Raw genomic sequence first — 71,359 nt, 5'->3', positions numbered from 1 at the left:
TAGGACAGAGTTGCTACGTCGCGTCGGGTAAACAATTTCACTGTCACACGGTAGGTGGACACACCGACACAGGATAATAAGTGAGGCTGCCGCTCATTACTTGAATTCTGTAGGCGGCGAGATGAAATCCAAATTGGCGTGACCACTCAGGCCATGTCTCCTGAGATGGGTCAAACGGCCTAAAAGGCGGTGCAACTGTGAGTTGTGGCTGCGGTAGCAGTGGAGCGGCGGCTGCCGCATCGGTTTGCTGTGCACGTTGACCCTGGACGAGCTGTCCAAGGGCATCCAATAACGCCTGAGTCTGCTGATTCTGCAAGCGATAAAATTCGGACAGTACATCTGGCGAAGCCATGACACAAGTAAATCAATCAAAGAGAAAGAAGGCGGTTTGTAACGTCGGCGCCATAAATTAGAGCAATACGAACGCGAAATCCTCTTTTAATCCTCGTCGTCATCTGTAGTGTTGACAGATTGCCAACACTACGCACATTATTTAAGGGAGGCGGCCATTAAGCAAGCAGGCGGACTTCATGGTCTGAAACAGGATACTGCATAAATGCTATAAAGAAAAGTACGTAGCTGCTGGAATACTTAACTTTAATCCACCATTTGTATACAGCGTTCTTGATGAGACATTTCAACCAATAACTATCAAACTATCAATTGCTATGTAAGGCTAATGGCGCCTAGCTAGGTCGTAGCCATGGACTTAGCTGAAGGCTATTCTAACTATCTGCTCGGCTAATGAGCGATGCTTCGTCCGTGTAGTCGCTAGCAAAGTCGTCCGTACAACTGGGCGAGTGCTAGTCCGTATCTCTAGACCTGCCTTGTGGTGGCGCTCGGTCTGCGATCACACAGTGGCGACACGCGGGTCCGACATGTACTAATGGACCGCGGCCGATTTAAAGCTACCACCTAGCAAGTGTGGTGTCTGGCGGTGACACCACAGTTTGTGTACCAAGTTTGGTTGAAACCGGACCTGTGGATTAGGAGCAGATGTGGAACAGACATACATACACACGTAAATTCATTTTTATAATACGTTTTTCGAATTTGATGAAATTAAGCTCTACAGGCCCATATCTACTTTCGGGTTACCTGTGGGAACGTCATGAAAAGTTGTATAGTAGTTTTCGAGATGAGCGTGTTCAAACAGACGAACAGGAAAATACGATGGGTTTAAGTAACATTTAAATCACGATATCTATTTTATCCGTGATCCGATGTTGGTGAAATGAAGACTATACGTTGCCCCAAGTGGAAAACCCATGAACTTTCTTCTGCTGGTTTTGGAGGTTTGCGTGTTCAGACAAACAGAGAGACCCGGCTATTTTAAAGTTTTCTTAATAGTATGTGGATAGTTACCTGGTTTTGTCTCGCACGGTAAAAACAAATAATTTTGGTAAGCGGTTTTACTGTGTTAAAGTACATAGTCTGTAGTAACCCCAGAATATTTGTTATTTCTTAAAATAAAGTTGGTAATAAACATAAACATTCTGAAAACATGACAAATACAATTTGAATATTGCCGTAATCAGAAGTCCAGAAGGTAACTTTGTAAAGTTTTTTTATTTTAGACTAAGGCTCCAAGATAATCAGTTAATGGGGAAACTATGTTTAGGGGAGTTGGTAAAGCAAATCCATTTCTTATTTACTTCGGTAAGAGGTCAAAATACTTCATTAAAATACTGTTTCGGACGTTTAGGAAATGTACAAGTTTACTACATAGAGAAAAATGAAAAAGCGTAAGGGGTACTCCCACGTACTATAATTCTCTTACGCTACTTATTTTCTAAATTGGAATTTTGTTTCATAAATATCAAATTTTGAAAAGAAAACGGCGAAGGTGGTATGTAACATTCCTCTTATTTTGTACAACATTTTATTTGCAATTTTAACATCATGTTGGGATGCTGCAGTTAACAGGAATAATTCGCTTGTTTGAACGGAGAGTGCTACAGCGGCGAGTAAGATGTGGTTCCACGCTCCGGACTCAGCGAGGCCGGCCGTGGCATACGACCGTGTTGTATAGGGATTGGCCTCAGATATGGAACTGAGCGAGAAACGCATACTTCAATATAAATGTAGATGCTAGCCAAGCATGCAGGTTGCGCCGTTGTATTTTGCCACGACCAGCACTTGTGCGATGTCCTTAGTACATTGCAAATTCAGTGGTTGTCAGAACATGGTTCGATATAGTTGTGAGTAGATTAAGTCAGAGGGAAGAGAATTCGAAGGTAGGTAAATTGTTGGTTCTCGTATGATTGGTGCTTCCGTAACCAAGGTAAGCGAAGTGTTTGGTGTTTGATTTAAACCACATAAAGGGAAATCGGAAGTACCTCATGCCCTATGTTACAACGCGGACGAAAGCGTGTATTGAGTGATTAGGACGGACGCCACCGAAGAGCATTGAGACGAAAACTAAGAGGATCACAGCTGCAAAAGTCACTGAATGTCACACTCGCGAACCCCGTCAGCATAAAAAAATGGAATCTCCACAAGCAGGTAATTGCACGGCGAGCTGGAAATCCGTATTCACTCATCAATGATGCAAACGCCCATAGCAGGAAGTCATAAAACTTGGACTGTGGGGTAAGAGAAGAGTGTCATTCCATCGGATGAGTCTCGTTTCACAGTGTTCCCAACTTCTAGCGGAGTTTATGTCCAAAGAGTGAAAAAGTTCCTGGGTGCGGCTGTGTTTTGGGAAGCCACATCCTATGGGCCCGATTGCTGTTCTGCAGGGTTGCATTTCTGACAAAGATTGTGTAACCATTTTGGCTGATCGGTTCCATTCCTTGTTAAAATGTTGTTCTCTAACGCAGACGTGCGTTCCAAGACGACCGGGCCCCTTATTACACAGCTCTTCCAGGACTGATTTTGAGAGCATCAGGGTGAATTGTTGCATCTCCCCTGGCCACCACCCACACCACATCTCAGGATTACTGAGCCTTGATGGTCTACTTTGGAGAGTGGAGGAAAGGGTCCGCGATCGCTATCCATCTCCGTCATCGTTACGTGATCTTACCACTGGTTTGCAGGAGTAATGGTATGAGATACCCTTCAAAATCAAACACGTCTTGTATTTATCCATTTCAAGGTGACTGGAAGCAGTTTTGAATGCCAACAGTTTGCCTACGCCGTATTAGTCATCATAATGTGATACATTTGTGGCGTCTCTCTACTTTCGTCAATTCCTTGCACGTCAGTCAAGTGTGGAACTATTAGTAAAGTATTGGAGTTGATCTTACTAGGTGATTCTGAACTATGGATACCACCAACATTTAGGCGTTAAACTAAGACATTTTATTTATCAAAAATATCAAAAATTAATTGTCAGAGACTTAGTGAAGATTTCCCACTACAGTGCTACTTATGCGCTAAATCATTTGTTTAAGGAAACAATTAAAACTTATTACTCTGTTAACAGTGTACGAATAGCTCCGAAGTTATACGAAGTGAATTAAAGTTATATGTGTCCCACCAGTCTCTTCAGTCGGCGTCTGGATACAATCCAGATCTGTTCACTGTGTCGCCACTACTCTCAGTTTTCCCTCTTTTTTGATGTTATATGTATCTGACTGTGTAATTGTAAATTATTTTGCCGTGTCTGTTAATGAATGCATCGGAGTGGCATCCTGGAAATTATTTAAAGTAGATTATCTACTCCAATTTCCATTAACAATCTCATAGACAGGCTGTTCGCATTTCCGAACGAATCCATCGTTCTGCGAGAACTTCATAAAGGGTATATGTCAGTAAGAGGAAGATACAGAACAACTAGGGAGGAGGTCCAAGCAGCGATTCACTAAGTTGATCCAGGAAAATATTAAATTAGTTTCTGCAGCTTCGATTGGGAAGGGGCGACTAGCTAAACTGTACACTGGACAGACAAAAGTCATGGGATACTTCCTAATATCGCGTCGGACCTCTTTCTGCCAAGCATGGTGCAGCAGGTCGAAGTAGCATAGACTCAAAAATTCGCTGGGAGTCTCCTGCAGAAATATTGGGCCACACTGCCTCTATGTCCGTCCACAATTGCGAAAGTGTTGCCAGTACTGGGTGTTGCCCACGAACTGACATCTCGATTATGCCACATAAATGGTCGTTGGGATTTATGGCGGGCGATCTGAGTGGACAAATCATTCTCTCGAATGGTTCTGAATATTCTTCAAACCGATCATGAACAATTGTAACCCTGTGACCCAGTTGTTTGGGAACATGAGCTTCATAAATGCAGATGGTCTCCAAGTTGCCGAACGTAGCCACTTCTAGTCAATCATCGGTTCAGCTGGACCATTCCGTGTAAATACTGCCCACACAAGTATGGAGCACTGCTACCTTGCACAGTGCCTTGTTAACAACTTGGACCCATGGCTTCGTGGATTCTGAGTCACATCCGAGCCCAACCAACAGCTCTTCCCAACTGAAAGCGGGAATCATCTGACCACGCCACGGTTTTCCAGTTGTCTAGGGTCCAACCGATATGGCCACGAGCCCAGGAGACGTACTTCAGGCAATATCCTTCTGTTAGCAAAGGCACTCACGTTGGTCGTCTGCTGCCATAGCCGGTTAACGCCAAATTCCGCCGCACTGTCGCACGTTCCACGTTGATTTCTGTGGGTGTGTCACGCAGTGTTGCTGTTAGCACCGATAACTCCACGCAAACGTCGCTGCTCTCGGAACTTAAGTGAAGGCAGTTGGTCACTGCGTTGGCCGTAGTGGTCACACTGCCCATCTCGGAATATTCAATTCCTTAACGATTTCCGAAACGAAATGTCCCATGCGACTAGCTCGAACTAGCATTCCGAGTGCAAAGCCTGGTAATTCTCATGCTCCTATAATCACTTTGGAAATATTTACTCATAAATCACCTGAGTACAAATGACAGCTCCGTCAACGCACGGTGCTTTTATTCCTTCTGAATGCGATACTACCGGCTTATGTATGTATGCATCTCGCTATCCCATGACTTTTGTCATCCTAGTGTATATGACCTGCACCGCTTTCTGCGGACTCCTGACTAGTTTGAGAAATATCTATCGAGATTAAGGACCACGGAGGATCTTGTAAACAGTTCTTTCGTGCATTTTAGTGCTACAGAACATGTATTCGTTAGTCTTCATTAGTGAAAAAAATACATTTAGTAACTGTTGAAAGGCAGGTTGACATTGAAACGTTTCAATTTGTTGTCTGCTCAAAGCACTCAGCTGTGTGACGCCACCTCTTTGAAACTATGTACGCCAGAAACTTCCTGGCAGATTGAATGTGTGCGCCGGAATGATACTCTGGCCCGGAAACTTGCTTTACGCAACAAGGGGCCTGGATCGAGTAACGATTAGGCGTGCATAATTTCCGAGGAGGAGGCGTGACGCAATTTTATGTGCGAGGAAGTTTGACGTCAGTGCAAACTCCGCTATACAGAGAGAGAGAGAGAGGGAGAGAGAGAGACAGAGAGAGCTTTCTGTCTCCCAACTTCTGCCATCTGTTAAACTTCTGTGAGTGACAACTGAGGCTGTGATTTCGCAAACATGTCCTGTAGAGCCATCCTTAGTAAAGCACTATGATGTTCAAAGAAACACTCGTATTGATAACTTTTTTCCCTTACAGTTGAAAACACTTTTTTCCCAATTAGAAATTTACTTAGAGGATACTGGCTGACATCTGATCTCACATAGGAATCCGTGGTATTAAGTTATCGTTGATGATCTGTAACCAGCATCGCAACCTTCTGCACAACACTGAACTAACGACATAATTACCACAACCTACGGACATGCGTTTGTTCTGCTACTCATCAAGGTCACTTATCTGTTAAACTCTGCATTTCTGAACATTCGATGCTCTAAATCAAAAGAATATAAGGACAATAGGACCACAAGTCATCAGATGCACTAGATTTATAAATGATATATATAACGTAAAAATTACCTTGAAATAACATATGTTACAAGATACATAACTTACAGAATCATATGCCCCAATACACAAGTACATAAAATGTGCTATGTAATATGGACAACCATCAGCTATATAATGGAATGGCGACGAGGGAAAATTTGTGCCTGACGGGGACTAGGATCTGGATTTCCCGTTTATCGCGAGTGGTGGCTTAACATTAGTCTCTCTACTAACAGCCAGAGCAAAATTTCCATGCGTCATCAACCATGTGTCTATAACCTGTACTCGTACATCTATTATGTACATTCCTGTTCAGGGGAGCATTGTGAGATTGTCTGCAATTTGTATCTGCACAGCGAGTGGACTAATGTGTGCAAACTTAGCTTACCACTTAGCGTGCAAATGGACAAAACATCTGAACTGTCTTCTCAAGCCCGTGGTGTTAAACAGACATTCTACATAAATATGAACCTGGCCCTGTAAATCAGCTAATATCATGTGCGGATCATAACAAAAATCATTATAAATGCTGCTGTCACTTAACTAGAATGCATGAATTAATAAAAGTGAAAGTTTGGGCTATATTCTAGAAAGACAAAACAGCTATCCCCTTTTTTATTCTACATATAAATTATCAGCTGTGCGTTCAGGGGTCAAGTGATACACAACAATCATGTTCCATTACTTTTAACACGCTGTAACAAAATATTTAAGTCTTGGACATACTGAACTGACGATTATTAAAATGCTTATCTCTACATATGAAAAATTTTTTATCACAGGAAAGAATGATTAAAATTTTCATTAGCTCATTTACATCTATGATACCATAACTGGTCAATTCACTGAGTTGGTGGAGAATAAATTTACTTTTTGAACCAATGAAAAAACTCTCATCTACTCAGTGTGAGGGTAGGTTACTATTCCAGCTTTTTAATATTCAGTGATCAAAGCGTACGCAAGTTGGAGTGAGTAAAATCTCGATCAACATTTACTGTGGCCTAATGCATGATGGTACTTTACCAAGTGGCATCTGCAACAGTGTTGTCTGCGTGCTGGATCTGAAACGCTAATTCCCTACACTGGCCTTGACTAAGTTCACTCAGTCTCATCTTTCCTGCATTCTGTAGAACATTAATTTTTCTCTAGTCAAAATAATGGCTATTGCACACTCGCTAAGGGTTGGAGAGATGTGCACAATTTATTTGACTGCTAAAATTCCCACAGGAATATTTAACTATCACTTTGCTGTCTGTCACCATCATACGTGAAGTGTATCGTCCACACTTGGCAGAAAGCAAAGCTCTCAATGCGCTTATTATGTTCCACACCACTGAGCGGTGCACGGCGAGGTGAGAGATATATCAAGAAATTTTAGTTCTCAAAATACTTTTATATAATGGGGATCTCCCCACCTTGTCGCGTCTGTGTCACCCAGTATGGCTTCAGCCAATCGCCATCTCTCTAGATGCAAATTTTATTTTTCTTGCCGGGTCGCAGCCTAGCCCTGTTAAAGCCATCCAGTCACTTACCGTTGGTCCCAGTCATATTTAAGTTAAAAGGAATAATGTATTGCTCTGGCATTATCCCTTTCTGTGCTGAAGCTCGCCGTTCTCTTCTTAACTGGGGTTTTGCGATGAAAGTAACCACCTGCTTGGTTCGTCTCCAAAATGCGTTTTACTTTAATTTATTTATTCATCCCCCTGTCCATACAAGTTATCCATAGAAGTTACTAGTAATTTTGTAAGCAAATTCGTAATTTGTCATACTAGTGTACATGTGGAGTTCCAACAAAGTTATTTAAAATACTCTAATATGTGTGAATTCCTAAAGGACCAAACTGCTGAGGTCATCGGTCCCCAGACTTATTCATGCCGCTGTCCATACTGGTAGATATTGTTTTGTTGGTTTTCAGTACATGAGATTACTGTAATTGCCTTTTGTTGATATAATACAATTATTTTTTCTGAGGATCTCATACTGTATCGTACTGTCATTATGAATCAAGCTGATGAAAGGTCTGTAAAATTCACATGCCTTACAACATTTTACCTGAAAGTAACTTGAGCGGGGCGGCCAATAAACAAGATGTTATAGTGCCTGTGTTACTGGGAATTGCGATGCAGTGTTGCTTCAGACTTGCATGCTTGTCCGAAGAATAGTTCATTGTATTTCCGAATAACACAAGCACCACACTATCGCAACATACAAGCTACCAGTAATTTTGTACGCAAATTTGTAATTTGTCATACTAGTGTAATTCTGGAGTTCCAACAAAGTTATTTAAAATGCTCTAACATGTGTGAATTCCTAAGGGACCAAACTGCTGAAGTCATCAGTCCCTAGGATTCCACACTACTTAAACTAACTTATGCTAAGAACAACACACACACACACACACACATGCCTGAGGGAGGACTCAAAACTCGAGCGGGAGCGGCTGCACAATCCGTGAACGGGGCCTTAAACCGTGCGGCCACTCCGCACGGCAAGTTATTAAAACACAGTGGTCTGGAACAGAATACTCACTTGACAAATGAAATAAGTAGACGTGCTGCATCATTTTCAGTACAATCACACTACAGTATCCCAGTATCAAAAGTCACGGTTACATTTTCCAAATATTTTTCACGTGCTATTCCAATGCACTGTGCTTCAATGACCTAATGAAATTCCAGAAAATGTTCAGATGTGTGTGAAATCTTATGGGACTTAACTGCTAAGGTCATCAGTCCCTAAGCTTACACACTACTTAACCTAAATTATCCTAATAACAAACACACACACCCATGTCCGAGGGGGGACTCGAACCTCCGCCGGCACCAGCTGCACAGTCAATGACTGCAGCGCCTTAGACCGCTCGGCTTAATGAAATTCCACTTACGCACTTCGGCGACGAGTAAAAGAAGTGTGTATGACAACACAGTAACTTCCACTTAGGGAAATATGAGTCTGTAAGTACAGCATATGTTAACAAATATTGTTTCGAGCAACTTGTTAGCTTCTTGCCTAATAATACCTCATTTATGAATTCTGTGAACCTGTTGGTCGTAACTGTTTATTACAGAGTTTTGTTTATTCAGCAAATTGTGTCTCTGTGGTCTTTAGATCCGTTAAGATTCAAACAAAGATATTACAAAAAGTGGTTCAAATGGCTCTGAGCACTATGGGACTTAACATCTGAGGACATCAGTCCCCTAGAACTACTGAAACCTAACTAACCTAAGGTTAACACACACATCCATGCCCGAGGCAGGATTCGAAACTGCGACCGTAGCGGTAGCGCGGTTCCAAACTGAAGCGCCTAGAACCGCTCGGCCACATAGGCCAGCCAAAGATATTACACAAACGCAGCGTTTTACAGCTAAGTCACCTTGATTGATCGTGGAACAGAAACATGCCCGTGTTTTAAATTTATTTAATTTGGTTTTAACTGTTTTGTGCTGGGTTGCTGTAAGAGAGACACGAATTGTGAAACGTGGCTGCAGTTTTCTTTCCGGCTCGGCGTGCAGCACTGCGCTGGGGCTGGAGACGCGTCCTTGGCACGGGGCCGGTTTTCCGCTTCCGGGGCAACCTGCGCCCCGCTTATCCTGCGCCGGTTCAAAAGAACTGCCGACGCAGCGCGCTCACATCCGCAGGTCGATACAATACCCGCACGCTCCGCCGCTACGCCGGCGTTATTCGATTTCCCAAATCGCTACCGATCACACGCTTCGCTGTCCCCCATCCCTCTCCCTCTCACTCCTTTCTCTCTCTCTCTCTCTCTCTCTCTGTTTCTTCACCGAGTATGTTGTGTGTGTGTGTGTGTGTGTGTGTGTGCGTGTGTGCACCACTGGTTCCGGCGTGTTACCGAAGTTTCATTTTCCGGTCTGTGACATTGGCAACAAAAGCCGAATTAACGCGTGCCCCTCCGTGCTGGGAAGAAGTGAATCAAATTGTTTTATCGCTGGGTGGGCGAGCTGGCCGGCGGAATGGTACTTCCTGTCAGGAAAGCGGACGTCACACTCACTCGCTGCTCCTACCGTGCTGACATCTTCCGCTCAATCGTATGGCCGAGTCATCTGGTCCTCACAAACGCGGCAAATTATTGATTTCTCTAACGGAGACCAGAGATTTAATTACAGATCCCAGACGCTTCTCAACTAGCCACAATTTCCTTCAGAACGGCCCTGCAGAATGGAAAGAAATGAACAGCCTGGCTCCTACGAAAGCAAATATCTATCATAATAACAAGCATACACAATCCTTTTTATTATTTTCTACAATAAGAAGAGAAAAATCCACATTAATATCTGAAAACTGTTTTTCAATTCTGTTTGTAAGTAATGTAAAATAAAAATAAAATGTAGGCAACTGATACCTGCAAGTAATACGCCGTATGTTCCCAACAATGTGTTCGCAGTATAAGTTACCATGTTAAGTTTAATAACGAACATCATCGCGGAAACACGGAATAATGAAGTGGAGTGTCACTTTTCCTACTCTTTGCGTTGGACTGAATTTTACAAGGTTTCCGTTTGCGACTGACATTATTCACTATATATTCAAGTAATTTGTAATTAACGGGTTGAACCTTTCACTCTGCAGTGGAATACGCGCAGCTTCGAAACTTCCTGGTGTCAAATGTATCTTTTTGAGTGCTAATTGTGGCCGATAGACAAGGAAAATGGAAGGTGTTACGTAGACGGCGACATCAATACCGCCCGTATTGCTGCAGTAAGTAAGGAAATTTGACCTTCGGTACAACGATATAACCAACATAAAGCACAATATATTAAAGAGTTTCCTACCTTCTTGTCACAGTGAGATAAGCTGCTGGACGCAGCATAAAACCAAATCACGAATATTTACACATTTTCATGCCCCACAGCAAGTTGATCCTAAAAAGGTTCGAAAACTAGTCATAGAAATAAAGAAATGTTTCGTAAGTGACTGATGGTTGTTACTTGTAGTATGTACAATCCGTATAAGAGTTCTATTGATACACCTGTGAAATGATAACCTGATCAGCTGCAAAGGAAATAAAACATACAGTGTATACACAATAATGACTGAGAGAACGTGAAAACAAGTAGATTCGGCTCGAATGTGCTGAAAATACTCCTAAGTTACGTGACAGTACAAACTTAGCCCACATTGGAAGGAAATAAGAAAATCGCCAGGATGAATTCAATGAACACTTAATGTAGATGTCTTTACATAAAATGCGAAACATCTGAGGAATACTACATACCCTAACAAAGAAAAAACGATCACCACGAAGTAATTACACTAATTGGACGGAGACGGAAATCCGTAGATGTGAAGTTCAAAAAATGTTCAAATGTGTGTGTAATCTTATGGGACTTAACTGCTAAAGTCATCAATCCCTAAGCTTACACACTACTTAACCTAAATTATCCTAAGGACAAACACACACACCCATGCGCTAGGGAGGACTCGAACCTCCGCCGGGACCAGCCGCACAGTCCGTGAGTGCAGCGCCTCAGACCGCTCGGCTAATCCCGCGCGGCAGATGTAAAGTACATGTGCGTACAAGTAATTGAGTACAATTTCAGAAATATTGGATGGTTTAGTCAAGAGAAAGGGCTTCGCTATTTGAGTAAGTCCACAGCGCGTTGGTCCACCTCTGACCCTTAAGCAAACTGTTATTCGGCTTGGAATTGATCGTCAGAGTTGTTGGTTGTCCTATTGGTCCGTGAGATCGTCAAAATCCCGAGACGGTGGAGCACTGTGGGCAGGGCCCTGCAACCAGCTCGGGATTTTGACGATCTAACATGCCAGCTGTACAGAATTTGGTACGATATCCCTCAGGAAAACATAAAATAACTCTGTCAATCAGTTACAAGCCGAATAACTGCTTGCATAAGGATCAGAGGTGAACTAACACGTTATACACTTCCTCAATTTGTGAAGCTCTTTCTCTTGAATACATCGTCGAATTTTTAAGAAATTATGATGATTTGTTGGTATATCACATCTAAACACTTCAGTTACCTCTGATAATTCCTTCATAGATGGTGTACCATACACTATAACGAATGTCAGCATCATCATGCGGATGCTCGCCGGTGTTCACCCATTGGAACTTTCAGTTAAAGCTAAGTGTTGCGTTTGGAACCGTAAGTGCTATGAATGACGATTTTAGCACAGCACTTTGTAGTACAATTCCTCTCTCGTCTTGAAATCAAAACTCCGGTTGCTGAGTTTTTTTGTATGGATGCATGAATTACTGAAAGATTTGTTCGTGCCTATACTGAACGAATATGGTATAATGAGCACCGATTGACCCAGGGATGGGTTTGTGCGTGTGGCTGCAGTCAGATCCCGTAGCCAACGTGCGATATATCGCCGTAGCGTAGCTAGAAGAAAGGGGTGTTCAATAGAAAAGTCTGTGTCCTTAATCAACGTCCATCCAGCAGTAATTTGCATCCCCGCCAGTGGCAAGGACCCTCTAAGTGACAACACTGAAATGCATCACCCTTACATTCGGCATTCCTGATAATGAAGACGGATTTCTTATAAATAAAATACAGGACATCTCAAAACAGAACCTGCAGCGATTTTCTAAAGGCCAGCCCGGTGACAGAGGCACGCCCACTGGGATTAGCTCGGTGGGCACGGCCAGAAAAGTAGGCTTATATAATAAATGGCACGCCTGTAACACTGCAGGAAGTAGCTTCTAGAATAGTTAGATTAGAGTAGAGATTAGTTCTTAGCCATTGAACAACTAGCTCATCACTAGAAAGTGCTGCTAAATATGACTGAATTGTATTGTAGGTGTTAAGACCCACTAATGTATAAGGTGGTGGGTTATTATGTATGATATTATTGGATTGAATAAAGAATTTAAAAAAAATACAGAAGCGTCGGCAAAACATATTACTTTTATGCAAAGCACGTTTCCATAACCTCTGACAACCCGTTGTATCGTATTTGATACAGCGGTTCAAGGTATATTTGTTCGGAAAGTACTCTGTATTAAAGTCGACCGTATCTTTGTGTGTCGTTCTCAAAAAGCTGCCGTTTGTCACGCGCAGCCTTTAGTAACTGATTTCTGAGTAGTCGAACAAGCCTTCGGAAGATTGATCTTGTTGATCTAGCTTTATTTCCTCAGAGCTGGAACCTTAAAAGTTTCCTGGAGCTACAAGAGGCGTTGAATAAGTAATGTAACACATTTTCTTCTCGGCCAGTTGTTAGAAAAATTTCTGTTATGTTGTGGGACATTGTGCAATATTTCCGCTTCAGCCCCTATAGGTGTGGATAGTTGGCGGTGCTACACGTAGACTTCAACATGGCGTCTGCAACGGAGGTGCGTCCCAAGCAGAGAGCTGTCATTGAGTTTCATTTGGGGGAAAACTAGACCATCACAGGTATTAAGAGGCTCTTGCAGAATGTCTAGGAGACCTGCCAGGACACAAAACCACGGTGAGCCGTTAGGTGAGGGGTCTGCCAACATCGCAACAAGGCCGCACAAAACTGTCCGTTATCCCGCAAGCCGGTCAAACGACACAGCTGTGATCTACATCTACATCTACAGCTACGTGATTACTCTGTTATTCACAATAAAGGGCCTGGCAGAGTGTTCAATGAACCACCTTCAAGCTGTCTTTCTGTCGTTCCACTCTAGAACGGTGCGCGGGAAAAACCGAGCACTGAAATTTTTCTGTGCGAGCCCTGATTTCTCTTACATTATCGTGATCATCATTTTTGCCTGTTTATGTGGGTGCCGAGAGAATGTTTTTGCAATCGGAGGAGAAAACTAGTGATTGAAATTTCATGAGAAAATTCCGTCGCAACGAAAAACGCCATGTTTTAATGATTGCCATTCCAATTCACGTATCACGTCTGTGGCACTATCTCCCCTATTTCACGATAATGCAAAACGAGCTGCCCTTCTTTGAACTTTTTCGATGTCATCCGTCAGTCCCACCTGATGCGGATCCCACACCGCACAGCAATACTCCAGAACAGGGTGGACAAGTGTGTTGTAAGTAGTCTCTTTAGTAGACCTGTTGCATCTTTTAAGCGTTCTGCCAATGAATCGCAGTCTTTGGTTTGCTCTAACCGCAACACTATTTATGTGATCGTTCTAATTTAGGTTATTTTTAATTGTAACCACTAAGTATTTAGTTGAATTTACAGCCTTCAGGTTTGCATGACTTATCGCGTACTCGAAATTTAGCGTATTTCCTTTAGTTCTCATGTGAATAACTTCACACTTTTGTTTTTCCAGGGTCAATTGGCACTTTTCGCACCGTAGAGATATCGTACCTAAATCATTTTGCAATCCAGTTCAGCCCTCTGATGACTTAACAAGACGGTAAATAACAGCATCATCTGCAAACAATCTAGGAGGTCTACTCAGATAGTTTCCTATGTCGCTAATGTAGATCAGGAACAATAGATGGTCTATAACACTTCCTTGAGGAACGCTGGATATTACTTCTGTTTTTCTCGATGACTTTCCGCCTATTACTACGAACTGTGGCCTTTCTGAATCCAGTTGCACGACTGAGGCAGGCAGTTTGGTTAGTAGACGCTTCTGAGGAACGGTGTCGAAAGCCTTCCGGAAATCTAAAAATATGAAATCAATTTGACATCCCCTGTCGACATCGTTCATTACTTCATGAGTATAAAGAGCTAGTTGTGTTTCACAAGAACGATATTTTCTAAGCCCATGCTGACTACGTGTCAATAAATCGATTTCTTCGTGGTACTTCATAATATTGGAATACAGTATATGTTTCAAAACCCTACTGCCAATCGACGTTAGTGACATGGGCCTCTAGGTCAGCGGATTACTCCTACTTCCCTTTTTGGGTATTGGTATGACTTGAGCAATTTTCCAGTCTTTAACCACGGATCTTTCTGTGAGCGAGTGGTTGTATATAACTGCTAAACATGGACCTATTGTATCAGCATACTCTGAAAGGAACCTGACTGTTATACAATCTGGATCAGACGCCTTGCCTTTATTAAGTGATTTAAGCTGCTGCGCTACACCGAGGATATCTACTTCCATGTTTTTGATCTTGGCAGTTGTTCTTGACTGGAATTCTGGAATATTTACTTCGTCTTCTTTGGTGAAGGAGTTTAGGAAAATCGTGTTTAATAATTCTGCTTTGTGGCACTGTTATCAGTGACTTCACCGCTGTTATCGCGCAGTGAAGGTATTGACTGCATCTTCCAACTGGTGTGCATTATGTGTGAGCAGAATCTCTTTTGGTTTTCTGCTAGATTCTGAGACAGAGTTTCGTTGTGGAAATTATTATAAGCTTCTCGCACTGAAGTACGCGCTATCTTCAGAACTTCTGCAAAACTTGTGAGTAGGCTGTTTATGTGTTTGTATGTTGGCAGTGCTATGTAGTGCTCTCCATTAATAACTCTGACAGCGCTGTGTGCACTCTGTGGCTGGTCGGACTCGCAGTTGGAGGGGAACAGCCAGCACTGTTGGAAGTTGGGAGTGAGTAGTCAGCAGTGATGGAGGTTAGAGGTTAATAATTAGCAGTGTTGGAGGTTTGCAGTGTTAGCGCGAGCGGACGGTCTGATAGTGTTTCCGTCATGGTGATTTATTACTGATGATTATAATTTTTTTTTTTTTGAACTGGTTGTCACTTGATTAAGGTAAAACCTGCTAAATACATTGTTTGCTCTGCAACAAAATCTTTTCTTTGCTAACGACATGCCTATTAGTAGTTAGAGCCTTCAGTAGTTAGAATCTCTTATTTAGCTGGCAGTATTGGTGCTTTTATCGCTGTCGTTCGTGTAATGAAGATTTTCTTTGAGGTAAGTGACTTATGATATGTATGTGTTATTGTTAGGATTGCCTATAATTCAGGGCCATTCTTTTGTATTAATTATTTGAAGCCAGGTTATCATTTTTTCAGCATTCAGATTGCGTTGCTCTAGAATATTGTGGGTCAGAGTTGAAATGATAAAGACAAGCAAAGAGACGGTACGTTCAGTTTCACTCAGTAGCTTAAGAACATAGAGTAAGCATCCAGCAATTTAAGTAAAATTATATTAAGTTGTTTCAAACTATGCCAATCTTGGGGATTTTGTGTTCTTTTAAATTTGGCATGCTTTTTTCGTTGTTTATGCAACAGCGATCTGACTCTTTTTGTGTACCATGGGGGATCAGTAACATCACTTATTAATTTATGTTTAATATATATCTCAACTGCCGTCGATACTATCTCTTTGAAATAATTCCACATCTTTTCTACGCTTACATGATCAGGAAGGAAGGAGTGGAGACTGTCTCTTAAAAAGGTCTTCAGAGCATTTTTATCAGCTTTTTTTTAAATAGATCTTGCAGTGTTGGACGTGCGGATATTTGACGTCATAAAAGAAAGGTCGTACTTCCGATTTTATATGCCAGTGTGTTTTTTAACACATTAGATATGTATCCCTGTTTTCGACCTGTGTACTCAGGAGAGTTCCACGACCGTGTCTTCCCCTTCCCTGTGAATAAACGGTATTCACTGCAGTGATCCACGTGGCCCTTAAGGCACTGGATCACATGAGGCGTCTTCAGGGCAGAGAGTTTCTGATCTGATCTGAATCCTTTCGTGCCCTGAAATCTTCGGAGCACTTGCACCCAGAAGAGACACTGATTTAGCTGATACGTGACCATCTGTTCTGCCTTAACCGGGGGGGGGGGGAGGGGGAGGAAGCAGCTATCATTCTGCTGGGCACTGGGGCACATGGGAATTTAGGACAATGAACAGGCACACGGAGCCAATAAGGAAGAATGCAAGGAACATGACACAATTTCCGATTCTCTGAAAGCCTGTCATTTCATTTTTGCTTCGGATTCCTGAATTTTTGGGTTCAAATGGCTCTGAGCACTATGGGACTTAACATTTGTGGTCATCAGTCCCCTAGAACTTAGAACTACTTAAACCTAACTAACCTAAGGACAGCACACACATCCATGCCCGAGGCAGGATTCGAATCTGCGACCGTAGCGGTCACGCAGTTCCAGACTGAAGCACCTAGAACCGCAAGGCCAGAATTTTTGGGGGCAGGAGTGGTTACCTTTAAGGGAAAATAAGCTGAGGCTGATTAAGCCAACTATCTGGCCCTGTTAAACCACATGCCGGTCACTCAGGTGGGGTGAAGTGACCCTGGTGCGACTCCTAATTCGACACTGTCCCCTGACACATGGCTCCTAATACGGGCGATAGGATCCCCCAGTCTGTGTCGTCTGGTTGCCTGTAGCATACAATTCATTCTACGCCTCATATTCACTGAGTGCATTTTATACTGCGATGTGCACGTAGAAGCGAATTTAGATGATCTGTCCTCTATTTTAGTTGATTACGAAAAAAGTGTGGTGAAGGCCTTGAAGTTTTGCAAAGTGTCTGGAGATTTTAGTATGTTGCAGAGTGGCTAGTTTACCCTTTTGCTTCAGCGATCGGTCAGTCTCAGCTATTTGCTACATTCTTTTACTTCGTTCCTTTGCTTTTTCCATTTTAACGTCCGTTTCCAGTCAGACAACGTACGTGTTGCTCGTCGTTTCGCCTCTCTCTCTCTCTCTCTCTCTCACTCTCTCTCTCTCTCTCTCTATATATATATATATATATAGAGAGAGAGAGAGAGAGAGAGAGAAACGGACGTTAAAATGGAAAAAGCAAAGGAACGAAGTAAAAGAATGTAGCAAATAGCTGCGACTGACCGATCGCTGAAGCAAAAGGGTAAACTAGCCGCTCTGCAACATACTAAAATCTCCAGACACTTTGCAAAACATCAAGGCTTTCACCACACTTTTTTCGTAATCAACTAAAAAAGAGGACAGGTCATCTAAATTCGCTTCTACGTGCTCATCGCAGTATAAAATGCACTCAGTGAATATGAGGCGTACAATATATATATATATACCTAACAGTTGGAGGTGAACAGCCAGCAGTATATATATATATATATATATATATATATATATGTATATATATATATAGAGAGAGAGAGAGAGAGAGAGAGAGTGCCTCTAACCTCCATCACTGCTGACTACTCACTCGCAACTTCCATCACTGCTGGCTGTTCACCTCCAACTGTTAGGTATATATATATATATATATATATATATATATATATATATAGAGAGAGAGAGAGAGAGAGAGAGAGAGAGAGAGCCTCTTATCGTCATTGGATGTGGATTTGGAGGGCGCGAGGTCACACCGCTCTCCCGGCCGTTGTCAGTTTTCGTGACCGGAACCACTACTTCTCAATCAAGTAGCTCCGCAGTCTGCCTCACAAAGGGCTGAGTGCACTCCCCTTGCCAACAGCGCTCAGCAGACCGGCAGCACTTAACTTCGGTGATCTCACGGGAACTGGTGTTACAGCTGCGGCACACACACACACACACACACACACACACAAATGATTGGAAGAAGGCAAAGGTCACACCTATCCACAAGAAGGGTAGAGAAGTGATCCACAAACCTACCTCCCAGTCACATGGAATCTCGTCATACAATCGTAAAACTTTTTCTGAGCTCAGACACAATGAGCTGTCAGGAACAACACAAATCGATCATACGAAACTTGGCTTGAACTTTTCTCGCATGACGTTTTGAAGGTCATGGATCAAGGTTAACAAGTGGAAGCAGTATTTCTTGCCTTCCAAAAATCATTTTAGTCGGCACCACATCAACGTTTATTAACAAAATACGGTGATACAGGTAATCAAAAGTTACTTTGTCACTGAACTGAGACTTTCTTGGTAGCAAGGATGCAGTTTGATATCTTTGATGGAGAGTCATCAATAAAAGTGGAAGTAACTTCAAGCGTGCTCCATCGGAGGGTGTTCGAACACTTGTTTTTCGTATCGTATATTAATGATCTAGGAAATAATTTTAATAGTAACCTCAGATTTTTCTCAGTCATCTATCACCAGGTTCTACTCGAATAAAGCTCTACCAGTATTGCGCAGATTGGGTTCCGAAGGGACAAGACTGGCTTCTAGTTACAAATGTAAGGGAATACAAAATTGTCCAATTCACAGAACGCAGAAATGACCAATGACTAAAACATCAACGAGTCGCTATTGGAGTCAGTCAACATAAACACTTACCTCTGTACAAAAGTATATAGCAATTTTAAATGAAACCATCAAGTAGGCTTAGTGGTATGTAATGCAGCTGGAAAACTTCTGTTCATTCGCTTCGTACTAGACTGTCTACAACGGAGACACGTGACAGTCAGCGTCCTGTCTTAGAATATCGCTTAAGTTTGTGGAACTCACGCCAAATACGATTTAAGCACTTCTCGTATTTGATTATTTTGTTCTGGCGTAACCACAAGCTCCAGAACGTAGATGAAGAACTTAAGACCAGAGAAGGTGGTGAAACGACGTCGGCCAATGGTACGATGATTAGGACCGCATCACGACAGGAACTCCCCTCACCGAAGGTAATATAAGCGTCACTCCTGCCACCCTCGACCGGACATTAGTGGACAGTATTTGCAGAGTATTAGCACGGCCCAGAGGAGAGAGCTACGATAGCAATTAGTAGTGATCCATTTCCATTGCTTGTTTGGACGTTGTCTCTAGCGAAGAACATTAGTGTTCGCATGTAGCCTGTCGTTTGCTACACTTGTATGTAGTACATTGAAGTTAAGTATTGTCAATCTGCTTTATTGAAATAAAACTTCTAATTTTATTTGCTTGAATTGTTGTATAGCATTCCGAGAACGCAGCATCCCTTAGGCACTCTATTCGAGACGAGTGGGCCAGAACCCATAGACGTATCGATATTATTTATTATTACAGGAGAGAGTGTTGTACGTAGAGGTTAGGACAACTAGGAACACATGACCGCCACAAGCAAGTCCCGCAATTTTCTCCAGCTTTTGGTGTTGAGAGACATGAGATTGTTTTTTGTGCAACATTTGTAAATATGTCACGTTTTACCCATTTAAGAACTGTATAATATATTAAAGTTACTTGGAATATTTTTGTATCCCGTCTGGAAGGCGGTGCGTGGGTAGGAGCAGGAAAAGGTAATACACGTCGGTACTGCAAATACAGTTAAAGCACCTTTACTAGTGTATAAACATATGCAAACATATTACATTAACTTTTAGTGATGACACGTAGGTGCGACGTTGGGGCCCGATCGTGACTGATGCAAAGTCTCAATAGAAAACTAAGCTGAAGCGATGTTTCCTGGCTGTCTGCACCTGATGAAATGGGGAGAATCTGTAGCGGAGCTCGTAGAGCTTCACATCACCAGGTAGAGGGCGCTGTCGTCGGTGTCTCGTGGTAGTGCCAACCTTTGAAACTATACCGTGACATCGTTGCTATCGATACCACAAATATATTGTTATTTATTCAGGTACAGACTTTTATGTTGAATAAAATGCTATATATTTTTCGAACTATCTACATAACATGTAGACAGTTAAACCATACTTTGTCGGTCGCACACCCTCTTGTATCTTTAAATGGAAGGTTTTCTGCCATGGAACACGTAATACATACAAAATAACTGAGTTTCTTTTATATTTTAATAATTTTACCCATTCTGAAAAGGGAAATTTGTGTTAGTTTCCAAAAACTTCTAGTTTACAATCTAAGTTAAATACTTAACTATGACGAGGGTATGCTGAAAAGCATTTTTTATGTGAAAGCTCTTACACCTTCGTAAATAAAGAAAACGTTATTGACATTCTATACCATTGTTTCTCATGTCTACATATTTATTTTTCAACGTGGTCACCCTGACGACGAATAAACATCTCCAACGACAGTTAAATAATTGGCATTGTTGACGGAGCCACAACGTCACCTCTGTTTGCACCGCTTCATCTCTATCAAAGAGATTTCCTCGAAGGTGTGCTTTAAGTTTTGAAAACAAATCAAAGACGGATGGGCCAAGTCAGGACTGCATGGAGGATGATCAATGACAGCGAACCCAGTGCTTGGGGTTGTTGCAGATGCCACTGCGCCCATGGGCATTGTCATGCTGAAGAAGAGAGTACTCCATGTGTAGACAAACTCTTCCAATTCGAAACTCGATTACAGCACGCTGTTTCTCACGCACTGACGTAGTTACGTTACACACCGCCATGTTACGCGCTGAAACTAGGATCGCTCTAGCGGCACAGGACTGTAAATATGTAGACATGAAGAATAAAGAATGTTAATAACGTCTGTTTTATTCAAAAATCTACAAGAGTTTTTACATTAAAAATTCGGAGGCAGTACTTTTCAGCACGCCCACATAACAGGGTTTTGATAGTTTTCATAGCAATAAAATTAAGATTTTCCAAAAAATTGTAGTTGATTGCGGTCATAACCAACAATCCTTGAGGTCCGCGGAATTTACAAGATTCTGTATTGATAAAATAACATTGAAAATATGGTTCATTTTAAATGAGGGCCATCTTTAGCTGCTGTATTAAGAGAAATTGTTCTTTGCGACAGTCATTTTCTTTTGCCACGTAGCACTGACAAACGTTTATTAACTAGCTTGTATACTATCATTATTATTTACCCTTAACTGAATACTGGTTTTGTGTGAAGGTTAATTTAGTGCTGTTCGCTGTAGATCGTGTGGTAATTTTAGTAAAATTAATCGGCTGTTGTTTTTGTTCAGGAATGGATATGACGGATAAAATTAACAAAAATGATTCAAATGGCTCTGACCACTATGGGACTCAACTGCTGAGGTCATTAGTCCTCTAGAACTTAGAACTAGTTAAACCTAACTAACCTAAGGACATCACAAACATCCATGCCCGAGGCAGGATTCGAACCTGCGACCGTAGCGGTCTTGCGGTTCCAGACTGCAGCGCCTTTGACCGCACGGCCACTTCGGCCGGCTAAAATTAACAGTGAGCAGGTCAAGGGAAGTGTGTGATCCCAATGTGTGGCTGTGTATGTTGATATTGGTATCGGGAGATGTTTTTGTGCTATATAGGCCAAGGGAAGTGTTTCATCCTAATTTATGGGATCGGGAGCTGCTGTTGAGCTATATAGGTCAAGGGAAGTGTCTGATTCCAGATGATATTGTGTTTAGTGGTATTTGGGGAGTTTTGTGATGTCGGTTTTTTTCGTCGTTTTGTGTGGTTTTGTATGGGGGTGGGTGCCTAAATTTGTTTATATTTAGTTTGCCCCCACCCAAAAACACCCCATTTCCTGCGCTTGTCTCGTTAGTGTCATTAGGCTTTTTGTGGAAAGTGTGTGTGTGTTTGTTTTTCGATGTATTTTCGTCCTCATAATGTGTACGTACCGACTTTGTATTCGCCATATTGGAATCGTGGTTTATGGTCGTTTCCGCCATATTTGTGACGTCATGGGTCAAAACAGACGGGCGGGATCGGACGCTTCCGTATTTCCGGAATCACAAAAATCAGAGGGGTGGTCATATGTGCATCTGTGTTTGCTCGTCATCCATTGGTTCGTGAACAACACTTACCATTCCTATCCTGTATCATTACTCGTGTCCTTGTGCTAACATAAGGAAAAGAAAGGAATGGTTGAGCCCAAACAAAGCTGCAATTCCTCGTACAAACGCTTGAGCGCATGAACAAAAGATAACGTTATGCATCTGTTGAACAGCGACGGTGTAGTGTACTACGAATTGCTTCTATGAGGTGTAACGATCACTGCTGACATTTATTTTCAGCAACTTAGATGTACTGCAATCACAGTCCAGGAACAACGACCAGGAAGACTGCGTGAAGTGATGCTGCTAGACGGTAACACCCACCCTCAGTCTGCTGAACTGACAAAAAACACTGCACAAACGTTGGACTGGGGAATCATTCCACACCACCTTTTTCTCCTGATCCTGTACTCGCAAATTTTCACATTTTATTCTCTCTATAGAACAACCTTCAACAACTTATTTTCCGAATGAAAACGCTCTCCGAACGTGACTCGACGATCTCTTCGCCTCAAAACCACGTGATTTCTACAGTCGTGGAATCGAAAATATATCCCAACGTTTGCAGACTGTTGTCAGTAGTAAAGGAGAACGTATTATTGATGGTAAAAGTCTCTGTTACGTGTATCAGTTATGTATATTAAATAGAAAAATGCTAAGAACTTACGCACAAACCCAATAACTTGCATTCATTAAGTTGTATTAGTTTTGCTATTTATACCTGGGGGTCACTAGTGTGTACTCTGATAAATAAATTTGACCTTGTATTGTATACTCAATTAGTCGCTCTACAAGTATTTTTTAGGACCGAACCCCCTGCTTCGAGCACAGTATCGTAAGATTAGAAGGCCATTCGTCTATACCTGGCGCTTCAAGAAACGTTATATCATCTACTTCAAAAGTTTTGTACTCGTATTTTTGTCTGATGTTTCATTGCTTCTAATTATACTGTGCTCTCACCGATTACAGTTGACGCATCAATAAATATAAGCTCCAAAGAATATTTCTCCCAACCATATGATACATATTTTCTCTCCTTTTTGTGCAATAATATTACTTAGTAATTTCGTTGTTGTTTTGCGTAAGGTGAACGTATATTCATGTAGTCGATAAGTGTTAATTGCTAGTAAATTAAGATCTAATATACTCTGCAATAACAATTTGAATGCAGTACACAATTAACAAAGAATGGAAGGAGCTTGATGAACTGAATATCCTAAAATCATTAACACGTGTTTCTACATTTCACTTTCGTCAATTAAATTTCTCTTAAAAAGCGGCTGTAGCTCATTTTCTGTGGTTCAGAAACCCGTAGGAATATTGTGGCCACGGCTGTAGACGAAAATGCGTTATCTACTTCGTTATAAATTATTACATTGGTTCGAAGGGAAAGGTCAATGAGACGTTAATGAGAGTACTTCCGCTACTCCCGAGCACAAAATGAGGCTTTGATACCTTTTAATGTCCTTAGTGAAGCTGCTCCACTGAATTTATCACATGAATTTTGCCTCTCAAAGCGAAAAGGTCGTACACCAGGTCACTAGCCTGTGGTCTGTATTGGATTTCAGAAGCTTTTATAGCACTTTGTAGCTGCTACCACTTCTCTCTCTATCTTATTTTCCGGGAAACAATTGCATTTTAACGGAATATAAGGCAACGAAATGCTGTAGGGTGCGATACACGTGTATTTTGGGCGATGCATATATTGGTTCAGAAACTGGAAATGGAAATTTCTTTCATCTCGTGCTGTAGCCAGTGACACGCCAGCAGAGCAGCAAGTTGCGCATTCAGCTTTTTCTGTGTTTTTATCAGTTCAGTTCTTAAAGTCCGTTCGTGTTTTCTGGTAACTGTAAGTGTGATTACATGCAGTTTGTATCAAAATCGTCATTTCTGTTGAACGGCCAGTTACGTAGCTCAGTATGATGTCAGCCTCCACTGGTGACACATCTGGAGGGTAGCAAGTTACGTATTTACCTTTCTCTCTTTCTGTGTGTGCTTTAGTAGCTAAGCAGCTGAGAACCCGGCGTTGCGCAGGCATCTGTTTATTCCAGTTATATTAGCCCATCACCTCCTTCCTCTTCTCTTTATCTAGCTCCTGTGCCCTATCCTCTGTCAATCTCCTTCTCCCCCTCTCTCTGCCCACCTCCTCCATCCTTCAAAGTCTACCTCTTTCTGTCCCTATCTCTGTCCATCTGCTCCTCCTCAATCTTTCTGACCATCTGATCCTGCCTCCCTCTGTCCATCTGCTCTAGCCTCCTCTGTCCATCACCTCCACCACCTTCTGAGTCTTTCTCCTCCTGCCAATCTGCCTCTTCCTCACTCCTTTTATCTGCCTCTCTCCCCCCCCCCCCCCCTCTCAGTCCATCTCATCCTCTTCCCTTTCGCTGTCCATTTCCCCTCATCCTCACTGTGTCCATCTCCTCCTCCCTCATATGTGTGCCATGTCCTCCGTCCCCCTCTCTGTCTATACATGTTGTCCTTCCCCTCTCTGTCTGTCCACCTCGTCCGCCCTCCTTCCTTCTCGATGTTAGGAGGTTGCTGGTTCTTTTTTTTTTTTTTTGGTCATCAATCTACTGACTGGTTTGATGCGGCCCGCCACGAATTCTTTTCCTGTGCTAACCTCTTCATCTCAGAGTAGCACTTGCAACCTACGTCCTCAATTATTTGCTTGACGCATTCCAATCTCTGTCTTCCTCTACAGTTTTTTCCCTCTACAGCTCCCTCTAGTACCATGGAAGTCATTCCCTCATGTCTTAGCAGATGTCCTATCATCCTGTCCCTTCTCCTTATCAGCGTTTTCCACACATTCCTTTCCTCTCCGATTCTGCGTAGAATCTCCTCATTCCTTACCTTATCAGTCCACCTAATTTTCAACATTCGTCTATAGCACCACATCTCAAATGCTTCGATTCTCTTCTGTTCTGGTTTTCCCACAGTCCATGTTTCTCTACCATACAATGCTGTACTCCAGACGTACATCCTCAGAAATTTCTTCCTCAAATTAAGGCCGGTATTTGATATTAGTAGACTTCTCTTGGCCAGAAATGCCTTTTTTGCCATAGCGAGTCTGCTTTTGATGTCCTCCTTGCTCCGTCCGTCATTGGTTATTTTACTGCCTAAGTAGCAGAATTCCTTAATTTCATTGACTTCGTGACCATCAATCCTGATGTTAAATTTCTCGCTGTTCTCATTTCTACTACTTCTCATTACCTTCGTCTTTCTCCGGTTTACTCTCAAACCATACTGTGTACTCATTAGACTGTTCATTCCATTCAGCAGATCATTTAATTCCTCTTCACTTTCACTCAGGATAGCAATGTCATCAGCGAATCGTATCATTGATATCCTTTCACCTTGTATTTAAATTCCACTCCTGAACCTTTCTTTTATTTCCATCATTGCTTCCTCGATGTACAGATTGAAGAGTAGGGGCGAAAGGCTACAGCCTTGTCTTACACCCTTCTTAATACGAGCACTTCGTTCTTGATCGTCCACTCTTATTATTCCCTCTTGGTTGTTGTACATATTGTATATGACCCGTCTCTCCCTACAGCTTATCCCTACTTTTTTCAGAATCTCGAACATCTTGCACCATTTTATATTGTCGAACGCTTTTTCCAGGTCGACAAATCCTATGAACGTGTCTTGATTTTTCTTTAGCCTCGCTTCCATTATTAGCCGTAACGTCAGAATTGCCTCTCTCGTCGCTTTACTTTTCCTAAAACCAAACTGATCGTCACCTAGCGCATTCTCAATTTTTTTTCCGTTCTTCTGTATATTATTCTTGTAAGCAGCTTCGATGCATGAGCTGTTAAGCTAATTGTGCGATAATTCACGCACTTTTCAGCTCTTGCCGTCTTCGGAATTGTGTGGATGATGCTTTTCCGGAAGTCAGATGGTATGTCGCCAGACTCATATATTCTACACACCAACGTGAATAGTCGTTTTGTTGCCACTGGTTCTTACCAACACAGTATTTCTTTCCAGATGGTAATGAGTGTACCACGTTTGGTTGAAATCGATTCAGGGGTTTAGAAGGAGCTATTTCACACATTTATAATATATTTCACACATATATTTACGTGTATTTCACCTGTATCTGCAGCGAATTTCCTCTTGTAGTTTCGATTTCATACCGCTCAATTTCTATGACGTCAGGTTTCCTGAACAACATGGCATACAGTAATATAGTTTTGCAGATACATTCAGCGGTACATTTTTATACTGTCTGCGGAATGTGTTACGAACGGAATTTGTAGTAAGGAGGTAATAAATTAAAGTTTCATACATTATGCAGTATTTTATAACGCATTTCAGTGTTTATGACGTTATATCTCCTGAACTATGTGTCGTACAATGATATAATTTTGCAGGAACATTCAGTGATATGTGAGAATACTGGCCGCAGAAGGTGACGTGAATACAGTTAGTAGTAAACAAATAATAAATTCTAACGTCATGGATGAGGCTGCAGTTTTTCATGCATCTCAGTATTTCTGACGTCATATCTCAGGAACTATATGTCTTTCAATACTATAGTTTTCTAAATATATTCAGAGGCATATGTGACTACTGTGTGAAAATTTTTTCGTCTATACGGTCAGTAGCAGAGAAGTAATAAATTTAACCGTCATCTATGATGCGGAAATTTTTCACGCATGTATGCGTTCCTGACGTTATATGTTCTGAGTTATGTGCCTTACAGTCATATAACTTTGTAGGTACTTTCATTGTTAGCCGCAAACACTGTCTGTAAAATGTGTCATGAATATAGTTAGTAGGAAAGAACTAATAAATTAAAACCTCTTGCCTGATGCGGCAATCTTACAGCATGAAAAGCAAAAATTTATTAAGCGATAAACTTTTTTGCTTTCATAATTTTGTGGGGGTTCTCAAGGAAAAATGTTTCATAAAGGATTGAAATTATATGTGAAATTTGTTGCAAGTCATTAAGTGCTTTCAATGTGAAATACTGGATGAATAAAGTCTGCGAATTCGCGCGTTGGGAGCTACACAACTTTTTCACTCCCAGCCCGTCTCTTTTCATAGATAGGTGGTTCTTAGCGCCCCAGAGATTATCTCCAGACAGTAACTAATGTGGGTACCAAGTCTGGTTGAAAACGATAGAGTGGTTTAGGAGGGGATGTGGAACACACATGCATACACTGAGGTGAGGTGACGGAAGTCACGGGATAGCAATATGCACTGCTGATGGCAGTGCCACCGTGCAGACATGGTATACAAGGGTAGCCGTCATTTGTACTCAGGTGATGTATGTGAAACGGTTTACGGCATGATTTTGATAGCACAATGGGAATTTCAGGCTTTGAACACGGAATGGTACTTGGAGCAAGACACATGGGACATACTGTTTCGGAAATAAGGAATTCAGTATTCTAGGATCCACAGCGTCAAGCATGTGCTGCGAATACCAAATTGCAGGCATTTTCGCTCACCACAGACAACGCAGTGGCCGACGGCCTTCACTTAACGACCGAGAGCAACGGCGTTTGTGTAGAGTTGTCAGTGCTAACAGACAAGCAACACTGCTTGAGATAGATGCAGAAATTAATATGACACGTACGACGAACGTATCCGTGAGGACTGTGCGGTGAAATCTGGCGTTAATGAACTGTGGCAGCGGATGAACGACTCGAGTACCTTTCTTAACAGCTCGACATCGTCTGCAATCCCTGTCCTGGGCTGGTGAACGCACCAGTTGGACCCTAAACGACTGGAAAACCGTGGCCTCGTCAGATGAATCCGCATTTCAGTTGGTAACAGCTGATAGTAGGTTTCGAGTGTGGCACAGACCCCGCGAATCCATGGACACAAGTTGTCAACAAGGTGCTATGTAACCTGGTGGTGGCTCCATAAGAGTGTGGGCTCTGTTAACACGGAATGGACTAGGTCCTCTGGTACACCAGAACCGGTCATTGGTTGTAAATGGTTATGTTCAGCTATTTTCAGACCATTTGCAACCTTTCATGGACTTAATGTTCCGAAACAAAGATGGAGATTATTTTGGATGACAATGCACCTTGTCATCAGGCCACAATTGTTCGCGACTGGTTCGAAGAACGTTCTGGACAATTCGAGCGAATGATCTGGCCACCCAGATCACCCAACATGAATCCCATTGAATATTTATGGGATACAACCGAGAGGTCAGTTTCTGCACAAAATCCTGCACCAGCAACACTTTCGGAATTATGAACGGCTATAGAGGCAGCATGGCTCAATATTTCTGCAGGAGACTTCCAGCGACTTGTTTAGCCCATGGCATGTCGACTCACTGCACCACAGTGGGCAAAATGAGGTCCAACACGATATTAGGAAGTGTCACATAACTTTTATCACTTCAGAGTACGTACTTATATAAGGACATCCATTGTTAAAACATTGCTTGAAAACTGCTAAGCAACAGAGATATTGTTGGACAGAAATAATTACAGGCAATTATGGGCGACATGAAATTCAGTACATACATAGTACAGTTGGAGTGGTATAACTATAATGAGTAGTGGTACAGATTTCATCACATGGCAAAGCAGGATAACATACATAATTAATGTTCATGCTTGGCCCAGGTCAGATTTCCAACATTTAAGATGGATATCTCAGTAAAGATCGATATCTCAGTAAGTAAAATGCCTTCCTTGGACACTAATGCACATTTCACACCTCTTATTCATGCTACCAAACTGTTGAGGAGTGCTTGGCGATATTGTCCCACGGTTTTCAGTTCTTGCGTGTTTGGGGGAGTGGGTGTTTGTCGAGCAATGCGTCTGTCAAGAGCACCCCAGGCATGCTCTGTAGAATTTAGGTTCGGAGAGTATTCAGGTCATTCCATACGTTCCGTACCATCACTTTCCAGTGTGTCCGACAGTTCAGCAGTTCCGTGTGATCTGGCATTGTCATCCGTAAACAGAAAGACGTGACCTACTGCACACGTAAGCAGACAGACATGATCCAGAATAATCTCCCTGCAAAAACGCCGCGCTGTAAAGGTACCACGTGCAAAAATATGCAGCAGCGTTCGGCCACTGTGCATAATGCTTGCCCGTACAATAATGCGTATGACATTTTTGGACACATCCATTACTGTACCCACAGGAGTGACACTTTGACTGACTTCGGGTCCTCTAGCTGCTCGTCCAAGATAGTAACCACTCAAATGATGCCTTACAGACACGTTGCGATACAACGTGGGATGTCACCGTAATCGGTTGCACAACAACCTTCGTCAAACACTGTACTACATGTACTGTCAAATTCTTAAAAATGTGTTCGTGCACAGGTTTCACTGTAGGTAATACGTATCACCCTTTACATTTCCTTTTGCTTTCACTGGTTGGATGTTCCGTAGCAGTTGTAGGTTGTTCCACAGCAATTGGCAGTTGTTCCTTATCAAGTATCAGTTGGTCTCTAGCAATTCAGCAGTTGTCATGCAGTGTATATATGAATTCCTAAGTTATTAATGCTAGGCTAGATAGGATGTATGGGTTCTGTACGCGGACGCAAGAGTAGCTGGCTGCAGTCTGCAAGCAGCTGAAGACAAGAGCTGGCCATCTTCAGCGCTCTTCTGGCTGCTGGGTCCAGTTGCAGCGGAGGCTGAGGATTGGTTGCCCCGGATGACACACCTTTCATGTCGCTTTTTTTGCCTATGCGCTCTGCTGCCGAGGCACCTTGCAGGGTACCCAGCCAAAACGGTGGAATTTCCCTCACTATACATTGTGGCAGGTGGTAATGTGTTCGCATCGCTCGAGGTAGACAGTCATTGTGGAGGCTGGCCTGTTCGCCCTGCGAGTAGACAGGTGGCCACTTCTTCAGCAGCTCCAAGCAGGCACATTGGAGGGTGGTGGGGGGGGGGGGGGTGGGCACGGGAGGCTTGTTAGTTATCAGGACTTCCGATGTTAGGCGCATTATTGAGCCCCTTACTGAAATAGCGTCCTTGGTCGGAAAGAAATCCAGTGCCTGCTGGAATTGTCAGACGGGGATGACATCCAACATGGGGAGGTGGCCCTGCCTGTCGCTGTCGGGCATATACGCTCCAGTTGTCTGCAAATTGAGCTCACGTTGGCACTAATTATGTCCTTCCCTTGGGTTCAGAGGTCATCCTGACTTTGCACGAGTGGCTGGCGTAGTTGGAGAAAGGTCATCCTCACTTTGCACGAGTGGCTGGCGTAGTTGGTGACAACTACTCGCAGGGAGCAAGTAAAACTTACTGTTTGCAACATCATTCCCAAAACTTAATGTTTGGCGTCCTGACCACTCGCGTAATATAGTGTGCGTAGGAAGCTGTTTTCTCGGATCGGTAGACATAAATTCAAGCAAATCGTATTATTGGAGTTCATTACAGTAAGTTAAGTTGACAATACTTAACTTGGCGTATTCACAAGGGTGTGCCGCAAGGAAATGGCGACATGCAAATTATCAATGTCCTTCGGTATATACAATTTCGCTGCAAGCAAAACAATACGGTTCATAAGTCACTGCTGCAGCGTTTGTATGACGGCTCATCTTCCACTCTCCCCGCCGCTAGGAGGCGCGGCGCTTATATTCTCTTCGTGTAGAAGCCGTTCCTGTCTTGGTGACGTCCTAGACAGGGGCGCGTCAGTGTAACATTGGCTGACGTCGTCTCACAGCCTTCTCTGCTCTTCCGTTCTTCAGCACCATGCCGGCGCTTGTCGTTACGGCGAGACATTCCTCCCCCAAGAAAGACGGACCGTCGTCGTGTAATGAGAGCGACAATGGCAGGGGAGGCAGGAGTGTGGACTCTTCGCTGGACCGGAAGCTTTGGCTGCAGGGGAAGTCAAGCTTCCGATCGTAACACGCCATCCGGTTGTCGCTCTGGTGAAAACGTCCCCCGAAAAATGGTCAGAAGGGTACGCGTACACCTCCGGAGGCCAATAACCAGATGTAGAAGTCGTCGGCTGCTGCTGTGTGGGCGGGTCCAGCTCCATCGGGAGGAAGAGGTGGCGGAGGAGGCGAAGGCTCCGTCTCCATGGGGTCGTCCCGCGGTGTCGTGATGGCACCCTCTGGCGGCTGCTGTGGCCGCGGGGTCCTCGGCATCCGTCAGTCTGGGGAAGAGACACAGAAGGATCACCGTGCACGTGACAGTGGCGGATTTGATTGTGATGTCGGCGCTGCAATCCATCTGGACCTAAAATGAGATACATACAAGCGCCAAGTCGACGGACGATCTCGCCACGCGCCCATCATCTGCTGCCGCTAAAAACCCTGCAAAAAAAACAATATCATGAGGCCTGAAGCGATACTTGCGGCCTTCCTACGGCGCTGGATGCTGAGGAGGGTGGAGGGGGTGGAGCACTGTCCGATGGCGGCGGCCGTGAAGCAATTCCGCCGGCGTTGGTGCATCTCGTGGGTGCGAACCATACGAGGCGAGAAACAGTTGGAGTGCTTGATCCCTGATGTGTGCGGAGCGAAGTTCGACCATCTGCTGCTTGAAGGTTCTTACAAAACGATCCGCTTCGCCGTTGACTGTAGATGGGGCGGTGCACTAGTGAGATGCTGTAAGCCATTGCGTTCACAGATAGTTTCAGATTGATTTGACGTGAACTGACGGCCGTTGTCTGACACTGTGACTTCAGGTAAACCTTTGATGTGAAAAATAGAGAACGACACTCAATTGCGCTATGTGACGTTGTCGAGTTCATTAGCACAGCAAAAGGAAACTTGCTATACGGGTCAACCCCTATCAACCAGCGAGTGTTCCAAGAACGTCCCGCAAAGTCTATGTGCTCACGTTGCCATGGTAATTGCGACTTAGGCCAAGCAGAGAATTTTTGTGGCAGAGCGGACTGATCTTCCGCACATGCGTGGCACTATGACGTCAATTGTTCTATTTCGGTGTCCATAGACTGCCAAGTACAGTGTCGACCCGCAAACTGTTTCGTACAAACAATCGTCCAGTGTCCTTGCTGGAGTAACTGCAACTCGTCTTTTTGCACAGTTTACGGATTAACCCATGAAACCGTCCACTGTCATTTTGAACAAGAATCACACCTTTCTGCGTAGCGAGGCTATGCCAACGTGCAACGTATAGGCGCACTACAGAGTTCTTTATGGTACGCAAGGGACTAGGGCAAAATGTCGCAAATGTATGTTAGCAAAATGTTGAAATCCGGATCAGCTTCCGTGGCTTGTGCAATTTTCCTATAGGGCAGCGGAATAGATTGAAGAAGGGTCGAAGTCTGTATCAAACCCAACCGGAAGAAGTGAAAGTGCTTCCACATTAATATGTTGAACTGTCGGACGATACATATTTACGTACTGGTATTGAGACAATAACAAAGCCCATCTTTACAATTTCTGGGCAGTCCGTACAGGAACCGGTTTCGTCGGATGAAACAAGGACTGCAAATGTTTGTGATCCGTCACTAAATAGAATTTTCTGTCATACAAATAGTGGTCGAATTTGGTGACACCATACACAATAGTCAAAGCCTCTTTCTCAATATGTGAATAGTTACACTGAGCTTTGGACAACAGATTTGCTGCGAAAGCGATAAGCCTGTCGTTACCATCAATTCTGTGCGTAAGCACTGCACCGCTTCTGTAAGAGGAAACACCTACTTGCAATACTGTTGGTTTGTCTGGATCAAAGTGAACTAAGCATCGATCGTTGAGCATTGCATCCTTAAATTCTTGGAAAGCTACTTGGTACTCATCTGCCCAAACAAAGAGGACATTCTTGCGACGCAAGCGATGCAATGGAGCTGCGATTTCTGCAGCATTCGGTATGAACCGAATATAATAGTTCATTTTCCCTCAGACTGACTGCAATTCTGTGACATTGCAAGGAACTGGCGAATCTCGCATGGCTAACAAATGCGATGTACACCTTGACTGTTTATGACATGACCAAGATACTGCAACTCAGGTTTAAAAAATTCACACTTGTTCAGTCTACACTACAGTCGTGCATCAGATAACACACGAAACAAAGCACGCAAATTTGCAATATGATCTTCAGGTGTACGGCTTGCTATGACAATATCGTCCAAATATCTTGAACTGTTTGGCACTTGACCATTCAGCTGTTCCAAATACCGATGGAAAATAGCGGGCGGGAAGCACTGCCAAAAGGCAAACGCAAATATTTAAACAAGCTCAAATGAGTATTCACTACACACACTATCTGAGATTCTTCATTGAGCGGTATTTGAAGGTACGCGTCGTGCAAATCAATTTTTGAAAAGTTGTGACCAGCGCTTAATCTGTCCACGAGATCCTCTAGGCGTGGCAATGAGTAAGTATCCATCACAGTCTGTGGGTTGAGCTAGGCTTAAAGTCAACACAGAAGTGAATGCAACCTGAAGGTTTGGAGAGCAAAACCAGTGGACTTTCCCATTGACTAGCTTGTATGGTCGAAATAGCTCCGCTATTTCCCAATTCTATACGTTCAGTGGCGACTTTGTTCCATAATGCAATGGGAACATTTCTGGCCCATCAAAATTTCAGCTGAGCATTGTCTTTCAAAGTAATATGTGCAACAAATTTGTTAGCCTTGGCTAAACCTTCAGAAAAGAGTTCCGGGAATTCTTTCAGCAAGCTAGCTACACTGTCTCTTGCAAGGAATGCAGACACTGACATCACATTGTCCTAAATGAATAAGCCAAACAAATCAAATGAATCAAGACCAAATATGTTCTCAAAATCAAGTGATTGTAGCACCGTAAAAGTCACTGTCTGCGTATGCGAGTGATACATGACAGGCAAAGTAAATTTTCCGAGAACGGGAATTTCTTGTCCATTATACGTCATCAGGTGCATGCTAGTTTCAGACAGGTGTGGGGAGCCTAACAAAAAAATGGCTCTGAGCACTATGGGACTTAACATCTATGGTCATCAGTCCCCTAGAACTTAGAACTACTTAAACCTAACTAACCTAAGGACATCACACAACACCCAGTCATCACGAGGCAGGGGGAGCCTAACATTTCTTATGTGTGACGATTCAGCAGTGTAATAGAGGCACCCGTTGAAAATGGTTCAAATGGCTCTGAGCACTATGGGACTTAACATCTGAGGTCATCTGTACCCTAGACTTAGAACTACTTAAACCTAACTAACCTAAGGACAGCACACACATCCACGTCCGAGGCAGGATTCGAGCCTGCGACCGTAGCAGCAGAGCAGTTCCGGACTGAAGTGCTTAGAACCGCTCTGCCACACCGGCCGGCGAGGCACCCGTGTCCAGCTGAAATTTCACACACTTCTCACAAAAAAGCAAATGAACAGAAAGTTTGTTGGATTGGCGTAGCACCGAAGAAACTCCTTGCTTGATAGTTTTGCTAATTCCTGTTGCAGACTTTGAATATAACTGCGTTAATGCCATGGGCATTGTGACTAGATTTTAGTGAGTGGGCCGAATAGTTCCTGTGTTTGTTCCACTGCAAGCATACAGATTGTACTTACCCTTTCTTGCCAAAAGCGTAACACTGAGCTTGTCTGGCGTTTGTGCCATGAATAACACCGAGCGCAAGACTTAATGCCGTTCCCCTGTGTAGCTGCGTGTGCAGCGACCTGCTTACGCGGCGTGGAATGTAAAACTACTCGGCGTTGCGAGCTGCTGCCGCAGCCGAAGGAGCTGATCGCAACTAAGGTACCTAACCCAACAAATTGCTGACTGCTCACATTTATCGGCCGACAGGGCACGTGAATCGTACTGATCTAGTTTTTGCACTACTTGCTGAAATGATTGATTGGACTGTTTCAAAATCTGTTATCTGTGTTTGAAAACAGTTACATTGTGCATGATCGCATCACACAACATAACGTCTGAATATAAAGCACCACAAGCACATTTGAATTTGAATTTCCTCGTCATAACCTGCAAATCTGTTACACACTCGCGTTGAGTTCGTTCTCACCGTTTTTTACAATTAAACAATTGATACCTAGCTGCTATCACATCCACTTGTTGGTCATAACCATTAGTTAGCGAATCTACAACCTGATCATAGAAAATTTCCTTCGGAGTGGCGGTAGGAAATAACTTCTGAAGGAGTCTGAACACTGCACTTCCTACCGTGTGCAACAAATACGGGAGTTTCACAATACCTGGTACGGTATGAGCAATTACGTGGTCTTCAAACTATTGCAACCACTCGAGGCATCCCTCTTTTTGTTCATGAAACTGGTGAAAAGACTGTATAGCTTGTGTTGCATTAATAATTTGGTTCGACAGGAGCTGCTGTACCATATTTAACAACAAGGATATTTTCTGATTCTGAAACTGAAACATCTGCATTAGCTGTGTTGCACCTAATACTGGCAGCTATGGCGCCTGAACAGGGGATGGGATAGATGGGTTGGGCATGTTGTAAGAGACAAATGCAAGAAACAGACAAGACAAACAAGAAAAATAAGTGTAAAAGAAAAGAAAATTTCTGCAACGAATACCTGAAAACACTGATTAGCAAAAACACGATAAGAGACTGTTAAAGCAAGTAATCACCCCTGCAAAGAAAATACAAGAGAGAATTAAGGCACCAGCAAAACACAAAAGTAAATTCGGTGGCCACGAAGAGTCGTTTTTTATTTTCATTTTTATTTTTATTTCTTTAATTGTTTTTTAATTTTGTGTCCTGTCCACTCGCCTAATATATGGTGCCTAGGAAGCTGTTTTCTCGGATCGCTCGACAACAATTCGAGCAAATCGTATTAATGGAGTTTATTACAGTAAGTTAAATTTACAATACCTGTCGTATTCACAAAAGTGTGTCGCAAGCAAATGGCGAAATGCAAATAATTAATGTCCTTCGGTATATACAATTTCATTGCAAGCAAAGCAATACAGTTAATAAGTCACTGCTGTAGGGTTTGTATGACGGCTCGCCTTCCACTCGCCACTCAGCTATGCGGCTTCGTGTAGAGGCCGCTCCTGTCTTATCGTCGGCGTTCTACTGGCTGGCGTCGTCTCACAGCACTCTCTGCTCCTCCGTTCTTGATCGTCATGCCGGCGCTTGCTGTTACGCCGGAACAGAATGGAGTCCTTCTGTTTTGGGTGAGTGGAGGTTCTAAGCCAGAGGCCTCATCGATTCTGTGTCGGTCTTGACTGCCGATTTCTGAACTTTCGTAATAGGGTGGAGAATTGTGTGAGCACCCTTCGTAGTTCAGGAGTGCACTATACGAAAGCAGTTACTCAGGTAGCAGAATCTATTTGGAGTGAACATCGAGGTTTCTTAAAATAGGCGGTAGTTCGATGTCCTCTGATGAATACTTCCCAGTCGATACGCAAGGTGTAAAAACAGACGGTGTACATAGTAAAGACACTTCGAATGCCACAAATTTAACATTAAATTGTCGAAATAATCGAAACGTAATTCCTGAATTTATTGCCCTCCAGGAAAGCTGTCACATTCAAATTACTCTCAGAACTTAGGGCTGGCAGAAAGCCGAAGCAGAAAGGTCTGAAAAATTCTGTGAGGCCTGGAATGTACGAGGGTTGCCCAGAAAGCAATGCACCGCATTTTTTTCTTCAACAATTCCTTATTGAACATAATGAGAATTACACACACGAAACAGTGGTGTTTTATCTACACACCCTAATTTTCCACGTAATCTACATCCCATTCTATGGCCTTCCTCCATCGCGAATCAGGGGCGTGTATGCCCTGTCGGTATCAGTCCTTGTCCTGGTGGCGGAGCCAGTGCTTCACTGTATGAATCACCTCCTCATCGTCCTCAAAATGTCTTCCACGAATGGCATCCTTTAATGACGAATGACAACATCAACTCGCTGCAACATGTCAGGTGTGACAGCCGAGGTTGGTCTCCCCTATCTGGTAATATTCAGTGTTCTTGTTCAGGAAAATGTATATGTATTGTTCACATGTGGTAGATTAAAATATTCAACTTATGACTGTTAAAACTCTTGGACTGACGGCTGCCGACGCTGTTGTGGTAACGTTGTAGTTGGTGAGGCACGTCCGGCTGGAACACATCATGATGCCAGGACCTGCTGGCCTGCCGCAGTCCGTAGCCATGCAGAGCCTTCCGTAGGTGACGGTATTAAGCTTCGCAAGACAGCTCATCCGGAATGTGGACATGCAATTAAATTGAAACGTCCCCTTATCTCTCTCCCCACATCCGCCACTACTGGCGGCTCACCTTCAACTGCGCAACGCTACGCGCTGTTAACAGCCAACTGCCCAACACTACAATAGCGACTATTTCAACAATGCCCACCAGCCACAGACTGCACACAGCACAGCCAGTGATTTTCATAAGAGCGCTAGGTGACGTTACCAACATAAAAACCTAAACAGCCTACTTACAAAATTCACATAACAGCGTAAATGGTCTGGTAACAATAGATGTTAAGATGGTGTGAAATGACGTTATACTATCATGATTAGTTATTGTTGTCAATTTTCATGCCAGCTTACGTCTGTTTCGTGTTGCTTAAACTTCGTGTCCTTTTGCAGACAACACAAGTCCCTAACATGGTTGGCAGGTTTCGTTATTTGCGACACTGCTTACAAAATTTATCACTGCTCATGCCTCACATTTGATACATATTTTTTGTCGACATTGTATTCCCATATGCCGTCCAAGTTCAGCTGAATGACAATCACTGTTACAAACCGTTTAACACCATAGCTCTACTGATTTATACTGCCTTTTTGTTTTATTTAATATTACATCATTGAGTTTCTGTAAATGTTCTTGGATTGAATCCATACCATGGGAGTGTTTATTCTTTTCTCTGTTATAAACCTGATGTCTTTTGGAATGTGGGATGTTTGACCTATGTAATATATACGATATGAGCAAATGATATTTTTGTCTTTCTCACTTAATGTCTTCGGTTTGTTTAAAGAATTTTTTTTAGAAATACCAATATGTGCAAATGTTCTGTTTTAAGTAATATGTTTGGCTGTTGTTATATAATTGCTGATCCTCACTTAGGGTTCTTAGTTATTTTGTATGTGAAAGGTGTTGTGGTTCCCCTCGAGAACGGAAGCACGCAGCGCGCACAAATTGTGGTTGGCCTAGGTAGAAAAGGTGGAACATAGAGTCAGTTGGGGACGAGCTACCAAACTGTCACCTGCTCATGTACAAGTTGTGTATTGTGTTGGTTTTGAGAGAGGCTTTTTCTGGCGCTATCCAATGCCTCGAATGGATGGATAAAGAGCTAGAGCCATTCTGAAATTGGTATCTATCATCGCCACCAAGAAATAACAGAGTCCAGCAATTCTGCCTGCAAATCCACCTACCAACATGCAATCACCACCACATTGCGCAATCACTGTTAATGGAACACTATTGTAATGTAGAGTGAAGGATCAGCTCATTGGATGTTTAGTGTACTCAAATACAAGGTAATTTTTAACTGAACTTTTGTACCTACCGTCATTTATCCTCAGTCACATATCCACTTACGGTCCCTCCCACGCTAAAGTGCTTACCGAGTGTCCTTTCTTGAAAGAAAGTTAAAATTAATGTGGCAAGAGAGTGAGCTAAAGTACATGATGCTTGCTGAAATAATTTTTCTATTAAAACTGCTTATTAATATATTGTTGCCAATTTCAAAATTAAAAGTTCTTAAAACTGAGGATGGTAAAGTTTTGCTTAGTACATGATCACATTGCTGGTTGTTGCAAATCGCAAAAGGTGAGCCAGTTTCTTACAGATATGTCAAGTTGTGCTCTACTGCAGTAAGAGTTGAGAACTAATGCCTTGTTTCTCTAGTGTATTGAAAGTGTGTTTAGTATGAAACTTCCTGGCAGATTAAAACTGTGTGCCCGACCGAGACTCGAACTCGGGACCTTTGCCTTTCGCGGGCAAATGCTCTACCAACTGAGCTACCGAAGCACGACTCGCGGCCGGTACTCACAGCTTTACTTCTGCCAGTACCTCGTCTCCTACCTTCCAAACTTTACAGAAGCTCTCCTGCGAACCTTGCAGAACTAGCACTCCTGAAAGAAAGGATATTGCGGAGACATGGCTTAGCCACAGCCTGGGGGATGTTTCCAGAATGAGATTTTCACTCTGCAGCGGAGTGTGCGCTGATATGAAACTTCCTGGCAGATTAAAACTGTGTGCCCGACCGAGACTCGAACTCGGGACCTTTGCCTTTCGCGGGCAAATGCTCTACCAACTGAGCTACCGAAGCACGACTCACGCCCGGTACTCACAGCTTTACTTCTGCCAGTACCTCGTCTCCTACCTTCCAAACTTTACAGAAGCTCTCCTGCGAACCTTGCAGAACTAGCACTCCTGAAAGAAAGGATATTGCGGAGACATGGCTTAGCCACAGCCTGGGGGATGTTTCCAGAATGAGATTTTAACTCTGCAGCGGAGTGTGCGCTGATATGAAACTTCCTGGCAGATTAAAACTGTGTGCCCGACCGAGACTCGAACTCGGGACCTTTGCCTTTCGCGGGCAAATGCTCTACCAACTGAGCTACCGAAGCACGACTCACGCCCGGTACTCACAGCTTTACTTCTGCCAGTACCTCGTCTCCTACCTTCCAAACTTTACAGAAGCTCTCCTGCGAACCTTGCAGAACTAGCACTCCTGAAAGAAAGGATATTGCGGAGACATGGCTTAGCCACAGCCTGGGGGATGTTTCCAGAATGAGATTTTCACTCTGCAGCGGAGTGTGCGCTGATATGAAACTTCCTGGCAGATTAAAACTGTGTGCCCGACCGAGACTCGAACTCGGGACCTTTGCCTTTCGCGGGCAAATGCTCTACCAACTGAGCTACCGAAGCACGACTCACGCCCGGTACTCACAGCTTTACTTCTGCCAGTAATTCGTCTCCTACCTTCCAAACTTTACAGAAGCTCTCCTGCGAACCTTGCAGAACTAGCACTCCTGAAAGAAAGGATATTGCGGAGACATGGCTTAGCCACAGCCTGGGGGATGTTTCCAGCATGAGATTTTCACTCTGCAGCGGAGTGTGCGCTGATATGAAACTTCCTGGCAGATTAAAACTGTGTGCCCGACCGAGACTCGAACTCGGGACCTTTGCCTTTCGCGGGCAAATGCTCTACCTACTGAGCTACCGAAGCACGACTCACGCCCGGTACTCACAGCTTTACTTCTGCCAGTACCTCGTCTCCTACCTTCCAAACTTTACAGAAGCTCTCCTGTGAACCTTGCAGAACTAGCACTCCTGAAAGAAAGGATATTGCGGAGACATGGCTTAGCCACAGCCTGGGGGATGTTTCCAGAATGAGATTTTCACTCTGCAGCGGAGTGTGCGCTGATATGAAACTTCCTGGCAGATTAAAACTGTGTGCCCGACCGAGACTCGAACTCGGGACCTTTGCCTTTCGCGGGCAAATGCTCTACCAACAGAGCTACCGAAGCACGACTCACGCCCGGTACTCACAGCTTTACTTCTGCCAGTACCTCGTCTCCTACCTTCCAAACTTTACAGAAGCTCTCCTGCGAACCTTGCAGAACTAGCACTCCTGAAAGAAAGGATATTGCGGAGACATGGCTTAGCCACAGCCTGGGGGATGTTTCCAGAATGAGATTTTCACTCTGCAGCGGAGTGTGCGCTGATATGAAACTTCCTGGCAGATTAAAACTGTGTGCCCGACCGAGACTCGAACTCGGGACCTTTGCCTTTCGCGGGCAAATGCTCTACCAACTGAGCTACCGAAGCACGACTCACGCCCGGTACTCACAGCTTTACTTCTGCCAGTACCTCGTCTCCTACCTTCCAAACTTTACAGAAGCTCTCCTGCGAACCTTGCAGAACTAGCACTCCTGAAAGAAAGGATATTGCGGAGACATGGCTTAGCCACAGCCTGGGAGATGTTTCCAGAATGAGATTTTCACTCTGCAGCGGAGTGTGCGCTGATATGAAACTTCCTGGCAGATTAAAACTGTGTGCCCGACCGAGACTCGAACTCGGGACCTTTGCCTTTCGCGGGCAAATGCTCTACCAACTGAGCTACCGAAGCACGACTCACGCCCGGTACTCACAGCTTTACTTCTGCCAGTACCTCGTCTCCTACCTTCCAAACTTTACAGAAGCTCTCCTGCGAACCTTGCAGAACTAGCACTCCTGAAAGAAAGGATATTGCGGAGACATGGCTTAGCCACAGCCTGGGGGATGTTTCCAGAATGAGATTTTAACTCTGCAGCGGAGTGTGCGCTGATATGAAACTTCCTGGCAGATTAAAACTGTGTGCCCGACCGAGACTCGAACTCGGGACCTTTGCCTTTCGCGGGCAAATGCTCTACCAACTGAGCTACCGAAGCACGACTCACGCCCGGTACTCACAGCTTTACTTCTGCCAGTACCTCGTCTCCTACCTTCCAAACTTTACAGAAGCTCTCCTGCGAACCTTGCAGGACTAGCACTCCTGAAAGAAAGGATATTGCGGAGACATGGCTTAGCCACAGCCTGGGAGATGTTTCCAGAATGAGATTTTCACTCTGCAGCGGAGTGTGCGCTGATATGAAACTTCCTGGCAGATTAAAACTGTGTGCCCGACCGAGACTCGAACTCGGAACCTTTGCCTTTCGCGGGCAAATGCTCTACCAACTGAGCTACCGAAGCACGACTCACGCCCGGTACTCACAGCTTTACTTCTGCCAGTACCTCGTCTCCTACCTTCCAAACTTTACAGAAGCTCTCCTGCGAACCTTGCAGAACTAGCACTCCTGAAAGAAAGGATATTGCGGAGACATGGCTTAGCCACAGCCTGGGGGATGTTTCCAGATTGAGATTTTCACTCTGCAGCGGAGTGTGCGCTGATATGAAACTTCCTGGCAGATTAAAACTGTGTGCCCGACCGAGACTCGAACTCGGGACCTTTGCCTTTCGCGGGCAAATGCTCTACCAACTGAGCTACCGAAGCACGACTCACGCCCGGTACTCACAGCTTTACTTCTGCCAGTACCTCGTCTCCTACCTTCCAAACTTTACAGAAGCTCTCCTGCGAACCTTGCAGAACTAGCACTCCTGAAAGAAAGGATATTGCGGAGACATGGCTTAGCCACAGCCTGGGGGATGTTTCCAGCATGAGATTTTCACTCTGCAGCGGAGTGTGCGCTGATATGAAACTTCCTGGCAGATTAAAACTGTGTGCCCGACCGAGACTCGAACTCGGGACCTTTGCCTTTCGCGGGCAAATGCTCTACCAACTGAGCTACCGAAGCACGACTCACGCCCGGTACTCACAGCTTTACTTCTGCCAGTACCTCGTCTCCTACCTTCCAAACTTTACAGAAGCTCTCCTGCGAACCTTGCAGAACTAGCACTCCTGAGAGAAAGGATATTGCGGAGACATGGCTTAGCCACAGCGTGGGGATGTTTCCAGAATGAGATTTTCACTCTGCAGCGGAGTGTGCGCTGATATGAAACTTCCTGGCAGATTAAAACTGTGTGCCCGACCGAGACTCGAACTCGGGACCTTTGCCTTTCGCGGGCAAATTCTCTACCAACTGAGCTACCGAAGCACGACTCAGGCCCGGTACTCACAGCTTTACTTCTGCCAGTACCTCGTCTCCTACCTTCCAAACTTTACAGAAGCTCTCCTGCGAACCTTGCAGAACTAGCACTCCTGAAAGAAAGGATATTGCGGAGACATGGCTTAGCCACAGCCTGGGGGATGTTTCCAGAATGAGATTTTCACTCTGCAGCGGAGTGTGCGCTGATATGAAACATCCTGGCAGATTAAAACTGTGTGCCCGACCGAGACTCGAACTCGGGACCTTCGCCTTTCGCGGGCAAATGCTCTACCAACTGAGCTACCGAAGCACGACTCACGCCCGGTACTCACAGCTTTACTTCTGCCAGTACCTCGTCTCCTACCTTCCAAACCTTACAGAAGCTCTCCTGCGAACCTTGCAGAACTAGCACTCCTGAAAGAATAGATATTGCGGAGACATGGCTTAGCCACAGCCTGGGGGATGTTTCCAGAATGAGATTTTCACTCTGCAGCGGAGTGTGCGCTGATATGAAACTTCCTGGCAGATTAAAACTGTGTGCCCGACCGAGACTCGAACTCGGGACCTTTGCCTTTCGCGGGCAAATGCTCTACCAACTGAGCTACCGAAGCACGACTCACGCCCGGTACTCACAGCTTTACTTCTGCCAGTACCTCGTCTCCTACCTTCCAAACTTTACAGAAGCTCTCCTGCGAACCTTGCAGAACTAGCACTCCTGAAAGAAAGGATATTGCGGAGACATGGCTTAGCCACAGCCTGGGGGATGTTTCCAGAATGAGATTTTCACTCTGCAGCGGAGTGTGCGCTGATATGAAACTTCCTGGCAGATTAAAACTGTGTGCCCGACCGAGACTCGAACTCGGGACCTTTGCCTTTCGCGGGCAAATGCTCTACCAACTGAGCTACCGAAGCACGACTCACGCCCGGTACTCACAGCTTTACTTCTGCCAGTACCTCGTCTCCTACCTTCCAAACTTTACAGAAGCTCTCCTGCGAACCTTGCAGAACTAGCACTCCTGAAAGAAAGGATATTGCGGAGACATGGCTTAGCCACAGCCTGGGGGAAGTTTCCAGAATGAGATTTTCACTCTGCAGCGGAGTGTGCGCTGATATGAAACTTCCTGGCAGATTAAAACTGTGTGCCCGACCGAGACTCGAACTCGGGACCTTTGCCTTTCGCGGGCAAATGCTCTACCAACTGAGCTACCGAAGCACGACTCACGCCCGGTACTCACAGCTTTACTTCTGCCAGTACCTCGTCTCCTACCTTCCAAACTTTACAGAAGCTCTCCTGCGAACCTTGCAGAACTAGCACTCCTGAAAGAAAGGATATTGCGGAGACATGGCTTAGCCACAGCCTGGGGGATGTTTCCAGAATGAGATTTTCACTCTGCAGCGGAGTGTGCGCTGATATGAAACTTCCTGGCAGATTAAAACTGTGTGCCCGACCGAGACTCGAACTCGGGACCTTTGCCTTTCGCGGGCAAATGCTCTACCAACTGAGCTACCGAAGCACGACTCACGCCCGGTACTCACAGCTTTACTTCTGCCAGTACCTCGTCTCCTACCTTCCAAACTTTACAGAAGCTCTCCTGCGAACCTTGCAGAACTAGCACTCCAGAAAGAAAGGATATTGCGGAGACATGGCTTTGCAACAGCCTGGGGGATGTTTCCAGAATGAGATTTTCACTCTGCAGCGGAGTGTGCGCTGATATGAAACTTCCTGGCAGATTAAAACTGTGTGCCCGACCGAGACTCGAACTCGGGACCTTTGCCTTTCGCGGGCAAATGCTCTACCAACTGAGCTACCGAAGCACGCCTCACGCCCGGTACTCACAGCTTTACTTCTGCCAGTACCTCGTCTCCTACCTTCCAAACTTTACAGAAGCTCTCCTGCGAACCTTGCAGAACTAGCACTCCTGAAAGAAAGGATATTGCGGAGACATGGCTTAGCCACAGCCTGGGGGATGTTTCCAGAATGAGATTTTCACTCTGCAGCGGAGTGTGCGCTGATATGAAACTTCCTGGCAGATTAAAACTGTGTGCCCGACCGAGACTCGAACTCGGGACCTTTGCCTTTCGCGGGCAAATGCTCTACCAACAGAGCTACCGAAGCACGACTCACGCCCGGTACTCACAGCTTTACTTCTGCCAGTACCTCGTCTCCTACCTTCCAAACTTTACAGAAGCTCTTCTGCGAACCTTGCAGAACTAGCACTCCTGAAAGAAAGGATATTGCGGAGACATGGCTTAGCCACAGCCTGGGGGATGTTTCCAGAATGCGATTTTCACTCTGCAGCGGAATGTGCGCTGATATGAAACTTCCTGGCAGATTAAAACTGTGTGCCCGACCGAGACTCGAACTCGGGACCTTTGCCTTTCGCGGGCAAATGCTCTACCAACTGAGCTACCGAAGCACGACTCACGCCCGGTACTCACAGCTTTACTTCTGCCAGTACCTCGTCTCCTACCTTCCAAACTTTACAGAAGCTCTCCTGCGAACCTTGCAGAACTAGCACTCCTGAAAGAAAGGATATTGCGGAGACATGGCTTAGCCACAGCCTGGGGGATGTTTCCAGAATGAGATTTTCACTCTGCAGCGGAGTGTGCGCTGATATGAAACTTCCTGGCAGATTAAAACTGTGTGCCCGACCGAGACTCGAACTCGGGACCTTTGCCTTTCGCGGGCAAATGCTCTACCAACTGAGCTACCGAAGAACGACTCACGCCCGGTACTCACAGCTTTACTTCTGCCAGTACCTCGTCTCCTACCTTCCAAACTTTACAGAAGCTCTCCTGCGAACCTTGCAGAACTAGCACTCCTGAAAGAATAGATATTGCGGAGCCATGGCTTAGCCACAGCCTGGGGGATGTTTCCAGAATGAGATTTTCACTCTGCAGCGGAGTGTGCGCTGATATGAAACTTCCTGGCAGATTAAAACTGTGTGCCCGACCGAGACTCGAACTCGGGACCTTTGCCTTTCGCGGGCAAATGCTCTACCAACTGAGCTACCGAAGCACGACTCACGCCCGGTACTCACAGCTTTACTTCTGCCAGTACCTCGTCTCCTACCTTCCAAACTTTACAGAAGCTCTCCTGCGAACCTTGCAGAACTAGCACTCCTGAAAGAAAGGATATTGCGGAGACATGGCTTAGCCACAGCCTGGGGGATGTTTCCAGAATGAGATTTTCACTTTGCAGCGGAGTGTGCGCTGATATGAAACTTCCTGGCAGATTAAAACTGTGTGCCCGACCGAGACTCGAACTCGGGACCTTTGCCTTTCGCGGGCAAATGCTCTACCAACTGAGCTACCGAAGCACGACTCACGCCCGGTACTCACAGCTTTACTTCTGCCAGTACCTCGTCTCCTACCTTCCAAACTTTACAGAAGCTCTCCTGCGAACCTTGCAGAACTAGCACTCCTGACAGAAAGGATATTGCGGAGACATGGCTTAGCCACAGCCTGGGGGATGTTTCCAGAATGATATTTTCACTCTGCAGCGGAGTGTGCGCTGATATGAAACTTCCTGGCAGATTAAAACTGTGTGCCCGACCGAGACTCGAACTCGGGACCTTTGCCTTTCGCGGGCAAATGCTCTACCAACTGAGCTACCGAAGCACGACTCACGCCCGGTACTCACAGCTTTACTTCTGCCAGTACCTCGTCTCCTACCTTCCAAACTTTACAGAAGCTCTCCTGCGAACCTTGAAGAACTAGCACTCCTGAAAGAAAGGATATTGCGGAGACATTGCTTAGCCACAGGTAGGAGACGAGGTACTGGCAGAAGTAAAGCTGTGAGTACCGCGCGTGAGTCGTGCTTCGGTAGCTCAGTTGGTAGAGCATTTGCCCGCGAAAGGCAAAGGTCCCGAGTTCGAGTCTCGGTCGGGCACACAGTTTTAATCTGCCAGGAAGTTTCATATCAGCGCACACTCCGCTGCAGAGTGAAAATCTCATTCTGGAAACATCCCCCAGGCTGTGGCTAAGCCATGTCTCCGCAATATCCTTTCTTTCAGGAGTGCTAGTTCTGCAAGGTTCGCAGGAGAGCTTCTGTAAAGTTTGGAAGGTAGGAGACGAGGTACTGGCAGAAGTAAAGCTGTGAGTACCGGGCGTGAGTCGTGCTTCGGTAGCTCAGTTGGTAGAGCATTTGCCCGCGAAAGGCAAAGGTCCCAAGTTCGAGTCTCGGTCGGGCACACAGTTTTAATCTGCCAGGAAGTTTCATATCAGCGCACATTCCGCTGCAGAGTGAAAATCTCATTCTGGAAACATCCCCCAGGCTGTGGCTAAGCCATGTCTCCGCAATATCCTTTCTTTCAGGAGTGCTAGTTCTGCAAGGTTCGCAGGAGAGCTTCTGTAAAGTTCGGAAGGTAGGAGACGAGGTACTGGCAGAAGTAAAGCTGTGAGTACCGGGCGTGAGTCGTGCTTCGGTAGCTCAGTTGGTAGAGCATTTGCCCGCGAAAGGCAAAGGTCCCGAGTTCGAGTCTCGGTCGGGCACACAGTTTTAATCTGCCAGGAAGTTTCATATCAGCGCACACTCCGCTGCAGAGTGAAAATCTCATTCTGGAAACATCCCCCAGGCTCTGGCTAAGCCATGTCTCCGCAATATCCTTTCTTTCAGGAGTGCTAGTTCTGCAAGGTTCGCAGGAGAGCTTCTGTAAAGTTTGGAAGGTAGGAGACGAGGTACTGGCAGAAGTAAAGCTGTGAGTACCGGGCGTGAGTCGTGCTTCGGTAGCTCAGTTGGTAGAGCATTCGCCCGCGAAAGGCAAAGGTCCCGAGTTCGAGTCTCGGTCGGGCACACAGTTTTAATCTGCCAGGAAGTTTCATATCAGCGCACACTCTGCTGCAGAGTGAAAATCTCATTCTGGAAACATCCCCCAGGCTGTGGCTAAGCCATGTCTCCGCAATATCCTTTCTTTCAGGAGTGCTAGTTCTGCAAGGTTCGCAGGAGAGCTTCTGTAAAGTTTGGAAGGTAGGAGACGAGGTACTGGCAGAAGTAAAGCTGTGAATACCGGTCGTGAGTCGTGCTTCGGTAGCTCAGTTGGTAGAGCATTTGCCCGCGAAAGGCAAAGGTCCCGAGTTCGAGTCTCGGTCGGGCACACAGTTTTAATCTGCCAGGAAGTTTCATATCAGCGCACACTCCGCTGCAGAGTGAAAATCTCATTCTGGAAACATCCCCCAGGCTGTGGCTAAGCCATGTCTCCGCAATATCCTTTCTTTCAGGAGTGCTAGTTCTGCAAGGTTCGCAGGAGAGCTTCTGTAAAGTTTGGAAGGTAGGAGACGAGGTACTGGCAGAAGTAAAGCTGTGAGTACCGGGCGTGAGTCGTGCTTCGGTAGCTCAGTTGGTAGAGCATTTGCCCGCGAAAGGCAAAGGTCCCGAGTTCGAGTCTCGGTCGGGCACACAGTTTTAATCTGCCAGGAAGTTTCATATCAGCGCACACTCCGCTGCAGAGTGAAAATCTCATTCTGTGTTTAGTATGTTCTGCTACAGTGGTCTAGATTAAGGGCAACCTTCCACTGAAAGTAGTTCAAATGCACAAAGTTACTTAATTATAGCAAGTTTCAGTTACTATTCCTATTCAAGTGAACTTCTGTACAATATTGGACTCCTCTTGCGTATTAATAGTGCATATTAATGGTGTAACAGGATCAACAGTTAGTCTATTGTGCTCATGCTAGATAAAGATTAAAAAAAGACCACTATCTGTGAAAACAATAATTTCTTTATTCAAAAAATAGTTAGAAGTAACCTGTAAGCGAATTCAATTTCACTTTCATTCTAAATAGAAAAGTATTTAACTGAGAGAGACTTAACCTGTGACGAGATCATAATTTTTCAATGAACTACAGTTACAACCTTATGTTTCAAAAGTAATACTGAACCTATGTTCAATTTGTGATTCTACAGTGTATATTAATGGTAATGTTGTAAAGACCATTCAGTTTGAATAAGCCCTGAAAGTAATAGTGTGTATTGTTATCTGTTATATTTATGCAGATAATTTGTTCTACTCTGTCAACTCGAGACATAACGTTAACATTTGCAGGTGTCAGAGTTCATTGTACTCGCGTGTGGCAAAATATAGGTTGTGTTTGTCCGTTAAAGTTACTCATACCTTCATTCTTAAACAAGAACGTTAATCAGTTTCTTGCTGGCGACAGTTTTCTTTACTCTTTAAACATTGTAGCTAGGTAAAATATTATTTGTCACTGTTTGAATATTTACGTAATTCTGACTTTCACTTCCGATAAGTCGCCTCCGTTAGGTACAACACGGTCAACATAACAAAATTCCTATCAGAGGGTAACACTGCTCTGTTGCTTTATACCATAATTGCTTTAACAAGATAGTTTTATTTCACGTCCTGCCTCCAATTTTAAGGTTATGGTATAACGGTAGCAGACAGTAGTGTTATAACCGTTTCAATAATGTCACTCTCTGCGATCACGAATTGTTCTTTTTCGAGCGTCCGTCGCGAGAAAGGAATCTGCTTTGCAAGAAAACACTAACAGTTCACGAAACATTTCTCTTAGCAACCACACTGTAACGTCGTGTAAACTGATTGCTTTTGACCTTCTCACATGCCATTACGTGGGTTCTGAGTGTGATCTAATGCATACCAAAATACCATCCCTGTATTCGTAACGTTCTTTTGTTATTACTTTTTCCGTTACACTATTAATTAAACTCGTGTCTATATTGTAGACTTTGTATTGGACAGCTAACAGTTTGTACATCCTGAGCGCTAGTAAACACAATAATTCACACAGTTTGTCACTAACGCTATTAATAAACATTCTCTGCTAGTACAATTCTTCCCACTGTTATGTTACTCACACGTGTCATATAAATAGTCCGTTCTAGCACACGTTCTAATCTATAACAAATAGTATAGTCTAAAAGTCCTTTAAATATTTTCACATCCCGTCTTTACACTTACAGTTAAACTGTTAAATCGTATAACACACATTACTTTACAGCACTTCCCGTCATCGTATGATCAATTGACTAGTGCTACTTTTTGTTATCGACTCTGGCTCGACTTTACAATATTGTTTTTTCATACGGTCAAAAAAAAGTGTCACACGTATCAGTCATTATTTTCAAGGGACATCTATTCATGTTCTCTCATAGCAGGCTCATTGCGAGTACCGGTTAGTACCTCAGATGACACAAGGTACATGGTGTACATACATCGTACATCCAGGATCCTTTACGTATACGTTCATTAGGAAATCCATTTCTGTCTGTGTCTTATAAATAATTATGTTCCATTTATCTATATATCTGCAGTAAGATGCCTGTAACTAATCTCATGCACGTAACACGTAAACATGTATCCATTTCTAAAATTCTCATTTCTTTTTATTTAAATAAAGGAAGACGGGAAGATTATTTACATATATATAAGATTTGAATCTGCAGACATGAAGTGTAATTTCTGTTCACTGGAATTCTCTATACTACAGGAATTACTCATTTCTCTTCATACTCAGTTCATATCCTCAGCATAAAAATTGTGTTTCTGTCATCTTACCTACAACGCCGTCTCGCTGTAGTCTTAAGAAGTCCTTTACTTGCTGCTATGTCTTTAGCACAAGTAGTTCGTATCTGTATACATGCGATAATCTTTAACCAGTGCACTTTACAACCAATGTGTACAAGAAAGTGTTAAAAATGTACAAAACCAAGCTCACAAATTAAATAAAACTTACATCAACTATGTTCAAGAATATTTGTTTCAAATATCTTGTTACGTCTTTGTGAAGGTACAGCCTTTCACTTTGTTCGTTTATGGGTTTGCAGCTACATAACTACCTTCATGGTGAATGTTGAGTATTATGTGTGGTCTAGTGTAAAGTATTTGCCTTTTTTTTTTCACGGAACGATATATGTTGAGTGGCGAAAGGTCTTGTGTAACATTACTAAACGTTAGATGTATAGCCTTATATCATTCTGAGTCTTTCTGAAAACCATCCAAATAGGCCTTAAATAACCGGATTCAGCTACATTTTCCCTAATAAGAGTAAGTTTTCTTTTGTATATCACCAGAGCCTACATTTAAGTTACCATCTTTCTATTTACAGAAATCACTGGTTCTTTGCAGTATTTTAGTCCATATACAGTTTACCCTGATACTCTGACAATATTTGCCATGTATCTCGTTTGCTATCAACGTTTCCAGCACATCTCTGTCCCCGTTATTATCTAAGCTACATTCCCCATTCGAGAGGTCAGTCATAGTATTCCCCTCTCGCAAAAATTCCTATTCTGGGATACAGGTTACTGTCAATCTTTTCACAGCAAGAAAGTGCATATGAAGGTTTCTTTTCCCATAACCGCCGCCACCTGTAGCTGGTTTTTTAACTTTTGCACCTGGGCGCCAATAGCGTCTTTCACTTCACACTTTTGTTCAGGAAATGTTGGTATTTTATTAGCTAGACTGATTCTCTCAAATAAATCGTGACTCATTATATTTAGTGAAGCATCTGAACCTATAACGATGCTTTTCTGGTGTATCATTTACTGTCGCCGTAATTACAGCTTGCACTAGCTTAAGGGTGGGCTTTGTACACCCACGAGGTTTGGTTTAAAGTTCCTCTTCCATTCCACTACCCTCATTATAACGAATCATGTGTGTATTATTAATCTTATTATTAGTATACGTGCCCTCACTCCGTCCTACTACCAACAATAGAAAGATTATTGCGATTGTTACTAGTTTATTTGATTCGAGGGACCCTCACAGCTGTCATCCCCCTGCTTCACTGTTCTCACACTGTGATTTTGCCCTTGTCAGTTTTGTGGGTTGTTGCTAATATCCTGTGCCTGACAACTACTTGGACCGTTCAGGTTCATCTTCAAGCGATACTCCTGCATTCCCGTCCCACTGCACTGGATATCTATTATACCACTGGTTGACGGACTACCCCGCATTTGGATTATTTTGATACCCCGGGTTAAATCTGTTGTCAAATCTACGCCTCCTGTTAAAATTAGGTGAACCAGTGCTATTCTGTGGCCTGCATTCCGTTCTACTGATTATTGTTAGAAGTACTGTGTTCTTCGTTTCTACCACTGGCGTTGTTATTGTGATTATTGTAAATTGTTATTTTGTCTGTATGGAACGGAATGCCCATTTCCGTTTCCATTGCATTGTGTCGTTTCCTGCTGTATTAGATCTGTAGAATCAAGTATAGATAACAGATCCTCCGTTTCATGTTTCAGTATCTTTATTGACTTTTTCTTGACCTGAATCTGTAATTTTGATATTAGTTATATGAGTACGCCTCTGTTTGACAGGTGTACATCCCAGCATCTAGTAACTTTCGAAATATTTCCGTAGATGCTCTTCCTTAGGGCTGTAAGCTTCCAGATTGTATACTACATTTCCAGATTGTTTACTTCTCTGCTCAGTCGCTCTTGTATACAGGGGGGACCAAAACTTGATCAAAAAAGCTCTTTTAGATTTATCAGAAGCGTAACGGCTCTCTGCCATCTCTGTTGCCCAGAGAGGTCCATAGTCTAATACGTGTGATGTGATAAACTGTATTTTCTGTCGTTCAGACCACTCTGTCGGTAAACTGTTCCTACATACTTTTATGAAAACGAAACACTGGTTTGTCTTTTTGTCTGCCATAAATGTGTGGAGCTACCTACGCTTGATTAAACCTTTGTCTGACATGATAATCGATACTGATGTTGTTTGGTCATTTAATGGGCTATAACCACCCGTGTGTTTTCAATGCTGATTCGTATTTACCTGCAGTATTATATGCACTGCCAATCATATTAATCCTTGCTACTGCATGGTTGGCAAAATTCTTGTTACCTGACACTTTCATTTCTGAGATAAGATTAGTGACATCATGTTGCCACCGTAGTATTTCAGACTTCAGTTTCTCCCTAATCTGTACTAGCTCCATTTCAAAGGCTTCTGTGGATTCACGACTCTTAAAAACCGCTTCTATGATAACATGTCAGTAGCACTTTTCCAATTAGAATTAACTCGTTCTGCTAACTCCGGATATTTTGTCTTCAGCCGGTTATTAAACTCCCCTTCCATCTTTTTTGCTTGAGACACAAAGTGGTTATCTGTGTATTCCTTATGCTCGACGTCTATGTTTTCTAGTTCTGTGGTTAACGCCTGCATGCTATATTTTATTGTGGTTTGAGCTGACCGTAAATCCTGCACATCTGAAACAAAGTTAATCACCACATCTGGTGTAACCGTGTAAGCTTTCTTCATCTCCAAAATTTCGAATTGCATTTGCCCTGAGTTCTCTTTGATTTTAGTATCTAGTTTCTGTTTTATCTGTGTAATGAGTTGCTTATCATGCGTTTTTTGTTTCTGTTCTACATGCGTGATAGCTTCTTTACCGCAAGCCTCCTGCTTCCGGACACGCTCTATATCACGTGTTCTTATTCCCTTAAAAATTTAACAAATGGGTCAGGAATCAAAGAACATACAGGTCCTATTTATCGCTCCACCCACAATGCAGCATTTGTCGAGGTAGATTTTACACTATGTATCTTGTTTGTTCCTGACGTAGTATTCACATAAACATATTCTACTCTTGTGACTTTGCTTCGGCTGTCGTACTTACTGAAACAGATGGTAGATTTTCAATTTCTTCTCTACCTAGATCATGAACACTTTCACGCGGTCCCATATCAGAAGTATCACTAAATTCAAAAATGGTTCAAATGGCTCTGAGCACTATGGAACTTAACCTCTGAGGTCATCAGTCCCCTAGAACTTAGAACTACTTAAACCTAACTAACCTAAGGACATCACACACATCCATGCCTGAGGCAGGATTCAACCTGCGACCGTAGCGGTCCTGCGGTTCCAAACTGTAGCGCCTAGAATCGCACGGCCACACCGGCCGGCACTAAATTCAGTCTTTGCCCTTTTCTGTAACTGAATCATCTCCAAATTAAAGTCACTGTTCTTAGTATTAATCAATTTCTCTTTAACATAAAAAAATAAAATTTCTCTGACAAGAAAAAATTAATGAATTTACAAGTTGGAAGGCTTTCCGTTAAAAATTAACATTCTAACACCATTTCATCTTGTCTGTTCAATATGTGGGCACCTTGCCTCCGAGTATTTGAGAAATCTGTTGCTGATTCCGGATTCAGAATTTATTTAAAAACGCAACACGAACCAGGGACATTCTAATTTAGTGTTTTCTTTAACACAACAAGCGACAGCAACACTCTACGAACTGTCGTCCTTATCTTCCGTAAAATGTCGTAGTCCTGTCGTAAGATCAATATTCCACGACAATAACACAAATTTCTGCTTCTCGGGCTTTTGTACATCAATTACCTTCACTCTGTGCGTGTCCCTATTTCACAAATTTTCATATGTCATTAAGTATCTGAGCGTTAACAATTACGATCAAATTATTTATTACTGTCGACAAGGAGTGAGGGTTCGGCCTGTTATTTACTGGAAATAAGATCGCACACATGACGACGTTGTAATGTTGTACTTCCAAATATGCTACCAGCGACGCTAATTGCAAAATGGCCTAAATTAACGACTTTATCTAAATTTGCTTAAATATTTGACATGGAGGATTTCCTAGGATACTACTGGAATAATAATAAAAAAGACATATAATACATACATTTTAAATTAGTTCCTCTAAAAATCATTTTACATAAACACCCATCGATCAGGTCAGAACAATACAAAAGTCAGTATGTAAGTGTTACATCGTAACAAAAATGAAGAGGACCACACCAGTTTATATACACTACTTTCTCGAAGTCCTCTGTTAATTCTGTCAGGTAATATTTCACTGTTCCTGTTCAGAAAAATTTATTTGTGTTGTTCGCATTTCGTGGATTACATAAATATTCAATATATGATAGTTCCGTTTCATATTGCTTCGTAACGTTACGTTTAGATGTACGCTGGAGAACCTAAGAAATTGGTACCTGCCTAATATCGTATAGGGCCCCCACGAGCACCCAGAAGCGCCACAACACGACGTGGCATGGACTCGGCTAATGTCTGAAGTTGTCCTGGAGGTAACTGACACCATGAATCCTCTGGGATGTCCACAAATCTGTATGAGTTCGAGGTGCAGGAGGTCTTTTCTGAACAGCACGTTGCAAGACATCACTGATATGGTCAATAACGTTCATCTCTGGGGATTGTGGTGTTCAGCGGAAGTGTGTTGAGAGTTAACGAGAATTTCGCTCTTATTTAAGTATATGGCCGAAAGAGTCAGCCTTCAGGAATTGTGAAACGAACCCTGTCGACCAGGACCGGATGCCACAAAGGGCTCAGATTCATCACGAGATGGGGAAACTCACAGGCGTCTATTGTCTACTGAGGCCTAAGCGCTGCAGTGTGTGAGTGAGACAGACGAGAACCTACGTCATAGGGAAACCCTGCAGAAGGCTTTTGTGGCCAAGGAGACGTAGCAGTGTTAAATAAGGCGGACCTAAGAGTGGCCATAAAGGGAAATATAAACAAAAAATATTTAATTCTGTAGTAACGCAGGGAATCAAGCCACAGTAATTTTAATCTGCCATCCTCCATAAATTTTCATGGTGATCCCAATAAAACTTGAATATTGATCATATCTATAATAGTTTAGGATTTACTATTTCACCTACGTGATTATTCTGCTATTCACAATGAAGTGCCTGGCAGAGGGTTAAATGAACCACCTTCAAGCTGTCTCTCTACAGTTCCACTCCCGAACGGCGCGCGGGAAAAACGAGCACTGAAATTTTTCTGTGCAAGCCCTGATTTCTCTTATGTAGGTGGGTGCTAACAGAATGTTTTCGCAATCGGAGGAGAAAGCTGGTGATTGAAATTTCATGAGTAGGTCCCGTCGCAACGAAATATGCCTTTGTTTTAATGACTGCCATTCCAGTTCACGTATGATGTCTGTGGCACTATCTCCCCTACTTCGCGATAATACAAAATGAGCTGCCCTTCTTTGTACTTTTTCGATGTCATACGTCAGTCTCATCTGATGCGGATCCCACACTGCACAGCAGTACTCCAGAATCAGGTGGACAAGCCTGTTGTACGCAGTCTCTTTAGTAGACCTGTTGCACCTTCTAAGTGTTCTGCCAATGAATCGCAATCTTTGGTTGGCTCTACCCACAACATTATCTATGTGATCGTTAAAATTTAGGGTATTTGTAATTGTAATCCCTAAGTATTTACTTGAATTTGCAGCCTTCACATTTGTGTGTCTTATCGCGTAATCGAAATTATCGGATTTCTTTTAGTACTCATGTGAATAACTTCACACTTTTCTTTATTCAGGGTCAATTGCCACTTTTCGCACCATACAGATATCTTATCTAAATCATTTTGCAATTCGGTTTGGTCATCTGATGACTTTACAAGACGGTTAATGAAAGCATTATCTGCAAACAATCTTAGACGGCTACTGAGATTTTCTCCTATGTCGTTAATATAGATAAGGACAATAGAGGGCCTATAACACTTCCTTGGGGAACGCCTGATATTATTTCTGTTTTACTCAGAACTGTCACCTTTCTATCAGGAAATCACGAATCCAGTCACACAACTGAGGTGATATTCCATAGGCACGGTGTCGATAGCCTTATGGAAATCTAAAAATACGAAATCAATATGACATCCTCTGTCGATAGCACTCATTACTTCATGAGCTACTTGTGTTTCGCAAGAACGATATTTTCTGAATCCGTGCTGACTATGTGTCAGTAAATCGTTTTCTTCGAGGTACTTCATAATGTTCGATACAGTATATGTTCCAAAACCCTACTGCAAAACGACGTTAGTGATATGGGCCTGTAATTCAACGGATTACTCCTACTTTCCTTTTTGGTCTTTGATGTGACTTGAGCAATTTTCCAGTCTTTAGGTACGGATCTTTCTGTGAGCGAGCGGTTGTATATAATGGCTAAATATGGAACTAATGTATCAGCATACTCTGAGAGGAATCTGACTGGTATACAATCTGAGCCGGAAGCCTTGCTTTTGTTAAGTGATTTAAGCTGCTTTGCGACACCGAAGATATCTGTTCCTATGTTTCTCATCTTGGCAGTTGTTCTTGATTGGAATTCAGGAATATTTACTTCGTCTTCTTTGGTGAAGGAGTTTCGGAAAATCGTGTTTAATAACTTTGCTTTAGTATTACTGTCATCAGTAACTTCACCGTTGTTATCACGCAGTGAAGGTATTGATTGCGTCTTGCCGCTGGTGTGCTTCATGTATGACCAGAATCTTTTTGGGTTTTCTGCCAGATTTCAAGACAGAGTTTCGTTGTGGAAATTACTGAAAGCATCTCGCATTAAAGTACGAGCTATATTTTGAACTTCCGCAAAACTTTGCTAGTCTTGGGTATTAAGCGTTCATTTAAATTTGGCATGCTTTTTTCGCTGTTTCTGCAACAGCGATCTGACCCGTTTTGTGTACCATTGGGGATCAGTACCATCACTTATTAATTTATATGGTACATATCTCTCAATTGCTCTCGATGCTATCTCGTTGAAATCATTCCCCAACTTTTCTACGCTTACATGATCAGATCGGAAGGAATGTAGACTGTCTCTTAAAAAGGCGTTAAGAGCATCTTTATGACATTTTTGAAATAGATATACTTTGTGTTTCTTTTTCATGGTTGTGGGAGCTACGGTAGTCAACCTAGTAGCTACTGTCTTGTGGTCGCTAATCCCTGTATTCGTCACGATACTTACTATTTGTCCGGGATTATTTGTTGCTAAGAGGTCAAGTAGGCTTGCGCAACCATTTACGCTTCAAGTGGGCTCATGAACTAATTGTTCAAAATAATTTTCCGAGAAAGCATTCTGTACAATTTCGAATGACGTTTTATGCCTGTCGCCGGCTTTAAACGTATAATTTTTCCAGCATATCGAGGGCAGATTAAAACCAGCGCCCACTATAATTGTATAAGTGGGGTACCTATCAGAAATGAGACTCAACTTTTCTTTGAACTGTTCAGCAACTATATCTTCTGAATCGGGGTGTCGGTAAACCACCCAATTAAGAGTTAGTCCGATTGCCAAGTATAACCTTATCTATACTATTTCGTAGGAACTACCTACTTCAATGTCACTACATGGCAAACTACTTCTGACAGCAATAAATACTTCACCACCAAATCGTATTTACGCTATCCTTCCTGAACACTTAGATCATTAAAAAAAAAAAATTCTGCTGAACTTATTTCCAGCTTTAGCCAGCTTTCTGTACCTATAACTATTTGAGCTTCAGTGCTTTCTATTAGGGCTTGGAGGTCTGGTTGTTTCCCAACACAGCTACGACAATTTACGACTACAGTACCGATCGTTTCTACAACAAACTTGCTGTGTTTTACCTGCCCCCTTTCAGACGGACGCCCATTCTGTGGTTCCCTGAGTCCCTCTAATCTAAAAAACCGCCCAGTCCCTTCCACACAGCCCCCACTACCCGTGTAGCCAATTCCTGTGTGTAGTGGACTCCTGACCTATTAAGCGGAACCCGAAAACAGGCCACCAGATGGCGCAAGTCAAGGTTCAAATGGTTCAAATGGCTCTGAGCACTATGGGACTTAACATCTATGGTCATCAGTCCCCTAGAACTTAGAACTACTTAAACCTAACTAACCTAAGGACAGCACACAACACCCAGCCATCACGAGGCAGAGAAAATCCCTGACCCCCCCGGGAATCGAACCCGGGAACCCGGGCGTGGGAAGCGAGAACGCTACCGCACAACCACGAGATGCGGGCGCAAGTCAAGGAATCTGCAGCCTACACGGTTACAGAACCCCCTGAGCATCTGATTCAGACCCTCCACTCGGCTCTGCACCAAAGGACCATAGTCGGTTCTACCGATGATGCCGCAGAGGGTGAGCTCCACCTTAATCTTGCATGCAAGACTGGCAGTCTTTACAATTTTCGCTAGCCGCCCAAAACCAGAGTGAATCTCCTCCGATCCAAAGCGACATACGTCATTGGTACCGTCATGAGCCACCACCTGCAGTTGGCTGCAGATATATTAAGCCACTGCTTAATACAAATATTTTTCTTGGGGGCCTTTAAACAAGGACTAGTTAAGCCACTACCTACACCGGACGTTGCCACGTCGCTCTCTCATTACCGACTTATTTGCATTCTTCCTGCGCTGTAGAAGGCCTTAAGATACATAGTCCACGACCAGTGAACAAAGTACACAATTCCAGATAACCTACCAGACAATTACTAATCAGGCTTTTATAAATATCAGCCGGCCGAAGTGGCCGTGCGGCTCTAGGCGCTGCAGTCTGGAACCGCGAGACCGCTACGGTCGCAGGTTCGAATCCTGCCTCGGGCATGGATGTGTGTGATGTCCTTAGGTTAGGTAGGTTTAACTAGTTCTAAGATCTAGGGGACTAATGACCTCTGCAGTTGAGTCCCATAGTGCTCAGAGCCTTTTATAAATATCACAGCACAACATCAGCCTATACAGGGTGAGTCACCTAACGTTACCGCTGGATATATTTCGTAAACCACATAAAATATAGACGAATCGATTCCACAGACCGAACGTGAGGAGAGGGGCTAGTGTAATTGGTTAATATAAACCATAAAAAAATGCACGGAAGTATGTTTTTTAACACAAACATACGTTTTTTTAAATGGAACCCCGTTAGTTTTGTTAGCACATCTGAACATATAAACAAATACGTAATCAGTGCCGTTTGTTGCATTGTAAAATGTTAATTACATCCGGAGATATTGTAACCTAAAGTTGACGCTTGAAACATTGTCCTCACTTCATTGCAGGGGCCCAAACAGCTGCAACATACATCGCGTTTCTACAGAATGATATGCCAACGTTGCTCGAAAATGTCCCACTGGAAACGCGTCGACGTATGTGGTATCAGCATGATGATGCACCTGCACATTCCGCAATTAACACTAGGCTGACCCTTGACAGGATGTTCAACAGGTGTTTCATAGGACGTGGAGGACGCATAAATTGGCCAGCCCGTTCTCCTGATCTTACACCTCTGGACTTCTTTCTGTGGGGTACGTTAAAGGAGAATGTGTACAGTGATGTGCCTACAACCCCAGAGGATGTGAAACAAAGTATTGTGACAGCCTGCGGCGACATTACACCTCATTACGGCAGAGATTGCAGTTGTGTGCAGCAAATGATGGCCACCACATTGAACATCTATTGGCCTGACATGTCGGGACACACTCTATTCCACTCCGTAATTGAAAACGGAAACCACGTGTGTACGTGTACCTCACCCCTCATGGTAATGTACATGTGCGTCAGTGAAAAAGACCAATAAAAATGTGTTAGCATGTGGACGTAATGTGCTGCTCCAGTCTCTTCTGTACCTAAGGTCCATCACCGTTCCCATTGGATCCCTACGTAATTCGGTGCTCTCCGATACACACGATCGAACAGCGGAGGAGTGGTACTCAAGCGTCAACTTTAGGTTACAATATCTCCGGATGTAATTAACATTTTACAATGCAAGAAATGGCACTGATTACGTATTTGTTTATATGTTCAGATGTGCTAACAATACTAATGGGGTTCCTTTTTAAAAAACGTAGGTTTGTGTTAAAAAACATACTTCCGTGCAGTTTTTTATGGTTTGTATTAACCAATTACACTAGCCCCTCTCCTCACGTTCGGTCTGTGGAAACGATTCGTCAGTATTTGATGTGGTTTACAAAATATATCCAGCGGTAATGTTAGATGACTCACCCTGTATAAAGGTAACAGATGACCTGAAGCTTGCCATGGATACTCAAGAGGCGACTATCATGTAGTTCTTAAGACTTCCGCAAAGCCTTTGACACGATCGTTTTCGATAGTTTACTTGCCAAACTAAGCAGCCTAAATTTCTCGCCAAGTGCAGTGTTGTGGTTTCACTTATATCGGACCTCTCGCCATCAATGCGTCATGTCCGACCCCTTGAAGTCACAGTGGAGGTAGGTAGTATCAACCACTCCCAAATGTTTGGCATTAGGCCTACACTCTTTTTACTGTATGTCAATGATGTATCCTCAGTTTCGTCCTACTGCAATACCATATATACACTGATGGCCATTAGTTATATCTAATTTCAAAACCAATAAACCTGAATACAGCTATCGAGAATCTCAAGACTGACCTCAGTGTACACTTCAAAAATGGCATGGGATATAGGATTTAATCTCACCCTATACAAAGCGCAAGCGGTGCTGGTTACTCATTCTAGGGGCATTAGCCATAGGTATTAGGAGCCCCTGGCATTTTTAATCCTAAATGGGACAAATATCTACTTCTCTCCCTCGTAAAAGCGTCTAGGAGTGAAGACAGATGAAAAACTAATACAGACTTAACGCATAATGTTGCAATGTATAAGAAGGCATCAACATTTCTCCATGCCCTAAAAAACCATAGAAAGAATATACCTTCTGACTTGAAAAGGGAACTTGATCAAACACTTTCAGTTTTTGACCTGAGAAAGGAACTTGTACAAACGCTTACACTTCCAATCATTGATTACAGCGGTGTTATCCAGCAAGGCCTTTAATAAGAAATCTCACGGCTCCGAAAACTGCTCATGAATGCGTATGTTCGTTATACTCGTACATGTGATTTTCGACTCTTTGATCACAGTTCATCATTATATGCACCGCTTTCCCGGCTGCCTGCAGGCAAGCTCTGAGATTTCCACACCCTCTATCTTCTCTACTGCTTTATCAATAAAAGCTATGCCTCATCTCCCTTCTCGGCCTCAACTCTCTTGTCTGAATGACATGGCAGGGACATCCGTTCCTGTCATAGTAAAGCTCCATCTGTCCGACTACATGATTCAGCCACTTTCCCGAAGTCCTTCTCACAAGGGAACCTCCCCTTCGCACCCCCCCTCAGATTTAGTTATAAGTTGGCACAGTGGATAGGCCTTGTTAAACTGAACACAGATCAATTGAGAAAACAGGAATAAGTTGTCTGGAACTGTGAAAAAATAAGCAAAATATACAAACTGAGTATTCCATGGGTCCCATAGACAACATCATGGAGAATGTGAACTCAGGAGCGCCGTGGTCCCGTGGTAGCGTGAGCAGCTGTAGAACGAGAGGTTCTTGGTTGAAGTCTTCCCTCAAGTGAAAATTTTACTTTCTTTATTTTTGCATAGTTATTATCTGTCCGTTCGTTCATTGACGTCTCTGTTCACTGTAATAAGTTTAGTGTCTGTGTTTTGCGACCGCATCGCAAAACCGTGCGATTAGTAGACGAAAGGACGTGCCTCTCCAATGGGAACCGAAAACATTTGATCGCAAGGTCATAGGTCAACCGATTCCTCCACAGGAAAACACATCTGAAATATTCTATACGACACTGGTGACGGCATGTGCGTCACATGACAGGAATTTGTTGTCTACCCACCTAACTTGTACACTTGGCGAATGGGTAAAAAGATTCTTCTACCTTGCCCGATTTAGGTTTACTTGTGGATGTGATAATCTCTCCCAAAAAAGTGATGAAAACATAAGAGTTTGTCACATAAACTGAAAATAAAAAGTTAAACTTCTCACTCGATGGAAGATTTGAACAAAGGACCTTTCGTTCCGCAGCTGCTCACGTTACCACGAGACCACGGCGCTCCTGCATTCCCAGTGTCCTTGATGTTGCTTATCTTCCCATGACCTACTCAGTTTGTATATCTTGCTTATTTTTTCACAGTTCCGCACAACTTCTTCCTGTTTTCTCAATTGATCTGTGTTCAGTTTTTCAAGGCCTGTCCACTGTGTCAACTTATAACTAAATCTGAGGGGGGTGCGATGGGGAGGTTCCCTTGTCAGTAGCAGAATCCCGGCTCTGGAATAACCTCCCGCATTATACTACGGAGAACTGAGTGACATGTCCATATTCAGAAGACAGTTAATGAAATACATAGTGTGGCAGCACAAATGACTACCATGGTCCCTGCAAACACTCGATAATCCTGTACATTCTTCTTTCCATCCAGGTATTTCTCATTTCCGAATATTCTTAGCTGGTGCTGTCTCGTTAAATTCCCTTTTCCCAGAACTCGCTATATCTGAAAACATGTGTTTTACACATCTATAAACTCTTTTTATATCTGCCACTATCATTATCTCCATTATTGCCATTTTCATTATTATTATGATCATTTCTTTCTTTTCTCAGACGTTATGTCTGCTCAAAAATGAAAAGTGACGCGGACCTTGATCAAGCGTGACTTCCTTTTAACTGTACAGTATATGTTATATTGCATTTAGGAACTTTCGGGTAATTGAACATGTATCAATAATTACGGATTTCTGTAGTTGTATATATAAGTTTGGATGTAGTTGTATTTCGTAGATGTACTGGTGGATATTGTGTGGTATGACTCCTGTAGTTCATAGTATAATTGGTATAATGTCAACTTTATCCTGATGCCACATGTCCTTGTCTTCCTCAGCCAGTTGGATGTATTTTTCAATTTTTTTCTCCTGTTTTCTTTTGCATATTTGTTGTATTGGGTATGGATATTTCGATTAGTTGTGTTAATTTCTTCTTTTCATTGGTGAGTATGATGTCAGGTTTGTTATGTGGTGTTGTTTTATCTGTTATAATGGTTCTGTTCCAGTATAATTTGTATTCATCATTCTCCAGTACATTTTGTGGTGAATGCTTGTATGTGGGAACGTGTTGTTTTATAAGTTTATGTTGTAAGGCAAGCTGTTGATGTATTATTTTTGCTACATTGTCATGTCTTCTGGGGTATTCTGTATTTGCTAGTATTGTACATCCGCTTGTGATGTGATCTACTGTTTCTGTTTGTTGTTTGCAAAGTCTGCATTTATCTGTTGTGGTATTGGGATCTTTAATAATATGCTTGCTGTAATATCTGGTGTTTATGGTTTGATCCTGTATTGCAATCATGAATCCTTCCGTCTCACTGTATATATTGCCTTCTGTTAGCCATGTGTTGGATGCGTCTTGATCGATGTGTGTCTGTGTTAGATGATACGGGTGCTTGCCATGTAGTGTTTTCTTTTTCCAATTTACTTTCTTCGTATCTGTTGATGTTATGTGATCTAAAGGGTTGTAGAAGTGGCTATGAAATTGCAGTGGTGTAGCCGATGTATTTATATGAGTGATTGCTTTGTGTATTTTGCTAGTTTCTGCTCGTTCTAGAAAGAATTTCCTTAAATTGTTTACCTGTCCACAATGTAGGTCTTTTATATCGATAAATCCCCTTCCTCCTTCCTTTCTGCTTTATGTGAATCTTTCTGTTGCTGAACGTATGTGATGTATTCTATATTTGTGGTGGCATTGTGATCGTGTAAGTGTATTGAGTGCTTCTAGGTCTGTGTTACTCCATTTCACTACTCCAAATGAGTAGGTCAATATTGGTATAGCATAAGTATTTATAGCTTTTGTCTTGTTTCTTGCTGTCGATTCTGTTTTCAGTATTTTTGTTAGTCTTTGTCTATATTTTTCTTTTAGTTCTTCTTTAATATTTGTATTATCTATTCCTATTTTTTGTCTGTATCCTAGATATTTATAGGAATCTGTTTTTTCCATCGCTTCTATGCAGTCGCTGTGGTTATTCAATATGTAATCTTCTTGTTTAGTGTGTTTTCCCTTGACTATGCTATTTTTCTTACATTTGTCTGTTCCAAAAGCCATATTTATATCATTGCTGAATACTTCTGTTATCTTTAGTAATGGATTGAGTTGTTGATTTGTTGCTGCCAGTAGTTTTAGATCATCCATATATAGCAAATGTGTGATTTTGTGTGGGTATGTTCCAGTAATATTGTACCCATAATTTGTATTATTTAGCATGTTGGATAGTGGGTTCAGAGCAAGGCAGAACCAGAAAGGACTTAATGAGTCTCCTTGGTATATTACACACTTAATCTGTATTGGCTGTGGTGTGATATTATTTGAATTTGTTTGTATATAAGTGTGGTTTTCCAATTTTTCATTACTATGTTTAGGAACTGTATCAATTTAGGATCTACTTTATATATTTCCAATATTTGTAGTAACCATGAGTGAGGTACACTATCAAAAGCTTTTTGGTAATCAATGTATGTGTAGTGTAGCGACCTTTGTTTAGTTTTAGCTTGATATGTCAACTCTGCATCTATTATCAGTTGCTCTTTACATCCTCGTGCTCCTTTGCAACAGACTTTTTGTTCTTCATTTATAATTTTGTTCTGTGTTGTATGTGTCATTAATTTCTGTGTAATGACTGAAGTTAACATTTTGTATATTGTTGGTAGGCATGTTATGGGGCGATATTTAGCTGGGTTTGCTCTGTCTGCTTCATCTTTAGGTTTCAGATAAGTTATTCCATGTGTAAGTGTAACAGGGAATTTGTATGGGTCTGCAATGTAACTGTTAAATAATTTACTTAGATGTGAATGTGTTGAGGTGAACTTCTTTAGTCAGAAATTTGCTATTTTATCTTATCCAGGGGCTTTCCAATTGTGAGTAGAATTAATTGCTTGGGTGACTTCATGTTGCAAAATTATCACTTCAGGCATTTGTGATACCATCTTGTATGTGTCTGTTTCTGCTTGTATCCACCGTGCATGCCTGTTATGTTGTACCGGGTTTGACCATATGTTGCTCCAGAAGTGTTCCACGTCTGTTATGTTTGGCGGATTGTCTATTTTAATGTGTGTGTTATCTATTGTCTGGTAAAATTGCTTTTGGTTTGTGTTGAATGTTTGGTTTTGCTTCCTGCTATTTTCACTTTTTTTGTATCTTCTAAGTCGTTTGGCCAATGCTTGTAATTTCTGCTTCTTTTCATCTAATTGCTCTATCGCTTCTTGTTGTGAGATTTTACCTAACCTTTTTCGTTTTTTGTCTGAAATTTCATTTCTTATAAATCGTGTTAGCTGTCCGATGTCTTTTCTCAGTTTTTCTATTCTGATCTGTAGCCTGTGTTGCCATGCTGGTTTTGTGAGTTTCTTCTGTGTGTTGGTTGGTTCTGATCTCTGCCTAGTGTGTATATTTAGTGTAGTGAGTGCTCCTATATAAACCAGTAGTAGTAACTCTTCCATAGCTGTATTTTCATTTATTTTGTTGTGTATGATTGTGCTGATAGATGTTATTGTTGATTCGACTTGTGGGTTATTTGGCGGTCTATGCAAGAATGGTCTAATGTCTGTATTTGTGTCTTTGTATTCTATATATGTCAGCTGAAATTTTTCTTCTATATCTAACATGCGTGTCACTTCGCGTTCTATTTGTGCTTGTTCTGGTGGCTGTCTTAAGATTTCGTTTTCCTCTGATTGTTTAATTGATGTGTGTTGTTCTTTGTTTGTTTGCTCTGGGATGTTTGAGTCCATTACTGTATTTTCTTCTTCTTCTGATTGCACATTATTTTGTTCCAGTATTTGTTGTACTTGTTGTTTGATGTTTTCTAATTCTGACTGGGGTATCCTGTTATTTTTGATTATTACACGGATCTGATTAGGTAGTCGTTGTTCCGTTAAAAATTTTAATTCTGGGTATCTGGTAATAAATGTTGTGTATACTTGTGATCTGTATCCAGTTGTGTTGGTTCCTAGGTTTGTTGGTTGGTAATAACAGAACATGAGGTGTCGGTTAACTTCATCTGACCATCTCATCTTCTGTCTTCTAGGGTGGTTGCAGGAAACATATCCCACAAAACTCCTCTATTTGGATTTAAATCATTTTCCAGTTGGCTAGCAGTGTCATTACCATTGTGGGCGGGCATAGGGTTCAAGTGTCGTCCCCGACCATGACGGCGCTTGTACGAGGCTTCTTTAGTTCTGTCCTGAACCAACTAATCACACTAAAAAGGGGGTTAGCGCTATTAGTGGTTTGTTCCTTTTGTCGCCTTTTACGACTGGCAGAACATACCGGAGGCCTATTCTTTTCCCGGGCCTCCACGGGGTTTATTATTATTATTATTACTGTTAATATTATAATTAGTGGCAACAGTAGAGAAGTACTGCCAGTATTAACTCAATTAGCTGATAGTCAGGATTTTTCACTCACACTGTCGCTATAGATACTCAGATCATTTTAAGGCTATCTCTTATATTCAGCTTGTTATTTCTTAGATAACTGCGATGTAAGAAAGGTACTGTATGTGTGTAAATTTGGTCCGATGTAGAAGAGGGCTTGATGGCTCTAATCAGATCAGGTTAAATAAATAAATATGTAAATAAAAATAAAATAAATCAATCAAAGTACAAACACGATCTTGACCTAACCTATAGCTGTAAAAAACAGATGTTGATTAAAGCAATATGGTAAGCAGGAAAGTAGTGATAGATGACACAAATAATTAGGGAGACTGAATAATTGATATATTGCTGTAAGCTCAGAAAGACTGCCATTAATGTGTAACTTACACTTGACGGCTATGAAATGACTGTGGCTCCTCAAATAAATTTCTACTGTGCATTTCTCGTGTCTAAATTGTCTGTAATATTTATGAAAATACATGAAGATATTGACACAGCGATCTTATGCATACTTGAGATAGTCCATACATCAAATTTTCATCACTTGAAATGTTTTGAACGTTTTTCAGTAATACTTCACTTCGCCAAGCTCAATTTTATGAGAGAAAGAGATAATAAAGCATGTTCTACTCTATAAAAATATAATAAATATTATTGAAAGGTTTATATAGCTTTTTTATTGCATTTGATCTGAGAGATACTTATAGTGACATATTTATCCATTAACTGCAATTTTCAAAAAACTTTACCACAACTAACCATACAAAAATGATGCATTCTGGAGAGATGACTAATGCATTCTATCACTTAAACTACATATTTTCGTTAAACACAAGGAAATTCTTAACTCTACAACTATGAGACATAAACTCACATCATTACTGAAGACAATGGTGGACTAGGTCCCACATAAAGAGTTAAGCTTGATACATAGAAAATGTTACCTTTGCTTTAAAATTAAATTATTTGTTAAATACTAACACTTTCGTGTAAAAAACACACACAGGTTGCTTACTGTAATATGCAGGTATAACTAAAGATATCTAGCCTGTAACGAAAATTTCATTTTTACGCCAAGCTGCACTGATGGATGAGCATAGTTTGATCTTTATACCATGTAATAAAGAAACCAAAAATAATCTGTGTTAATGAACAAGTTATAAAAAAAATTGGTTCTCTAACATTACAAAACTTCCATGGCACAACTGCTTCTTTAACTTACAGTTCAAATTGCACTTCTTCATGAGGATAGTTGATACTCATACCAAGATAAACAATGCTATTCCCCACAACTAAACTGTCAGTATCATTTGTCAGAAACACGTCTTAATTTGAAATTTCCTGCCAGATTAAAATTGTGTGACGGACCGACACTCTGACTCGGGACCTTTGCCTTTCGCGGGCAAGTGCTCCACTGAACACAAGAGAACTTCTGTAAAGTTTGGAAGGTAGGAGACGAGGTACTGGCAGAAGTAAAGCTGTGAGGACGGGGTATGAGACGTGCTTGGGTAACTCAGACGGCAGAGCACTTGCCAGTGAAAGGCAAACGTCCCGAATTCGAGTCTCGGTCCAGCACACAGTTTCAATCTGCCAGGAAATTTCATATCAGCGCACACTCCGCTGCAGAGTCAAAATCTCATTCTGTTGTCTTAATTTGTCTAAAACTGATATCAAAGTCAGGCAGGCATTATAGTGACCACCATCTAGGGTACTGGATTCATCATACATTACATAATGACTGTCTTCTTCCACTGACAATGATATCTTATTTTGTCACATATTGGAGACAACATGAGAATTTCATCCCCCGTGCATCACCATGTTATAGCAAAAGTGTTACTTGATGTCCCATACACTGATGTGTTAAATCAGAATTGTAATGCCTGTCCCATACGTTATCATGTTCAACAAATTGTAACAAATAGCCCCATACTTTACCATGTTTATGCAAAATTGCAGCAAATTTTCCTACACATTGTCAACAAAGCAAGTGGTGACTTGTTGCAGCAATACATAACTTGTTACAACACACAAAAGTCATCATTCAGCAAGTCGAGGTCTGTTGATCCCAGCAAAGAAAGATGTGTTCCAGTGAGAATAACGATTAGTCAGATTCATGATGTCATATGTGCAGGTCAGTACCCAGTCATCATAATGCCACACATGGATCATCGACAATGACAGCATGACATCACTAACAGCACAGTATTTTGCTGGCCATTAAAACCAAATATCCAATCAGTATGGAGCCACCAACTTGGATTGTAATGTCAGATGTTCAACTTCATGAATCTGCAAGGGCACTGAGATGACATAATGAAGGAGGCATGGCTCGTGACATCATGGATACGCAACTGATCTGCAAATGTGACATCATGAAAATGACTAAGCGTTTTACTTGTTGGACCAAGTCTCGGATTTATATCACTGAGAAGTCTCAACTCGATAAGTAATCATTTTTCTTTTGTTGCAACAAGTTGTAACTTGCCAAAAAAAAATCTCACCTTCATAGTTGGCGACTATTGGAGCTAGTTGTTACAAATTTTCGTCGCAATGGTGATGTATGGGACTTTGTGTTACAATTTTGTGTAACACTAATGATGTCTGAGGTAATTTGTTACATTTTTTCTGTGACCTACTGATGTGTGGGGCTTTTCTTACAATTTGATTTAATATGTTGATATATGTGGCACTTTGTTACACTGTTTCTGCAGCATGGCAATGTATGTGGTAATTTGTTACAATTTTTTATGGTATGGATATGTATGCAGCAATTTTGTACGGTTTTGGTGTAACATAGTGATCTATGTAGTAGTTAGTGCCATTCTGGTACAACATGGTCACGCATAGAGGGCAAAGTGTCGTGTAGTGTTCACTGGATGACAGTGTAAGTTAGTATTATCTGCAGATGATGACAAAAGTTGTGTTCTGGAAGGTAAAGTTGATGTCGTGGCATGGGGGTTACTATACAGCTTGGCTGAGTTTGATAGCGGGTTTGGCTGAACTAAGATATGTTGGCAAATAATAAAGCTTGCCTGTAAGTTAAATCATCAGTAGTGCCGTGTGTCGTCTCTAATGCAATAGAATAAATTTTCATATGTTTGATAAATGAAGCCAGGAATGTTTGGTTTCTCTAGCGCACGCTGTAAAGATCAAGCTATGCTCGTCCATAGGTGCAAGTAAACTGGTAAGTACATCTGCATCCGCAGCTACATGACTACTCTGCAAGTCACACTTAACGGCCTGGAAGATGGTTCATCGACCCACTTTCAGTCGAATTCTGTACTGTTTCACTAACGAAATACGAAAGCTCAAATCTTTCTGTGTGAGCTCTGATTCCTCATGGTTTAAAGATGGTATTTTAGAAACATGAAACTTCCTCTTTCAGTGGAACCTTCTCCATCAATGACTTTCGCGATGAAATACTTGTAACAATTTCACCATTTTCCCATAGTCTCAAGTTGGACTGATGTCAAAATTCTAATGTCTTTCATTATTTTGATATATACTACTCACTGATATCAAAATTCCAATGTCTTTAATTATTTTGATATATACTACTCACAATAAAAACATGGAAATTGTGTTGTGGCACGTAATTTGAGAGTCCGTATTCATTTATTAGGTGTCAGCTGTAAGTTACACATTAATTTCACTCTTCCAGTAGCTGACAGTTATAGAATGGATACTACGTGTTTGTCTGTGTCAAATAATCACTGCATACCAGCTCAGAGAAGTATTTTAGCCAACGTGTACTTTGTACTGTACAGGCTTGGTCAGGTTCTTCTTTTACATACCCTCATTTAGGCCTAAAATGAAATGTCAGCAATCTACTTAGCATTCTGCTTTCACCAAAATGTGTTTAGTACTGTTATGAAACAATTTGGAGGTGGAAATACTTCATCAGTAGAGCTCATGAAGATGACTGAAACGAAGCAGGTGCTGCACATGGCCGTGTTGTGCCAATCATAATGTACTCGGTTGGGCAGAGTTTAAATGCAGCTGCTCAGCGGTGACTTTGTGGAAGAGACTACATATTCTGTGCCATCATAGAAATATCTGAAACAGGATTGGTTAACAACGTCCATCTTCATGTGGAAGTGTGTCAAACTGCAGAAGCTTCCTGACGTTCCAGGACAATGACAACCGGAAATCTGATAACACGAGTCGTCTGCTTCTGCTGAGTTGCTAAAATGGCAGGGGAATCGACTGGTGGTGGCCAATTCTAAGCACTCTGTCCATGTTTCTGGTTATGTCCATTCTGTAACATTAATGATGATACAAAGTTTGAGGATCTTACGTATTTTTGACCTGGAAATACTGGAAGTTACACCCATATTCACTTTTTGATGCTGTGTGTGCTCATGTGATATGATAGGCACAGCATTTGACACAAGCATTTTTTGCAGATATTTTATAGACAGCACAGGCCGTTTGGATACTTTTGGACACGGCGACTATATTCAGATTTGTCTGTTCCATTTTAATAGCCAATAAAATACTGGAGTTGGTATACATCGTTTCGTTTTAATAGGCAGTTAATACTGTGCTGCGATTTTCTGTTTACTTTTAATAATAGTGGTGTTAATAGTAGCTTTATTCATCTGTAGATCTCTTTTCACAAGAAT

General features: G+C 42.7%; 22 non-coding genes across 22 annotated transcripts; 4 read left to right on the top strand and 18 right to left on the bottom strand.

Annotated features, from left to right (window-relative positions):
• Positions 1-39,069: 39,069 nt before the first annotated feature.
• Positions 39,070-39,144, bottom strand: Trnas-cga (transfer RNA serine (anticodon CGA)). Its single transcript has one exon. It is a non-coding gene; the product is annotated as a tRNA-Ser (tRNA).
• Positions 39,145-39,370: 226 nt separating this feature from the next.
• Trnas-cga (transfer RNA serine (anticodon CGA)) lies at positions 39,371-39,445 on the bottom strand. The gene has a single exon. It is a non-coding gene; the product is annotated as a tRNA-Ser (tRNA).
• A 226-nt stretch (positions 39,446-39,671) lies between these two features.
• On the bottom strand, positions 39,672-39,746 carry Trnas-cga (transfer RNA serine (anticodon CGA)). The gene has a single exon. It is a non-coding gene; the product is annotated as a tRNA-Ser (tRNA).
• A 226-nt stretch (positions 39,747-39,972) lies between these two features.
• Trnas-cga (transfer RNA serine (anticodon CGA)) lies at positions 39,973-40,047 on the bottom strand. Its single transcript has one exon. It is a non-coding gene; the product is annotated as a tRNA-Ser (tRNA).
• An 828-nt stretch (positions 40,048-40,875) lies between these two features.
• Positions 40,876-40,950, bottom strand: Trnas-cga (transfer RNA serine (anticodon CGA)). Its single transcript has one exon. It is a non-coding gene; the product is annotated as a tRNA-Ser (tRNA).
• A 226-nt stretch (positions 40,951-41,176) lies between these two features.
• Trnas-cga (transfer RNA serine (anticodon CGA)) lies at positions 41,177-41,251 on the bottom strand. Its single transcript has one exon. It is a non-coding gene; the product is annotated as a tRNA-Ser (tRNA).
• Positions 41,252-41,477: 226 nt separating this feature from the next.
• Trnas-cga (transfer RNA serine (anticodon CGA)) lies at positions 41,478-41,552 on the bottom strand. The gene has a single exon. It is a non-coding gene; the product is annotated as a tRNA-Ser (tRNA).
• A 527-nt stretch (positions 41,553-42,079) lies between these two features.
• Positions 42,080-42,154, bottom strand: Trnas-cga (transfer RNA serine (anticodon CGA)). The gene has a single exon. It is a non-coding gene; the product is annotated as a tRNA-Ser (tRNA).
• Positions 42,155-42,380: 226 nt separating this feature from the next.
• On the bottom strand, positions 42,381-42,455 carry Trnas-cga (transfer RNA serine (anticodon CGA)). The gene has a single exon. It is a non-coding gene; the product is annotated as a tRNA-Ser (tRNA).
• Positions 42,456-43,282: 827 nt separating this feature from the next.
• Trnas-cga (transfer RNA serine (anticodon CGA)) lies at positions 43,283-43,357 on the bottom strand. The gene has a single exon. It is a non-coding gene; the product is annotated as a tRNA-Ser (tRNA).
• A 226-nt stretch (positions 43,358-43,583) lies between these two features.
• Trnas-cga (transfer RNA serine (anticodon CGA)) lies at positions 43,584-43,658 on the bottom strand. The gene has a single exon. It is a non-coding gene; the product is annotated as a tRNA-Ser (tRNA).
• A 226-nt stretch (positions 43,659-43,884) lies between these two features.
• Positions 43,885-43,959, bottom strand: Trnas-cga (transfer RNA serine (anticodon CGA)). Its single transcript has one exon. It is a non-coding gene; the product is annotated as a tRNA-Ser (tRNA).
• A 226-nt stretch (positions 43,960-44,185) lies between these two features.
• On the bottom strand, positions 44,186-44,260 carry Trnas-cga (transfer RNA serine (anticodon CGA)). Its single transcript has one exon. It is a non-coding gene; the product is annotated as a tRNA-Ser (tRNA).
• Positions 44,261-44,486: 226 nt separating this feature from the next.
• Trnas-cga (transfer RNA serine (anticodon CGA)) lies at positions 44,487-44,561 on the bottom strand. Its single transcript has one exon. It is a non-coding gene; the product is annotated as a tRNA-Ser (tRNA).
• A 527-nt stretch (positions 44,562-45,088) lies between these two features.
• On the bottom strand, positions 45,089-45,163 carry Trnas-cga (transfer RNA serine (anticodon CGA)). Its single transcript has one exon. It is a non-coding gene; the product is annotated as a tRNA-Ser (tRNA).
• A 527-nt stretch (positions 45,164-45,690) lies between these two features.
• On the bottom strand, positions 45,691-45,765 carry Trnas-cga (transfer RNA serine (anticodon CGA)). The gene has a single exon. It is a non-coding gene; the product is annotated as a tRNA-Ser (tRNA).
• A 226-nt stretch (positions 45,766-45,991) lies between these two features.
• On the bottom strand, positions 45,992-46,066 carry Trnas-cga (transfer RNA serine (anticodon CGA)). Its single transcript has one exon. It is a non-coding gene; the product is annotated as a tRNA-Ser (tRNA).
• Positions 46,067-46,292: 226 nt separating this feature from the next.
• On the bottom strand, positions 46,293-46,367 carry Trnas-cga (transfer RNA serine (anticodon CGA)). The gene has a single exon. It is a non-coding gene; the product is annotated as a tRNA-Ser (tRNA).
• A 196-nt stretch (positions 46,368-46,563) lies between these two features.
• On the top strand, positions 46,564-46,638 carry Trnas-cga (transfer RNA serine (anticodon CGA)). Its single transcript has one exon. It is a non-coding gene; the product is annotated as a tRNA-Ser (tRNA).
• A 527-nt stretch (positions 46,639-47,165) lies between these two features.
• Trnas-cga (transfer RNA serine (anticodon CGA)) lies at positions 47,166-47,240 on the top strand. Its single transcript has one exon. It is a non-coding gene; the product is annotated as a tRNA-Ser (tRNA).
• Positions 47,241-47,767: 527 nt separating this feature from the next.
• Positions 47,768-47,842, top strand: Trnas-cga (transfer RNA serine (anticodon CGA)). Its single transcript has one exon. It is a non-coding gene; the product is annotated as a tRNA-Ser (tRNA).
• A 226-nt stretch (positions 47,843-48,068) lies between these two features.
• Trnas-cga (transfer RNA serine (anticodon CGA)) lies at positions 48,069-48,143 on the top strand. The gene has a single exon. It is a non-coding gene; the product is annotated as a tRNA-Ser (tRNA).
• Positions 48,144-71,359: the final 23,216 nt, after the last annotated feature.

This window comes from Schistocerca serialis, chromosome 3, assembly GCF_023864345.2.
Source record: "Schistocerca serialis cubense isolate TAMUIC-IGC-003099 chromosome 3, iqSchSeri2.2, whole genome shotgun sequence".
Lineage (NCBI taxonomy): Eukaryota > Metazoa > Arthropoda > Insecta > Orthoptera > Acrididae > Schistocerca > Schistocerca serialis.
The sequence above is the reverse complement of the archived record's forward strand: the minus strand, read 5'-3'. Positions and strand labels throughout refer to the sequence as shown.